The sequence below is a fragment of the Drosophila obscura genome, unplaced genomic scaffold (assembly GCF_018151105.1).
Source record: "Drosophila obscura isolate BZ-5 IFL unplaced genomic scaffold, ASM1815110v1 contig_150, whole genome shotgun sequence".
NCBI classification, from domain to species: Eukaryota; Metazoa; Arthropoda; class Insecta; order Diptera; family Drosophilidae; genus Drosophila; species Drosophila obscura.
In genome coordinates, this window is record NW_024542736.1 from 12021508 (window position 1) to 12085016 (window position 63509).

At 48.0% G+C, this 63509-nt stretch overlaps 10 protein-coding genes across 12 annotated transcripts; 5 read left to right on the plus strand and 5 right to left on the minus strand.

Annotated features, from left to right (window-relative positions):
• Window positions 1–2665: 2665 nt before the first annotated feature.
• Window positions 2666–3355, plus strand: LOC111079490 (general odorant-binding protein 99a). Its single transcript, XM_022374684.2, has 2 exons — window positions 2666–2779; window positions 2863–3355. Exons 1-2 carry the CDS (start codon window positions 2738–2740, stop codon window positions 3289–3291), a joined length of 471 nt encoding a protein of 156 aa, XP_022230376.1. The 5' UTR covers window positions 2666–2737; the 3' UTR covers window positions 3292–3355.
• Window positions 3319–6766, minus strand: LOC111079489 (head-specific guanylate cyclase). Its single transcript, XM_022374683.2, has 5 exons — window positions 6581–6766; window positions 5506–5773; window positions 5201–5441; window positions 3802–5138; window positions 3319–3733 (listed from the first exon to the last, which is right to left on the minus strand). Exons 2-5 carry the CDS (start codon window positions 5739–5741, stop codon window positions 3529–3531), a joined length of 2019 nt encoding a protein of 672 aa, XP_022230375.2. The 5' UTR covers window positions 5742–5773; window positions 6581–6766; the 3' UTR covers window positions 3319–3528.
• Window positions 6767–7336: 570 nt separating this feature from the next.
• On the plus strand, window positions 7337–9318 carry LOC111076641 (lysoplasmalogenase-like protein TMEM86A). 2 transcript variants are annotated; one of them, XM_022370512.2, is made up of 4 exons: window positions 7337–7603; window positions 8272–8441; window positions 8495–8685; window positions 8750–9317. In XM_022370512.2, exons 1-4 carry the CDS (start codon window positions 7583–7585, stop codon window positions 9073–9075), a joined length of 708 nt encoding a protein of 235 aa, XP_022226204.2. In that variant the 5' UTR covers window positions 7337–7582; the 3' UTR covers window positions 9076–9317. The 2 variants fall into 2 exon arrangements, with proteins under 2 accessions (XP_022226204.2, XP_022226205.2); XM_022370513.2 differs by lacking the exon at window positions 7337–7603 and adding an exon at window positions 8176–8193 and having other exon boundaries at window positions 8750–9318.
• Window positions 9319–10423: 1105 nt separating this feature from the next.
• On the plus strand, window positions 10424–11643 carry LOC111076639 (mitotic checkpoint protein BUB3). Its single transcript, XM_022370510.2, has 2 exons — window positions 10424–10711; window positions 10766–11643. Exons 1-2 carry the CDS (start codon window positions 10520–10522, stop codon window positions 11552–11554), a joined length of 981 nt encoding a protein of 326 aa, XP_022226202.2. The 5' UTR covers window positions 10424–10519; the 3' UTR covers window positions 11555–11643.
• Window positions 11533–13490, minus strand: LOC111076633 (pickpocket protein 19). Of its 2 annotated transcripts, none has more exons than XM_022370501.2 (5): window positions 12609–13490; window positions 12390–12542; window positions 12206–12335; window positions 11963–12152; window positions 11533–11897 (listed from the first exon to the last, which is right to left on the minus strand). In XM_022370501.2, exons 1-5 carry the CDS (start codon window positions 13488–13490, stop codon window positions 11648–11650), a joined length of 1605 nt encoding a protein of 534 aa, XP_022226193.2. In that variant the 3' UTR covers window positions 11533–11647. The 2 variants fall into 2 exon arrangements, with proteins under 2 accessions (XP_022226193.2, XP_022226192.2); XM_022370500.2 differs by having other exon boundaries at window positions 11536–11897; window positions 11963–12158.
• Window positions 13491–13537: 47 nt separating this feature from the next.
• On the minus strand, window positions 13538–14213 carry LOC111076643 (general odorant-binding protein 99a). Its single transcript, XM_022370515.2, has 2 exons — window positions 14103–14213; window positions 13538–13988 (listed from the first exon to the last, which is right to left on the minus strand). Exons 1-2 carry the CDS (start codon window positions 14139–14141, stop codon window positions 13599–13601), a joined length of 429 nt encoding a protein of 142 aa, XP_022226207.1. The 5' UTR covers window positions 14142–14213; the 3' UTR covers window positions 13538–13598.
• A 679-nt stretch (window positions 14214–14892) lies between these two features.
• Window positions 14893–17796, minus strand: LOC111076634 (pickpocket protein 19). The gene is made up of 6 exons (XM_022370503.2): window positions 16513–17796; window positions 15860–16445; window positions 15655–15804; window positions 15389–15590; window positions 15085–15321; window positions 14893–15016 (listed from the first exon to the last, which is right to left on the minus strand). The coding sequence occupies exons 1-6, from the start codon at window positions 16653–16655 to the stop codon at window positions 14910–14912; spliced, it is 1425 nt and encodes a 474-aa protein (XP_022226195.2). The 5' UTR covers window positions 16656–17796; the 3' UTR covers window positions 14893–14909.
• Window positions 15399–19027, plus strand: LOC111076632 (pickpocket protein 19). The gene is given in 7 exon segments (XM_022370499.2): window positions 15399–17141; window positions 17144–17817; window positions 17878–18178; window positions 18245–18292; window positions 18338–18482; window positions 18546–18652; window positions 18726–19027. Coding segments are annotated over 7 exon segments (1785 nt in total). The 5' UTR covers window positions 15399–16933.
• LOC111076636 (pickpocket protein 19) lies at window positions 18988–21261 on the minus strand. Its single transcript, XM_041591736.1, has 7 exons — window positions 20938–21261; window positions 20322–20856; window positions 19858–20263; window positions 19746–19799; window positions 19537–19672; window positions 19356–19468; window positions 18988–19291 (listed from the first exon to the last, which is right to left on the minus strand). Exons 1-7 carry the CDS (start codon window positions 21171–21173, stop codon window positions 19092–19094), a joined length of 1680 nt encoding a protein of 559 aa, XP_041447670.1. The 5' UTR covers window positions 21174–21261; the 3' UTR covers window positions 18988–19091.
• A 4421-nt stretch (window positions 21262–25682) lies between these two features.
• Window positions 25683–53529, plus strand: LOC111076631 (dopamine receptor 2). Its single transcript, XM_022370498.2, is given in 6 exon segments — window positions 25683–25820; window positions 26326–26575; window positions 42063–43325; window positions 43328–43734; window positions 43802–43883; window positions 51375–53529. Coding segments are annotated over 4 exon segments (2517 nt in total). The 5' UTR covers window positions 25683–25820; window positions 26326–26575; window positions 42063–42227; the 3' UTR covers window positions 52305–53529.
• The last annotated feature ends 9980 nt before the right edge of the window (window positions 53530–63509 follow it).

Here is a 63509-nt window from a genome sequence, read left to right on the forward strand (position 1 = left end):
AATTGGTTTTCTTACTTAGTCGCAGGCCATGGAATTTTCTTCTTCGACTTATCTTTGACATGAAGAAAATCTCATTAAATAACTTCCTGCGCTTTCAAGTCGTGTCGCCCGGGTCCTGCCAGCATCCTGACTGGTGACTGCTGACTGGTGACTGTGACCCTCTCGCTTTCGCCTGGATACAAGCTGAAACTTTGAACTCTCATGTATTCGGATTCGTTCAGCGAGCCATGAAATTACATTTTCCCCTGGTAGGTAGAGTGGGTGGCAGAGTTTTCTTGGCAATCACACAGCAAGAGAAGCAAAAGAAAAAAGAAAAACACACACAAAAACCGGAAACTCATGGAAACGTGAAATTTTGTTAAAAGTTCAAGGAAACTTTTTGTGACTGCTTGGCTGCCATTTTGTTCACAGAGAAATCTGCTCGCTGCTCGCAAGTTGCAAGAATTGTCTTGTGTCATATGCAGATATGATATCTCATATATATCCCAGGATGTTTCCCGAGTAGCAGTAGGTTCCATCTCCCTAATCGAATTTGCTACGCTCAGCCTTTGTGTAACTTATCCTCTCGTACGTATTCCTGTCATATGACACACGCCAAAAAATACACAAAATACAATGATACCTTTGGAATTTGGCACCAACCTAATATCCTTGCAGCACCCATACCCAGCTAGCACCCATTCCATACGTCAGCCGGAAACTCAAACTCAAATTTCAAACAATTGCCGTGGATCAAGAAATGGCTCAAGGAACAGGAGGACAATTTATACAATATTGCGAATTCCGGTAGCAAAGCAAATCATTCGACACCCGATTATGGGATCGTTAACTGCAGTTTCCCAATCCCATCTCCAGCATCAGTTCGTTCCCATTCTGATTCACAGCTAAGTAATTTGAGCTGGCCACAACACTACGACACAGTCGCTGCTCCCTGACTCTGGGCCATTGACGCGCTTGGGGTGTTGATGTAATTTTCATTTAACTAAAGAACTATACAGTGAACTCACGATATGCTGAAGTTATACAACTGAAAAGTAGCCAATATGCCGAAAGGGTTTTATATCGTACCAATGTAGATTTTTTCTTTTCTTTTAAATCATTTTCATGGTTAGATTTCTGTTAATTATGTTCATTCTTTCGAGCCTCTACTGTCTATATATTTGGTATAATTTTTGCTAACAACTCAACAACAAAAACATAATGGCAGAGCAGAGATTCGGGCAAGAAATGGCGAGCGAAAGTGAGAAGCCCGATGCGATGCTAATCATAGCCATTGTTTGGGCATAAACACTGTTTCCGATTGCCAACTACCCAACTATTAGCGCGCTGGTGGACTGGAATCTCTTGCTCCTTCTGACACAACCCTGTTATCTAACCCTCAGTTAAGGGCAGTACCTCCCTGGAATTATGTATTATGCTCGTAGCTGGAAATTGTAGTACGCCCCTTTGACAGCGTCGTCGGGTGGAGGCAACTGTTATTAGTTGAATTTGAATGCTCGCATATGCCGAGGGGTCGTCAGGTCGGGGCGCGTGGTTCCCAGCGAACCATCGGGCTTATTCATACGAGTATGAATGGTATGGTGGTATGGGCTACATACTCATCCTATGGTAATGACAACTCTTAGACGCCTGGGGCCGAACTGGGTATTTAATTTTGGACTCGACCGCCAGCTGTGAGTTTTATTTGATTTAATTAAATACGATTGCATTGGCTTGCATAATGGCCGACGTACTGATGGTTGACGCTTGACGGTTGACAGTTGGCCACTTGGATCAGTCCTACTCTCGTGATGGGTGAAAGCTGGCCGCGATTTATCAGCTGTTATCAGCGCACATGGCTGGGGGGGAACTGGAACTGGAACTGGTAATTGGGAATCCATTGCGTCTTGTTTTTCTTTTTGGTGACCCCAAAAGCTGATAAGCGTTCAAGTGCAATGCCATGCTAATGAGAATCTATGTAAATACACTGCAAAAATAATTGATAACTTTGTACATATATTATATTTAATTCACCGAAGAATTGAAAAACATTTTGCTAAGCATAACATTTCCCGTATTTATTTTTGTCGAGTGTATAAATTGAATTGCTGGTGATTAATCAGTTAAAGCTTCCTTTGGCTCGTAGATGAATGGAATCGTTCTATGCCCAACCTGTTGAGGTTAACGTAGGTTCAATTACAACTCTTGATTACAGCAAATTGTTTATTAGAATTGAATTCATAACAAGTAGAAGCTTGCAGCTATAAAGCGGAAGTGAAACAGCGCGAGAATCTAAAGAGGAAATATCTTGTTTACAAGTTAAGTATTTCTCCTGTTGTATAAATCATTTAAAGTTAAAATCAATGTTCAATATGAAAATCAACGTACCATCTCCAACTGGCATGTGATTGTAGAAGCTGCCCCACAAACAAGTTAATCGAGGAACGACTTTAGCATCGAAGTCTAAGCTGATACTCTGTCTCGGCTGATTTCCACTCGGTAAGTGAGCTCTGGATTGAGCTTATCAACCAGAGGCAATGCAATTATATAATATAGTTAGACGCTGGACCGGCTTATCGCTGAACTCATGACACAGAGCAGCTGGTGGCAGCGAGACAGCCAGCCAGCTATCAGCAGTGGATGTGGCTGTGGCGTCGGTATAAATCTAGGCAGCCGAGCCGTCGGCGATTCAGTCTAGAAATTTCAACTGATACGTGATCGTGTGTGCAATAAACAATACAAACAATACGATACCAGTATGCTGAAGTACCTCCTGCTTACCCTGGCCCTCTGTGCTGTGGTGTGTATATATCGATTGAATATCATTGATAGTTGATAATCCCATCATCCCATCAATTAAATCAATAAAACACTCGCAAGCAGGCCCACGCCGATGATGAGTGGGTGCCCAAGAACTCCGAGGAAATCAAGAAAATACGCATCGAGTGCCTGAAGGAGCATCCCCTCAGTAGCGAACAGATCGTTAGCCTGAAGCAGCTGATATTCCTCGACCAGGCCGATGTGCGCGAGTATCTGTACTGCTTCGCCCAGAAGCTGGGCATCTTCTGCTCCCACGAGGGCTACCATGCCGATCGTCTTGCCAAGCAGTTCCGGATGGACCTGTCGGAGGAGGAGGCCCTGGAGATCGCCCAGGGTTGCATTGACAAGAACGAGGAGGGCAGCCCAGCGGATGTGTGGGCCTTCCGTGGACACAAGTGTCTGATGGCCAGCAAGATCGGCGACAAGGTGAAGGCATTCCTCAAGGCCAAGCAGGAGGCAGCCGAGGCCGAGGCGGCCAAGGCAAGAGCTTAGCTTACGATCCCTCGAGACAAATAAAAGTGTTCACATTTTTTGTGCTGGAACGCAACTCGTTGAAGTCGGGAAGTACATATATATTTCTTGAAAGTGGTTAAGCGGGCGGGGCTCTAGGGGGGGCGGCAAGGGGTAACACAATTTGACTAAAAGTGCACTGAACTACACATTGAATAGCTATGGCTGTGGCTATGGCTATGGCTGTGGCTACTGAGCAAGTGATTCGCCCGGTCTGGCCTAGGCATCGCCGCCCTCGGATATGGTCTTCATGGCAGCATCGATGTGCTGCACCAGCGGCAGGCCGCTCTCCAGAGAGGAATTGCGATAGCCCTCGAGAAAGTAGCAAGTTTCGGTGCCATTCGGATTGGGAAACTCCTTGGGCAGGCACGAGGGATCCCTGGGCTGCAGATCAAAGGCGAAGCCCTCGTGTTTGGTCAGCCAACTGCAGGCAAAGATGAATGTGGATTAGGTGGGGAGTCGTGAGCATCTATTTGAGACACTGCTACTTACGCCTTGGTTGTGGGGCTGACGTTGATCTTAACGGCCTCGCTGCCGGACTCAAACTTGTTGGCTATGGTCACACTGTGGCCAAAGAGACAGTATCTGGGCATCTTGCGGCCCACCACGCCGGCCAGCACCGTGCCCGTGTGCAGGCCAATTCGCATTTTGATTTGTTCGCCATCGTGGGTGATGTGCTTCGCACAGGCATCGATCATCTTGAGCGCCATCCAGGCCACCTTGTGGGCATCGTAGATGGAAGCGCGATGCAGTCCACTGGCCACGCAGTACGCATCGCCAATTGTCTCCACCTTGTAGACGTCAAAGAAGTCGCAGAACTCGTCAAAGTCCTTGTACAGACCCTCCAGCATGCTGATCACCATGAAGGGAGTGGCCCGCGAGCAGATGCCGGTGAAGCCGACAATGTCGCTGAACAGGATGGTCACATCCGGATAGGTTTTGGCATCGATCGAGGAGCCCAGCCACAACTTCTCGGCAATCTCAGCGGGAAAGATCAGGTGCAGCAGGCTGACGTTCTTCTTGCGCTCCTTGGTGACCGCCGAGTTGGCCTCCTCGATGCGACTCTTCAGCTTGTCCATGCGCCGGCGCAGTCCGTCCTGGGCCCGGGCCTGCTCACCCACCAAAATCACCTCCCTGGTGGCATCGTGCAGCGGTATATCGGAGATGAACAGACCGTTGCAGGTCAGCCCATCCAAGCCATCGAGAAACGGCGAGCCGATGAACAGCAGCGAGTTCGACTCCGGACAGTGCACCATCTGGCCCTTGATCTCCAAGCCAATGGCCGGGAAATCCGACACGCCGGGCGGGCTGTTTAGCCCAATTAAAAACGGAGTGTAAGTGCGCCGCACAATGTCCCGGAACTTCATGGTCAGACCCTTGGGCCGCTTGAAGTCGAAGTAGGTGCTGGCCAGGTTGCCAAAGTCCGCCAGATACGGCTTGTAGAGTTTGCTGAAGCCGCGTCCCAGCTGCACCAGCTCCAGCTGCTCGTTCATGATAAAGTGCCAGGGAAACATCTTGCAGAAACTGGAGGAGTTCATCTGCAGATCGGAGGCATTGCTCGAGCTGCTGCGCTGCACCGTCTCTGGGATGGGCGTGGGGCGCCCCATCTGCAGCGTCTGGGAGCTGTCCTTGACCAACGAGAAGAGATAGCGATAGCGACGGGCATCACCCTCCACCGGTTCGATTTTGATGTTCACATCCACCTTGTAGAGCATGCGGGTGAGGGCCTTGAGGGAGCCGAGCAGCAGCCAGGCGATCACCGGACGCTCCGAAGTGAAAATCAATTCGCCCTCGCCGGCGCACACGAATCCAGTGTCGGTCACATCCTCCTAAAGGGGCAAATGTGGTTCAGTAATGGGCACTTTGAATCATGTTTGATCTATGTTTGAACCTCTTGTAACTTGAGCACATCGTAGACGCCGTCCAGGGAGCCTAGAAATTCCTGCAGATCTGTGCCCAGGCAGCGGAAGGCCCGCTCAATTATGCCCGTGCAGCAGCAGGTGATCAGCTCCTCGCCGAGCAGCACCAGAATCTCGCTGGCACTGGCCTCGTCCATCTTCAGCAACAGCTCCTGGATGTCCGCCAGGTAGTCATAGTTGGCGCAACTCTTGAATGTGCCTGGATCCATTTTGCTAAGTGGCAGAATATCAACCGGACTTTAGGCGTAATTTTCCCAGCCGATTTAACGCTACTCACAGCTTGTGGATGTTTGGCCAGCTCTGGCGATACTTGGCCACCAGCGAAGTGACGGCCGTGTTGAGATCATCGTTTGATGGTGCCGTCAGCAGCTGTATGGCCATCTGCAGATGGGTCAGAGTGAGTGCATCATGGGACAGCTCCTCTTCCTCGAGCGTCCAATGGGTGCCCGGCTCGGCGATGACCGAGGGCTGACGTGTCAGCGAGTCAGCGCGTCGAAAGAAGGGACACGCCATGTTGCGTGTTTGCTTCTGCTGCCTGATTGGAGCTGCATACGTGGAGGATTTCGAAACATTAACAATTCCATTATTATCGATGAATCAATCAATTAATTAAAAGCTCACAATGAGCATGTAATTACCACTGATAGCTTTTAGTTTGCAATGAATTGTAAACGAACTTCCCTCAATACGCGTACTTTTTTCATTGATTGAATCTCAGGACTGGGTCTCTATATCTATTCAACCCCCCCGGGGATTTCTTCTCAAGTTCAATGTGCACTTATATTGGGGTCGGGTGGCGTTTGTCTACGTGAGCCAAATGGCCCATAAAGGCATGTCCCTGCTGCTGCAGTGTCTTGTCTCCTCGGCTCGAGTGGTTTTTGCAGTCAAGCGTCGTCCATGTCCCTGTCTCGTCATTACATATCTGTGTGTGCTGCATATCAGTATGTGTGTGTGTTTGTGTGTGTGTGATTTTTCCTCGGAGGTCAAGTGTGTGCATGTCTTGGCAAGGTTCTCTCTCTCTCTCTCTTCCACTCACTAGCACTCTCGCTTTCTAGCAAACAACATAACCATAATTTTATTTTGCATAATTTATAACGAGACGGCTCCTTGCTCCTGGCTCCTGGCTGCTGCTGCTGCTCTCCAAAGTGTGTCACTGGTCGGTCACCCATTTACAGGAGTGTGTATTTGCCAACAGGAAGCACCCGCACCCACCTCCTCTGCTCATTGTCCTGCATTCTCCTGCACACCACCCCACACACACACAATGGATACACAATTTTCCCAGCGCTGACCCAACTTTTTTTCTTGCTTGGCCAGATTTTTGTATTGCATACTCTTAGGCTGTGGCTCACCTGAGTATCACTTATTGTGGGTTGTTGTCAATAGCACGCTTTTGCACTTAGCCACGCACTACTGCTTTTTTGGCCAACTTAAAGGTGACTTAATTGCTGGAAATTTCTCCGAAGGACAGCTAAGGAATTTTCGCACGCCTGAAAAATGCCACAACTTGAAACGGAATGAACTTTCGGCCCGAAAGAGGCTAACTAACGGCACACGGAACGTTGCCAGGCGGAGAGCTTGAGCAAAAGTTGCCTCAAGCTTCGGGGAAAGCTTTCCAAAAAGCCAGTGAAAGTGTGCAGAGATTGTTGCATTATTTTGAATTTTGCTGCGGCAGCGAAACAGATTGGGAGCGTGAGAGTGTGCGCATGTCTGTCGTTTGGGTTCATTCTAAAATGATGCTGGCGAAGCTTTTGGGGCCATCCATTCTTCAATATTAACCTGTTGCGTGAGCAAGCAGTGTCTCTACTCTCTCTCTCTCTCACATGCAGTCTCTCTCTGCTCTCTCGCTTCTTGCGCTCTTGCGTTCCACATGCGTTGATAATAGCAAAGCAAAGGTACAAAATAATCAATCTCTGCCCTCGTCCGTTGGTGTATCTGCAAGCGGGCAGCCTGAATGCTGCATATGCTGCACACCACATGGAGGCACTGTCCAGCCCATCAGCCACTCCACTCCCCCAACCCCCTGGTCAACCGGTGTGCGCTCCCAGCTGAAAACTTTTGCTTTATTACTCTCCAGCAATCAAACTGTGTGGCAGCGAATTGGAAAATTAAACGCTACGTTTCAGTTTGTTGACGTTGGTCAAAAGTGCGCAACGTGTTCTGTCGCTTGGCGTGGGGGGGCAATGAGCGTGTGTGAGATAGAGAGAGAGAGATAGAGATAGAGGTGGACTTGGTCAAGTTTTTGTTTATTTTCGATTCCAAGTCGGTGGCGTGGCCCACCGCTTAAACCGTGTGAAAGTGCAGCTTGATTAAATTGACGCTATTAAAAGCAATTTACCGCCATAATCCACACAATGAACGATTTTGGGATATTTGTAAGTAAAGATACATATATTATAATTATTTACTGAAATATCTGTGGAGTCAGCTGAGCTGTGTATTTGGATTCTACTCGCATTTGTCGCATGCAATACAGAAATCTGATACTCTGCTGCCATTGTTTGCCTTTGTTCCAGCTTGATTTATTTTCTGTATACTCGTGCTCTTACCTTTCTTTGTTTGTGCTTGTGTTTGTGTGCCGTGCCTGCTCTGCTCTGAACGGATGCTTTATCTAACCGCAACACACAAAAACCTGTAAAATGAATGTAAAGCTTTCGTCCTTGACCTTGCACACATCTCCCATGCTCTTTGGAGAGCAGTGGCCCTCTCAATCGGCAGTGGTGCAGCTCGAGGAAAAGCTCTTTCGTGCAGTAAAAGCGAAAGTTCCAAGGGGCCCCCCACCCCATGAACCTCCCTAAGTACCCGGTAATGGTATGCAAATTAACATCACCATAAAAACCATAAATGTTTGATTAAGGGAGGTTTGCCAATACCAACCAACAACGCGTTAATCTAATCAGAATCGAAACCATTCGATTTTATTATCGGGCTGGTGTGTGTGTGTGCGTAGTTTGGACCCACCATGGTTTGATTAGCGATAATCTTGTGGTTATTTTCATAATATGCTTCTCTTGATAATCTTTTCCACACATTATATACCAAGGTCAAAGCACATGGCCCGAAGCTGGCCCCCTTTGTGGCTGCCCTGATACTGTACTTCTCGCTGGTGCGCCGGGATCCCCAAGGCGAGCTATGGACCACAGTGCTCAAGTGTTTGCCCATTGTGGCCTTGATGTTTTATGTGCTGGTCAAGGGATGCTCGCTTAGCAAAGAGTAAGTTAGTTCTTAGGCATCTTCCATAAATTCTAATTATATCTGCCTGATAGCTACCGCCGATCACTGTGGATACTTCTGGGTCTGGTCTTTTCCTGCGGCGGCGATGCCCTGCTCAATGTCAATCTCTTTCCCTTTGGCATGGTGAGCTTTGGGGTGGCCCATGTGTTCTACATATGCGCCTTTGGCTGGAAGCCACTCAAGTGGGCCATTGGCTTGGCTCTCTTTGTGGCCGTGTCGCTGTGTAAGTGGCGCCTAAGCGCCTTGCCATGCCACACCATCTAATGTTTTCTCTCTCTCCCACTCAGTTGTGTACTTTGTGCACGAGAAACTGGACGAGATACTCATCGTTGGAGTACCCATCTACTGTTACCTGATCACCACCATGCTGTGGCGCGCCCTCGCACGGGCTGTGGATGCCAAGAGTTTCCTCACCATATTCTGCGCCGTTGGAGCCGTTCTCTTTGTCGTTTCCGATGCCCTGATCGCCGTCACAATGTTCGTGGGCGTGCCCCTGCCCTGTCCCCGTCTGCAGATCATGATCACCTACTATGCGGCACAGTTCGCCATTGCGCTGAGCACTGCCAACGACGGGCCGCAGTCCTCTCGGTCCTTTCGTAGGAAAATCAAGTAATAGCAGCCCAGAAGGCTCCACGGAGGATGGAAACCCGTGAACAACAACGCAACCACCAAAATTAGTACTTCCAGAATATTACTAGAGTTATGCCATTTACGTGTGCTCCCTCCGCATCCCTGTAGTTTAGTGTAAGCCAAATATTTTGATTGAGTTGGATGCGGAGGAAACGGATACTCGTAGAGTTAGTAGGTGTTTCTTGACTATATTAAATAATACAGATACAGATAATTAAAGCTGGTTTGAAGATTCCCTGGGCCTGTGGGGGGATGAAACATTAAATCAAATGAAAAGTACAAATCCATTTTGTATTTCGAAAAATCGTTACATCTGAATTACATTTTACGATTAGTGGCGCTGGTAAAGTCGCGTCTGTTTTTGGTACTATGACGGTCTTAGATAGTTTTGCAGCAAAGATATCGAAAATACACAAGATACTGAAATTTAGCCCATTGTCGATTTTCAATTTACCACGGATATAGAGAAAATTAAAAATTTGTTGCCGATTTCAAATGAAAGATAACGTGGTATTATTTTCCGCATTTTAACTCATTTTGTGCACCTGTTCAATTATGAGGGGGCTAAGTGGGTTAAGTTTGTTATTTCCTCTGTATTTTTGTGGAGTATTTTTGGACTCACTCTTAAGCGCAAAAATGAGTCGGGAGAGCGTGAATTGCTCTCTTTCGAATGGGTCATGGCAAGGTGAGTTATTTGGTGAGGTGTGTTTTATCCTTGAAAGCTTCGGATTTTGTGACGTCATACGTCATACGTCACACCTCATACACTCATCCACACCTTGGGAAAATAGATATTATCGAATAGAGGTAATGTTCGTAAGTCTCGGTTTTTGCAGCTTACGGGTAACAATAAAAGGTATTGGGATAGAGGTAATTGCATATACAAACACACAAATCAAATGCATTTAAAGGTAAAGAACATGTCAACACATTAACACATTATCATTTCTAATATTTCAAAGCAGCTTGGAAAATAAATGTAACATAAGTTTACGAAAATAAGGTATAAAAATGTCCATACGCATAGAAGAACTTTGTTGACCAGCAACACTGACGTCACATTCCGGTACACAATCATGTTTTATGCTCTGACTTGTTTTGCTTGAATCCTTTTATGTAAGCAATCCAATTAAAAGGAGCTCTGAAAACTAGCCAATGTTGTAAAAAACTTATTGAGGAATCGGGTAAAATTATTTCTTTAGGGCTAAGTGGGCCAACTAGCTAGTAATATTAAACCGAATATCAAAATCGAGGAATATCATGTCATGTCCGTCAGTATATTCACGGTAAATTACTACAATGAAATGGTATATTTTGGTATATTTCCGCGGTCGGTCACACTGGAAACAAGTGACGCCGGTTTTTTGCGCTGTTTTGACTTGAAATTAATTTTAATTGTACCTTTAAAACCTTAAAAACCTAACAAAATGCGTCCGCCAGAGTTTAAATTGAACAATCCGCCAGAGGATTTGATATCGGCTGTGAAATTTGGCCCCAAGTCGAACCAGTATATGGCGGCATCCTCATGGGACGGAACGCTTCGCTTTTACGATGTGGCGGCAAACCAAATGCGGCAGAAATTCCTGCAAGATGCGCCAATTCTGGACTGTGCGTTCATGGTATGTACGCTGTGTGATTGTTAACCGACCTTCCACTAATTGTTCATGCCGCAGGATATTGTGCACGTGGTCAGCGGATCGCTGGACAACCAGCTGCGCCTCTTCGATGTGAACACTCAGACGGAGAGCATTGTGGGCGCCCACGAGGAGGCGGTGCGTTGTGTGGAGCATGCCGAATACGTGAACGGCATCTTGACGGGCAGCTGGGATAAGAATGTCAAGCTGTGGGACATGCGCGAGAAGCGCTGTGTTGGCACCTTCGAGCAGAACAACGGCAAGGTGTACTCCATGTCTGTGATTGACGAGAAGATTGTGGTGGCTACCTCCGATCGCAAGGTGCTCATCTGGGACCTGCGCAAAATGGACAGCTACATAATGAAGCGCGAGTCCTCGCTGAAGTACCAGACGCGTTGCATTCGCCTCTTCCCCAACAAAGAGGGATACGTGATGTCCTCGATTGAGGGCCGTGTGGCTGTGGAGTACTTGGACCACGATCCCGAGGTGCAGCGTCGCAAATTTGCCTTCAAATGCCATCGCAACAGGGATAACAACATCGAACAGATATACCCGGTGAATGCGCTCAGCTTCCACAACGTTTATCACACATTTGCCACTGGCGGCTCCGATTGCATTGTTAATATTTGGGACGGCTTCAACAAGAAGCGCCTGTGCCAGTTCCACGAATATGACACCTCGATTTCAACTCTAAACTTCAGCTCCGATGGCAGTGCCCTGGCCATTGGCTGCTCCTACCTGGACCAACTGCCCGAGACGCCTGCCACCGTGCCACATCCGGCCATTTACATACGATATCCGACTGACCAAGAAACAAAGCAGAAGTGACGTGCATCTCCATTAACTTTCTGAACTCTCGTGTTTTTATTCGTTACCAAGAAGCAGAGTAAATATAAATATATGTCATCGTATCAGTATTCGCTATCCGCGTATAATCCACTCTTTTGCCTTAGAGTAGCCCTCCCGGATAAGTGTCCACAGCAGCTTGCCCAGCACGACGAATAGCTCGACGAAACTAATGGCAGAGGCGCCAATATATAGACTAATGATACCCCCAAAGTTGGCTATCAAATCGAGATTTGTGTACTTCAGTTTGGTCACGATTTTGGTCATCACTCGCTGGCCGTAATATACCTGTCCCTTAATAACTCTGTTGGTCTCGTTCTTGTCGCTGTCCAGGCGAAAGAAATTGGTGAGATTGTGATTCTGATTTGGGTGTGGGTTTGATTTACTTACTAAATCAATTTCCGGACGTTGAGCGACATAACGTATTGTCGAGAGTTGCAATTTTCGGGGCAATGACAGACGTAACCGCGTCGCCAGTCGTTTATGTACTTATCCTGGTCGCGCACCTTCGCATAGCTAAAGATATCGGCATTGAGACTGAGGCATTTAGCATCCAAGATTCCGCACTCGCGTATGCCCTCTGTAACTGTAGGACGTCATCTGAGAGAGAGGTGCATTGAGAGAGAACCTTACCTATGGGTGGCAGGAAGGCAGGTGTCGTGCAGTTGCAGATCCTCATCACTGCCTGATGAAGGCACACGGTAATGCAGTTGGCCCGATTATACTCCAACGTTGTGTTCTGGTAATAAGGGTTCTTCTCGTTCTACTCGAAGAAAACCAAACAGCATTTCCACAACAATCAAATCGAAGTACTCACATCGAAGTAACACCGCCGCCTCTTGGGACTCATTTTGTTTGTGTTGGGGGATGTCTCGATGACCATGGGATGCACTGCCACAAAGTTTTCTGTGTCCGGATGGAGGTGGTAAAAATTATTAGTGGACCACTGACGAGGCTCCTTGATCATTAGCTGGTGAGTAAGGAAATCAAATTAAATGGGAAAACCCCTCTACGCTGCTGCAAATGCTGCACCCACATTCATTCCATGGGGAAGTGTTGTGCCGGCTCGCAGATAGGATGCATTCAGGTTGAGAGTGAACTTGAGACCCGACTCTTCGCCTGCAGTGCTCAGCTTGCGTGGATAGAACTGGTTGGTGAGCTGCTTCTTGCGCGAATGTTCCGAGATGAGCGAGTTGAAGACCAGACACTGCCCCTTCTCGGTTTGCTCCGACACGAACAGCTTGCAGCAGTCGTAGGGCGTCTCATCGAAGACACAGGAGTCCGGAACGAACAGCTCGTCGCAGCGGTGGGACAAATAGTTGATCATCGTTTTCACATTCAACGATTTCAGCGCTGTAACATTGCGCTTGGACAAGCTCTCCGCTTTGTTGAAGTTCACAAAGGTCGTCTGCTCCAGGACAATGAGAAACTGGCGAAACGTTTCCCTTAGCTCGGCATCGGCGTTGCGGGGCAAGAATCGCAGAGCGGCAGCGGGAGTACGTAGCCAGTTGACATGATTCCAGGGGCAGATTGCCACCGCGGGAAAGTCTATGTGGTATACTGGCAGCTGGGTGGTGTCTATCAGGCTGACCAGCAGCTGTTCGTTGTGGCGATGCAACAGGACGGAGTACAGACTGAAGCAGGTGACGGCCGCTGCTACTACGATGCCCAGCCACAGGCAGCGCTCCCAGAAATGCCTCTCCACGAACACATTACGCATGCCATGGATGGTGGACTGGGCAAATGAATCGCTCAGCCCACTCAGGAGCTTCTTCCTCAGCAGATTCTGCTTGAAGCGAAGCAGACCTTGGCCGCGTGTTGGACGCGGTGCCACGAGTTCCTTTGTGTACAGCAACATTCCGAATGGCCAATGTTTGACGAACTTCTGCCCCAAGCAGAAACCCGAGCCGACACTCATCCCAACCCATCCATTAGCAGCTAAGATGGGTGTGTGGAGTCAAGTGGTACGTTGAATCGGTTTATTAACTTAATTAATGGCTATCAGTAATTGCTATCATTGCTATTTCTAGGCCTTCGGGGCCAGGCTCTTCTGGATCTTCTGCAGATGCTCCTTCAGCAGGCAGCTGGCACCGCGGTAGGCCCACTCGCAGGCATTGGATCCCTGCTCGTTCTGGTCCACACAGGCAGCGATGCTTGCGTGCAGCGACTCGTTGTGGTCGGCATGTCCGTTCTCGAGCTGCTGATGGATGTTCTCCACATTGAAGCCGGTCTGGACATCGAACAGGCCCCACTTGGTGAAAACGCACTTAATGTAGCACTGGGTCTGGGCATCGTTGGGATACTCCCACTTTGTGTACTTCTCCACAAGATCGGCAGGCACGGCCAGCTCCTTGACGCACTCGTCGCGATAGGCCAGCATGCTATCGCGATTCTTCAGCACATATTCGGCTGAGGCCTGTGACCGGCACCAAAAAAATTGTTTAATTAATTATTTGTATTTGTATTTTTGGGTTCAGATTTGAAGGGTTATCAACGGTTGGGGTTGGGATCATCCATGGCAAACACTTACCAAACTTATCAGCACGCAGATGGCAACTAAGACTTTCATTTTGCTGTTGTGATGGCGGAGGTGGCGGCGACGGCTTGGACGATGGAGCGAAGACTGTGCCGGATCAGGCCAGACCAGCTGCTATTTATACCCCCAGGAGCGTCATGGACTTGGTACCTGAATACTAGAATGGAATGGAATGGGATGGGACGGTCAATGCTCGAACAGAGGCAGGGGATGGAGATTACGCTGCTACCCAATTCGATTTATTCATGCTCTTTCAGAGGGAACTTTGCCAGCGATGATCTCTTTTGTGTGTTGTGATCAAGTGGACAACAAAGATTTATTTTTATGACATCTGATAACCTACAAATGGGCTGATGTGGCCTAGTCTGGCTCACTTTAAACTTTGCTTTAACTTACCTTAAATGTCATTGTGCAAGAATTTAACTTAAACTTTAAGTTGTATGCTAATTTAGGAATAAGTTGCCCCAATGCAATCTCAGAACATGTGCACTCACTTCGTATACGTATACCTGGTATATACATATACATATGCACTATTTTATTTACTAATATAATTCCCAAATACCCTGATAGCCTGTCGGGCAAGGTAGAGTTTTCCACTGCATCGTCAGGTAGTTAAATTCTAAACAATACCCCCCTAATGCGCTGTGTGTTCTGGATTTATTTATGTTCGTCTGAATAACCTGTGTGTTGGTGTGTTGTTTCTATTACAGGTAAAGAAACGTGGGAACGCAGCTGCTTCGCCTGTTACAGATTCAGAACAAAGATGAGAAGAGGCAGTGGCAGTGGTAGTGGCAGTGGCTAGCCATCGTTGGGCAGGCGACAGCAGGCGAAGCGATCCAGGATGGCATTAACCCAGCCCAGCACCGAGACTCCCATAATCAGACCGGCTATGCCACCAAAGGAAACTGTGGAGTGATGGAGTGGGTAAGACAACTGGTAAGATTCCATCGAAGTCTGTGTGTGTGAGACTCACCCATCAGATCGATTAGGGTGAAGCGCAGCATGGAGCGATACGAGAAGAGGGTCTCCTCCTGAAAGTATACGTCTATCTCGATCACCGAATTGTTGTTCTCCACGCTGCTCAATCGCTCGGTGTAGGTGGAGGAGTGGTACTGTGTGTGATCGCATTGGGGGTAGCAGCCGCAGTCGATGGTATTGAAGACGTTCGCCCGGGACTCCTCGATGATGTTGCTCATGGCAAACAGCGAAACTGTTGCTTGGTAATCAGATAATACTGCTATACATATACATATGCTAGACTATATAACAAGACTCACGTTTGTTGTTATTGAAGCAGGCCAAGTGCTTTACGCCACAAATCGCTTGTGCTTTGTGGTCGCTCGGCTCTGTGGTATTTTCCTCCCTTGTAGTCACCGGACGGGGCAGATTCAGGGTGCAGTTGCATCTTTTCAAGATGTACTTCACATGGCACTTGTAAATACACTCGGATCGTGACTGGCCCAGCCGCACAATCTCACTCTGCAACGATAAAACTTTTAATGGTTTCCTCCCGTTAAAAAAAAAAACCTCATTCCGGCATCACCTCAAACAGACAGCGGCGCATTTCGATGGGACGAGCCTTCACATCCGCCTCGGCTGTGAAGCGCAGTGGCTCCACGGGAACGACAATACGATCCTCCGAGGAATAGGCGATACTTTGGCCCAGCAGCTGGGTGGGCTCATGCACAATCACCTGGAGAGGTGCACAAAGGCGTCATTATTATCGATACAATTGATTGTTAACTCACCGCCAGCATATTTAGAGTAAACAAATTTTGATTACGATATATTTTCACATTGAGGCCGCTGAGGGAACCCGAAGCAGCCACGGACCACGGCCAAGTCTCGTCCGGCAATTCGCAGCGCAGCGAGTTGAAGACATACGCAAGTCCCCTGTAGGTGGAGACTGACCGAAAGAGACTGCAGCAGTTCATGGGCTTGCGGCGCCACGTGCACTCCATAAAGAAATGCTTGCAAGAATCCTGCACTGAATCATGTATGGAGTCCAAGTCCAGCATGGTGGGATCCACATCTGCGTAGTCGGCAAACTCTTCGAAGCTATGTTCATCGAGTCGGGCTGCATCGGGGGTTTGCCAGAGAACGGCCCGCGCCATATTGAAGACTCTGGTGCGGCGCTGCGCCTCCTGTGACATATTGAGATTGGTGACAACCATGGGAATGATGGTCACTGCCGGAAAACTGATCTCCGATACGTGGACGTCGGTGCGTTCGATGGTCGTTTGCACCCAGTAGTAAAAGTAGCGCTCCGAGGAGAGGATGCACACATAGACAGTGGCAATGGCAAAGATCACCTTCAGTGGTATGCGGGCACAGCTGCAAAGGGGTTCAAGTGGGGGGTTCAAGTTGGGGCAGTGTCAGCGAAAGTGTGTGGTTAACCTACCGCCTAATGGAAAGCCATTTACTGTTTTTCTTTTTGTCCTTTTTCTTGGACTTAGTCTGCTTGCCCGGCCCACTATCATTAACATCATCATCATCGCCGTCATTACCGAGTTGCGGATCAGGCTGCCACTCAACTTCACCCATTTCGCTCAACCAAAGGACTGAGGACTTGGGCTGGGTAAAGTCACGGTTAATTGGGAGGCGAGCCCGCTAATCAATGAGTGCGACGACACGGACACGCACCTCTTCCACTTCCGGCTTATCATTTGCCGCAAACATAACTACTCAATTACAGGCCGATGTGAACCGTAATGGATGCCTGTCCGATAAAAGTTTCCCACAGCAATTTGCACAGCCATTCCATAAAAGGGTTCCCCGGCAGCCGGACCACAGCTCAGTGAATCAACGACACGCGTCCCGGCATGGCGAATGGCGACAAATCGGATGAGCCGCAGAAGGCTGACGCTAAGTGCTTTATGGAGTTGCTGCGCGTCTACTTTCGGAGCTACTGCGAAAAGTCAACCATCCATTGTGTCCGCTATCTCTACGATCCGCAGCTGCACAACCTGGAGAGGTCTGCAGGCGTTAAGCGTTGAGCAGGCAAGTGGATTGATTGGCCACTGATGCACCAATTGTGCTGTCCCTTTGCAGACTTATCTGGTGTTTGCTGCTCTGCGGCAGCATTGCCCTGTCGTGGTTCTTCTATCTGATGCTGTCGGAACGATTTGTGTCGCAGAAGCTGCAAACTGTCGTCCAAGATCCGCAGTATCCCGTCTTTCTCGTTGAATTTCCAGCCGTTGGCATTTGCCCTCACAATCGCATCAATTGGAGCCAGCTCAAGGCAGCCAAGGCGCGATTCCTGCCTGCCAATGCCAGCTCGGAGCTGGTGGCGTCCTTCACCACTTTGGTTATTCGTCTGGAAACGCTGAGCTTTGGCAGCTATGCGGCCGGCTTGTCAGAGCTGAAGGACGACAATCTCGAGGCAATGAACTTCATTAACCTCACAACGTTGGCATATTTCCTGACGCTAAGCTGCGAGGATATTATTGTGCCGGACTCGTGCCTGTGGCGCAGCTCGCCCTTCGACTGCTGCGAGTACTTTGTAATGGAGAAGACGGAGTTCGGGTTCTGTCTGGTGTTCAACTCGGAGCTTTCGCCGCGCTCCAAGGAGATCAAGGCACGCGAGGGCCCCAAATTCTATCCGCGTCACAATGCGAAGGCTGGTCAGGGCACGGGTCTCAACTTTGATCTGCTCATCAATGAGAGCTTCAAGCGACCGAACTCCCTGGCTACCGACAAAGTCTATGTATGTATGTAGATCTATGGGAGTGGCCACCATTGCATTTATCCCTACTCCATGCTGCAGATAATGATCAAGAAGCCAGACCAAATGAGCAATGTGGTCTATTCCATGACCCAAAACACCGAGACCTATGTGACGGTTCGGCCCGACCTGACGTGGACCGATGAGACTACCCGGAGCATTCCTCCCGAGCGTCGCAATTGTCTGTTTGTGGACGAGCAGCTGGAATTGGATCCCGCGGACTCGGCCAAGAAGTATGGCAGACCCTTTCAGCTGACCAACTGTCTGAATCGGTGCCACGAGTCGTACCTGATTGAGCTCTGCAACTGCTCCCTGCCCATTTTCTTTCTGCAAAACCAAAAAGGTGAGTTGGGGAACACACAGAGACTGTTTGTGTCACTTGAGTTGACATTGAACTTGTTTTTTCCAGTCAAGGAATGCACTGCAACCAGCCTGCGGTGCCTCGCAAGGAATAATGGTAAGGATCAGCCCAAACGAGAGACTGGATAATGCTTCGTTGCAGATATTTTCAGCTACGACAAGCGTCGGGAGGAGGATGCTCTGTTTAGTGCCACCAAGCCAGGCATGACATGCTCCTGTCTGGTCAACTGCTATCTGCTCGACTACTACACATCCACAACGACGTTGCCGCTCTCCGCCAAGCGAATGTAAGACGGATTTTTGGTGCATTTAAATGGGTTCCTTTTTAAGCTGTATAAACCATTTTGCAGTCCCAAGAATCCGCAGCAGAAACTCTTCAAGGGGGATGTGCACTACCAAGTGGAGACGACGCCGCTGTACCGCACCAGTCTGGAGTTTACCACGATTGATTTGATTGGTATTGGGCTTTGGGCATCTTTAAGAGCTCTCTCTCTCTCTCTCTCTCTCTGATATGTGTATTTATTTTTCAGCTAATTTGGGTGGCATCTTTGGCCTGTGCTTGGGCGCGTCTATGGTCAGTGCATTTGAATTGATTTACTATCTAACCATCGGCTTTGGCATGCATCTTTATGACAACGCATACTTTGGCGTACTCCAGCACAAAATAAAGATAAAGTGGCGCACCTTCAAGAGCTATTTGCAGAACGAAGTCACCCACCTAGCTGACCACCAGGTGCATACAACCCAAAAGGAACAGGCCAAAAGCAAGATAAGGCATCCGCACCAGCAGCAGCACCAGCAGCAGCACCAGCACCATAGGAATGCTTGGTGAATGTTATTTATTGATTTGTATACTGTCTGTCATTGATACTCGTCAAATTGTACTTATAATCGCATCAACGCATATACTTAACTGGTGTAATCTTTCGCTGTGCAAAGGGTATAGTTATGACTGGTGGCTGTGGGTGTGGTTGCTCCTCCAGTTTCCTCTGCCCATGCAAATATAAATACAGGCCAATGGTGAAGTAGTAGACCAGCTCGAAGGCACTTAGCAGTGAGGCGCCCAAAAAGAGGCCAATTATGCCACCGAAACTAGCTGAAAGGTTTATTCCAAATCAATCAAAATAATTGGCCCAAGAGCTGAGATTTATGCAACGTACCCAGCAATTCCACAAATGTAAAGCGCATATTGGTGTGATACTGGATGAACCAGCCCGATTGATAGAAAAAGTCCAGGCGCATGGTACCCACCTCAGTGTCGGTCTCGTTATAGCTGAAAGAGATTGGAAGAGTCGCATTGGTTTAGCTATTGGCATTTAATCCAGCTGGGCATTTAATTACTCTAAGCTGCTGCTACTGAATACCCGATCGAAGATTAGCTGAGTGCAACTATTGAAGCAGTCACAGATCATGCTCTCCTTGTACAGACTGTCCACGTACTTATTCTCCTGGGGATGCCGTTCCGAGCTGAAAGTGCCTGTAAAATTGATGGCGAAACAATAATAAATTATGCCCGTAGATTCCACTAATTGGTATGCTGCTGCACTCACGCCTGTTATCGTAGAGGCACTTAAAGTCCGATGGCTTGCAGACAGTAAAGTTATCTAATGGACAGAGTCCTTATTGATATGTCAACTTGCAAGGGATGGCACTCTTACTCACCCTTATCGCTTACCGGAAAGAAAACAGAGGGCGAGCACTTGCACATATTGACGACATGTTCCTGGTGGCACCTGCTGCGACAGTTGCCCACCCAGTACTCAAAGCCCTGCAGATTCTTGTACTTGGGATGGTGGATCTCGTCGTGAAAGATGCAGCGTCTGATGTCCGGCGTCACGGCCCGGGTTCGCTGATCCGTGGTCGTGAGGCGGGGCACCATGCTGATCTGGGTGTGGGTGTCGTGTGACAGATAGCGCACCACATCGCTCCACTGTTGCGGTTGCTTGACCATCACGTGTACGCCCCGTTTGTTGGAGTGCAGCAGAGACTTGTTGATTCGCATGAAAATATCCAGGCCAGAGCCCTCGCCATACTGGGGTGTGCGACGCGGATAGTACTTGCTCTCCTTCTGTGGAGCTCAAATCGCAAGTGAGTTATTAATCTAACCAGACCACTCACTCACTCACCGCTTTCTGTTTCGTTGCCGGACTGATGAGTGAATTGAACACCCAACAGGTGCCCGACTCTGTGAACTGCAACTCAAAAATCTCACAGCAGTTCAGCGGATTGCCGCGCCAGTGGCAGACGGAAAAGATATCGCTGCACTCCAGCTGGATGTACTCAATCACTGCTGCCACATCTAAGCCATTCAGCAGTGGCAAGTCGGCCGCTAGCGTGGCATTGCCAAAAAAGCTCGACATCTCTGTCAGACGCGTCAAGTGCGTGTCGGAGGCAGCCGTGAAGAAGCTAATGAAGAGCTGCTTTTGTGCGGCAGTGATGTTCGGACCCAGGAAGTGATAGGGCGCTTCGTTCTCCAATTTATTCCAATTGACGCGGTTGCGCGGACAGATCCCAATGGCGGGAAAGGGGGCAACGAATATCGGAAGCATTGTGTTCCTGATGGTGGTCTGAATACGCACCGACTGGTAGAGCTCACTGAGATCAACGTACACCACGCTGGCCCCAATGCTGGTGGCCACCAGAATCAGCAGCCAAATTATTCTATGCACAAAAATTTAATACTTTATTATTGCTGGAAGCGCAGGGGAGTCCGAGAATTCTGTAAGATCAACAATGACATACCTCTCGAAGTATTTCAGCTTCGGATCGGCCAGATATCGTATGCCATGCACCGAGGAGGTAGCCGTGTACTCCTTGAGATATGGAAGAAGGAGACGCCACAGCTTTCCCAAGGGTCTGCAGCTGATCTTCCCGGAACTCTGTGGCTGCTGCTGCTGCTGCTGTTGGGCCCTGATCAGTCCAAATTTCTTGCCATAGAGCGGCTGACGTGGCCGCGGCAGTTCGAGGGGATAAAACATTGCAGAACGGAATATTAGATTGCTGTTGCTGCTGCGAAGGCTGCGCCGTGCTCGACGAATGCAAAGAGATTGAGAATTCAAATTAAAGTTAAGCGCAGAGGAAAGCCTTCGCAGCATTGAACACAATCAAAAAGCAATTATTCAAACGGTTGGAGGAGGGTGGAGCAGGGTAACTAAAGCTTAAATCACGCACACAATTAACACTTGAGTGCCGACTGGGAGGGAGGAAGGAGACTCCTTCTGTTCGAGCAACTAAAATTGGACAAGGACGCGCAACTTGTTTACTCAACTCGATTGAAGCGCTGCTGGCCGAGGAGGTCAGGAGGGCAGTCTCTGGGTCCAATGTCCAATGTCAGCGTAATCCTCCGTTTGTCCGACCCGACTGTTTGTTCATTCATTAAACTGGCCTCCTCCTCCTCGAGCAGCAGCAAAGAGTGGCCGGAGGAGTCTGCGTTACTTTTTATTGAGTGCTGGTCAATTCGGGCTGGCGGCAGGAGGAGTGGGTTGGGAGGGGAGAGAGACTACGACATTCTGTCTCTCAGTCTGTCTGACTGTCTCACTGACTGTCTGTCGCTTCCCCCGCCCTAAATGCTTGCTGTGTAAACAACTAAAAATATTTTCGATTTATCATTGCGTGCATTCCATGTTCATGTCCTTGTCGAGTGCCTTCTCCGATTGAGTTGTTCTTGGCTTGTCTCTTGGCTTGGCATCGTGATTTATTTGGCCAAAAAACTTTTGGCTGCTACAAGTTTTGCGGGTGGCCCGAATCGTTATTTGATTCCACATAAAAGACACAGCTAATGCTGCTGGCAACAGACATGGACATAGACTGCCTGAAATCAATTCAGCTGCTCCGGCGAAAAGCTTCGCTTTAAGTAAGTCCGTTGGGCATAGGCTGGTCCTTGTTTCACAGACACCCACCCCTCACAATTCACGCACATGTTGCGGCCTACTAATCTCAGCATTATGGACAACCAGCCAGATTGGTCTCCAATTAGCGTCGTGTCAATCAAACGCCGCTCGCGCCCCAGTGCCCCAGTGCCCCAGTGCCCCAGTGCCCCAATCGTTATACATACGTCAAATGATTTAGTGTTTCTCTCCAATTTGTTCTGTTTTAGATATCCAAATTTGCTGGTTCGAAGTGCATCAATTTCGCAATTTCTGGCTAATTATGGTGTGGCATCAGTGCCTTGCATCAGCGGCAGTTAAATTCTGTTGCAGAGTACTTTTGATGGGCGCTGATAAAAACACAAACCAACCTCTGAAGTCTGAATCCATCTGCTTGCTGTCACATTCTATTCTCTCTCCAGTCACGTTTCAGGCAAGATTCTTGGAATGCCTTCCAGATGCCATTCGCTGGCACATGGCTGCCACAAAAAGCGAACCCTTGTTCAATGACCCTGAGAGACCTGGTCGCGACTCGATTCGATTCCCATTTTACAGCCAAGTTAGGGACGTGAATCAGCCATCGCTCTTCATTATGCGGCGCTTCCTTGACACACTCCAAAAAGAAATCTTGTGATGAGTAGTTATAAATGAAATTTCCTGCTCGCACACATGACACCGAATCGACTCTCGGGCTTCAGACGTTAATGACTTCCGCCTGGGACTCCACTCCGCTCCCTCGCACACGTTCCCCCACGTTCCGGCACAGAGACATCGAAAACTTTCAGTTTCACTTTTGCTTTAACTTTGTGGCAGACGCGCGCGTGTGCAACAATTTCGTTGGGAATTGTCCTCTCCATCATCATCATCACACATACCACGATGGGGTTCAAGTTCATGTGGCCTATTAAGCACAGACAGCAGCAGCGCAACACACAGGCAGCGGCAGAGGCAGAGGCAATCCCGAATCAAAGCCGCACTCGAAGCCAGAGTGAGTGTAATACGGGCAACGGAACGAGTTTGTTGCCCACCCGTTCAAAATTCAATCTCACTTTTATGAGCCAACAGAAACGTGACAAGGCACCGACTGTCACCGTCACCGTCACCGTCACCGTAGAGTGACACGGAGACAGCAGGAGCAGGAGCAGGCGCAGGAGCAAGAGTCGGAGCAGGAGCAGGAGCAGGAGTCTGATTCTTGGGTGCTGAATGTTGCCAACTGCCAGTTAGACTGTCAAGTGTCTGGGCATAATGCCATTTAAATATGCAAATTTAGTTTACAAAAATGAACTTTAACTCCTTCGTCGTCGGTGTGGAAAAGTTGTGCCTGTTAATTTGCATGTTTCGCAGCATCGCGGCATTGTCTTCATTTGATCCACGGGTGTACACTGTACTGTACAGTGTGCTCGCAGCAGTGTTCCTAACTGCTCCATAATTGCGTTTATCTTTTGATGGCTAAATCCTCTGCCCCCGTCGAGAAGAGCTGAATAGAATGAAGCTTAGCAGAGCAGAGCGGAGCAAAGGAAGGGAAAGCACTGCCTGGCAGGACTTTGAGCTCCATCACTTCCGCCCGCCCGAGCAGCAGAATCAGCCGAGGAGATGATGGCGTTGCCAAAGCTGCCATAAACAAGCCAAGTAATGCGTGTTAATTATTTAATAATATTAAAGGATTACAAGCCATGAACCCGAACCGCCATTCGCCCATTCGCCCTGATTGATGTTGTCGGTGAGAGTGGGGCACAAATATTTCCCCATTCTCTATTTGACTTTGCCTGGGACCTGTGCAAAGATTTGCCAATCCCATTGATGGCGCTGACAAGCGGCCAAGGCTGTTGACTTTTTTTGTGTCCTGGGCAATGGCAAGGTGCAAAGGTGTGCCGTTCCGTTTGTTCCTCTTTTATAGAGAGAGAGTGTGTGTGTGTATGTGTACACACTCCACAATGCTTGTCGCTCGCAAGTAATTTGAATAATTTTCTGTAGAAGTGCAAAAATTTGCATATGAAATCTGCAATTTCGCATGCAACAAGGAGTGGAGCAGCAGCAGGAGCAGCAGCAGGAGCTGGAGCGGGATATGCAGCAGTTTTTCCACATATTTGCAACGACAGCTGCATTGACTGGAAGGCAGTCAGGCAGCAGGAAGTTGGTTCTGCTCTTGATTCTGGGAGCTGATGTGCGGGTCCTGGGGCAAGGAGGCGATGCTTTTAACTTGTCTATGCAAATGCAAATGTTTGTACGCAATCGAGGAATAAACAAATGTGCAGTCTCTCCATGTGTGTGTGTGTGTGTGTGTGTGTGGCATGGCAAGTTTTCGCCTTTGCCCTTGTTCGGCTTGGAAAGGAGCTGCAAAAAAAAACAAAAAAAAAAAAGGACCAGAACAGGAGAAAAGTTGTGGATGTGTGAAGCCCAATGTGAGTTATGACAGGATGAAAATTAAGAAAACTTCTCATAATTGATGTTATGCATTTTTAATCCCATTTCAGTTGGTTTTCCATTTGCATTTACCCCATACCCATTTTCGTCTCGCATCTCCAAAGCTGTTCGGGGTCGCTGCCGTTGAGCAAATGGAAATACATCAAGAACTGCAAACATGAAATTAAATCTCTCCCCAAAGATCACACCACTATGAAGACACTTGAATTCTCTACAGTTCATGTATTTTTTGCAGCTTAAAATAAAAATTACTCTCTGCTAAATTTTAATTACTTCAACGGAATTCGTTAATTTGGTGCTCCATCAGTCAGTTTGCCCCTGCGAACGTGAGGAAAATAATAAGGACGGTATTTACACATGCAAAATGCCATAAACGGAATGGGCAAATGAGACTTGCAGTGCAAAGAGATTGCACTGTTCCAGGAATCAAGTGCCAAGCCCTGCCTGCCGCCTGCCGCCAGCCACCAGCCACCAGCCAGGACGTCGTAGGAGCTCGCATCCTTGTGCTCGCACAATTTAAGCACGGGCTTTTTAATTTGAAAGTTTTGCCAACAACTTTTTAAATACCCAACGTTAGGTAACTGGCAGACAAGTATTTTGTGTGTCACATTTTTGACAGGGAATTTTGCGATTAATGCCGAGAGTGGGAGACCAGCCAGCCAGCCAGCCAGGCAGGCGCTTGTCTGCGTAGGAGCAAAAAATTGCAGGGGTTTAGGGTCGCAACATTTCATTTTGAGTGGGTGAACGACAGGTGTTCACTATCCACAACTATTTTAGTTACAGAATTGGAAAAAGAAAGGCTAAAACAATTATTTTCGCTTTAACAAAAAGGAGCCCAACTTACACCCTGAGACGCTCCTGCCGTGAACTGTCCTACCAGTCGAATGATGCGAGGCATATAACAGCCTGACGCCTGCGCGGAAGTGGCAAAGAATTTTGGCGCCAACTCAACAGCTGTGCGTTTTGCCGGGCTTCTCCTTCCGAAAACCGAGCGTGCCGCCTAAAAGTGTGCTACACAAATCTGCAACAACTTGTCCGTGCGTGTGTGTGTGTGTGTGAGAGTGTGAGAGTGTGGTGCTGCTGCTGCTGCTGCTGCCGAACGGACTGTCAATGGTAGGTTCTTGCAGGCAGAGCTGCCATCATCGTCCTCGTGTGTGTTGGCGAGCCTCCGTCGGCGGCTGGCGACTGGTTGGTCTCGTCATTCAGTCCCCAACCGAAGCACGAAGCCGAACACGCTCGAGGACACGCTCCCGGTAGCCACTGCCACTGCCGCCGCCGTCGCTTTCGGTCCGCTGTGAACCTTCGTGGCGACTAATGGCTGCCTGCCTCCGTGTGGTGTGTGGCTCCATCACAGCCTGACGCTGAGACGCGGCTTTCAGTGGTGTTCTGGTCGCGTTGGTCTTTGGTTCGCGATTCCCAAAAACAAAAACAAATTATCAATTTTTGTGAATGAATTTCGGGAGCGAACTGAATGAGTGAATGAATGGAGAGACAGCATTGAAAAGGCATCAAATATATTTCGCAAAAAAAGTGCCATCAGTTAAAAAAAAATTAAAATACAATATTCTGAAAAAGTTTACAATATATTTCTGAAACAAAAAAAATTTGCAAATATTTTTTTTGCGGCCTATTACGATTAATACGAAAATATTTTCGTACTTTTAATGATATTCCGGTAGCTGCCAAATCGAATCAGCTGCTGCGAGTGCATTAATCGAGTTACCAGCATGCGTTCGCTTCTCTACGCGCTCCGGTCCGTGCATGGGTCTGCTCCGGTCCGTTCTGGTCTCCGGCAGCCAGCCTTCGTTAAGTGATTAATCATGCTCGTATATTTTCAAAGTGAAATTCAATTTGGACCGCATCGTCAGTGCAAGAACCACAACAGCAGCCCAGACGACAGCAATAAATAAGAAGCAGAGAAAATAGCAAAAATAAAACCTAAAAATCCAAACAGCAGCAGGATCAACCACAGGAACAGGAGGAGCCTCAGGCAACGGTCCGAGAAATTGCCATCGATAGAGGCAGGAAGTAGGGGCGGACACGTAGCCGTAGCCGAAGCGTAACAACTGGAGCCTGGTGACATCTCCACGGTAAGTGGAGCTGCTACTCCTGCTCCTGCTCCCGCTCCCGTTCCCGTTGTGGAGCGGACTGCTCAGGCTTCAGTTCCTTAAAGAAGCTTGTGTTTTATTTAAATGTAATGGGGGAAATCCCAGTTGGGGGCAGATGCATTCCATAAACTCGCTTAAGCGATGAATTAGCCTCGGGCAAATGATCGAAGCTGGTTTGGGTTTTCGGTTTTGGGAGCTGAAAGTTTGACAATTTCCTTTTATTTATTTGGCTCTTTATTTGGCCAGTTGTTTGTCCCCAGCAAATTAGTTGCGTTGCCCTTTTGGCCAGCACAAACAAGCCAGCTACACACAAACACGAGCACAGAAACTCGCCCAAGGATCGGCGGAGGACCTTTTTTTGCTGTTGGGTGTTGGTGGGCGGCGCAGCGGGAAATAAATTAAGCCCCAAGCAATATTTTTTTAGTTTGGTAATTTAAATGTAAAGCAGGGGCAAAAGGAAAAATCAGGACCGAACGACGCTGACAACGAGAACATTTAGGTTAATCATACGCCGTGTTGTCTCCTACGCCAGTTCTCAGCCCGATGCCTCAAGCAGCCTCAGCCTGAGACTCCACCTCTGTCTCTGTCTCCGTCTCCCGCTCAGTTCCTGTCAGCGTTCCAGTTTCTGTCTCCGTCCAGCGACATTCTCGTTACCGCCTGTTTTGCATAAATTAGTAAGTTTTTACTTTTGGCCACCACTGCAGTGGTGGCGGTGGCGGTGGTGGTGGTGGTGCTGCTGCGGGGTAAGCTTTGCTTCCTCTCACCGGAAATAAAAACCAAGAAATTCAAGCGATAATCAGCATGTATAAAAGGGGCCGCGCCGGGCCAGGTAAGCGTCTGCTAGTTGTCGCCTGCAGTGGGCGCCCCCTTTCATGCTCTTGCCATATAAATCAATTTTAATTTAATCACTTTATCGCTCTAATAAATCATGCGCCAGGCGCAGAAGCTACAGAAGCTGCGTCGGATGCTGTGGCTGCCACAACCTCCTGCCTGATTGTTGTTCACAATAAAGTGGGGCAGAACTTTTAAGAAAACAAAATTTAAATACAAAGTTAAAGCGGCGCCTAAAGACGCGGCTGACGATGAGATGAGGCTGAGAATTGACGGTGATGATGATGATGACAACGAGAAACAAAAGAAAAAAACTTTCTTCATTAAAATTTTTAATGACTTTCCCTCTATTTGCGCAAGGTAATGAAAGTCAACAGCGTCACTATGTTTGCGCCTGTGTAAGTGTGTGTGTGTGTGTCCTGGCACATAAATATTTCCCCAAATTCATTTTTTTCTAAATGCAAATTCTATTCGGAAAGTATTCTTTTGTTTTCTTTTTACGATTTTTTTTTTATGCCGCGTGGCTGCTCTGATTTGCTGAATGTTAGTTGAAGCCTTTTTCTGTGTGCTATTTTTCCGAATAGTTACTGTCTGTTTGGATTGCGCTTTTGCTAAACATTTGATATTTGGCATTTGCCCGATTTATCATTGACCTTAATTAAATTGCTTTTCCCTTTTGGCAGCTTCTAAAATTAATTTGATTAAAAAATAATGAAACCAAAAGGACGTTTCAATTATTCGAGAGAGCACACTCCTCTCTCATGCCAATCGATGGGGGCATGCCACAATGCCAGAATGGCAGAACATTCTCCATGGCACTGACACAAGCAGCTTGGGTTAATTAGGCAACTTATTCCCGTGTAAATTCCACAAACGTTTTGTGTTCTTATTGTTTTAATAATTAAGAGAAATTCCACTCAATTAAATCAATTTAGCTAACTGGAATTTCAGGGCCTGACGCAATATATTGGTTGCCTCATCCTTATCTGCCAGGAACCGGGACCAAGGCAATGGATTAGCAATTAAATGCCACGCACCATTAACGGCTAATAATACAATTCTCGTATATATGTACATACATACTAGTATATCCTTTCTTCTCTGGTTATTGTTTATGGCACACACCCACTGTTGTGTACCGCCCCCTTGCTATACATTACATTACGCATAATGACAATAGCACACACAAACACACACAGACACACACAGAAAGAGGCAGTAGCAGGGGAAAGCTGATAGCTCGCTAAACTATTTATTTGCATATAAATATTTCAACGCCAAGCAAAGGAAAGCCGCTCCACAAGCGAACACACATGCAGCTAACGGCACTCGTGTATGGGCACAGCGAGAAATAACGGTATACTTGCCATTGATCCATAGATAATGATGGTGATGATTGTTCAGTGAACAAGAACAGTACTCGCTTAAATGGCTATTTGTGGGTTTTTGTATTTGAACAAAATTTCGATATGCTGTGGAAATAGTTTAGCTTAGTTTTTGCGAGTGTATTGGTTGTGGTTGATGTGTGATTCCTTTTATAGAAACACCATTTGCTACCCCTAACCACATTCACCAAGAAGTTGTAGACAGGTGGAATGGAATCGCTGTAGTGAAAGTCGGGGACTCCTAACTCCACTCCTCCTCAGCCACTGCTTTCTAATTGAAATAGTTGGTGAATCGAATGTCTATACATGTGAGTGTATGTGTGTTTAATACCTCTATGTGTGTGTGTGTGTGGTTTGATTGTGTGCTGGCAATGTGTTCAATGGAACAAAAGGAAATCCATTTGCCACAGTGGAATGGCTGAGGCACACACAATAAAGGCCAGCCAAGTACCCGCACACATGCCACACCACACCAAAAGATAGTAACAGTAATAACGACGAGCCCTGTCCCCTGTCCCCTGTCCCTGTCCCTTTACCAAAGAAGATATTTTCGGTGCGTCAAATGCAAAACAATTGCAATTTATTTCTGCCGCATTTCTTTATTGTTTTGTTCTCTTGCACACAAACACAAACGAACGCTGACAGGACAATGCACACAACCACACACAAAGAGGAATGAGGAAGAGGAAGCCCAGCTTTAGTTACTCTTGTGGATCGAACGAACGGGCAGGCCTAAAACATTGTACCCCCCCCCCCCTTGCCCAAAGGGTATAAAAAGACACACAAAAACCAACACATTTCCGCGATCATTTCTGTTTGCATTGAGACCAAAAATACCAGATAAACGAGTACGGAATGTCACGTGAAATAATTCAGCATTTTTGTCAAGGGGGGGGGGGGGGGGGGGGGGGTTAGCCTCATTAGGGGAAACGAAGCGGTATGGGTTGTGGCTATATTTGACATACGTGTACACTGTACATACAAATACATACATGTATGGTAATGGCTGGCAGTCAAAATTTGGGCATACGCATCAGCGGAGCCTCCGCCATATTTAAGCACTTGTACATGATGTGCATTACATTTTATGACTGTGTGGGTAATAAACCAGCCAAAGTGCAATTACCACAGCAAAAACAGGAATGGCAAGAGGCAAGCGGAAATCTGCAACATTGTCTGTTCCAGGAGAGAGGGCGGAGAGAGGTGGCACTGGGAGGTGGCACTTAAATAGTTTTACACATTAGCGCGCCTCGAAAGTTAACTGGCCACGAAAATAATACCCATCCAACTCTATATGCGAGGAACTCTATTAAAGCGCGAAGGAATTTATTGAAGGAATATTCCTAACTTAAACTCAGTCTCGTTAGTGTTCCATGGTTTTATCCATTTACCTGTCATTGGCACTCGAGAGCCCACATTCAAGTTTCTACACTAAAGGGAAATTCTTCATCAAAGTCTAGCCTTTAGAGGATATATGAGTCCTGTTTATCGGCACACCCCTGAAAGTAACGCCACTCGAAAGTTGACTGTCCCCAGTAGTGGGGACCAGCCAACTCTTTTCGTGTGAAGAGGGTTCTTTAATGCGAATTTTGCCATCAAAGTCCAGCCTCTGTGGGGCTCCTTTAAGGACATGTGAATCCTGTTAGCGACGCCCCTGAAAGTATGCAATGCCAAGAATTTGAAAACTTTTGCACTACCCGCAGCACATTAATCTTGAAGCTTGTTTGGATATTTCAGAGCACCAACGCACTCGCACTCGCACTCGCACACTCATATTTGAATTGTGGGCGTGAGCCCGCCCCCTGCATGCGTGCGTATATATTTGTGGATTTTTTCAAAGGTCGCCGCCACCGCTGCTACTGCTGCTGCTGCTACTGCCGTCGCCTGGCGACTCTGGCCGGGCCGTCTCAATGGCGGCACACTTGTAACACTAATGAAAATTCCAATGAGCTGTCAGCCACAACAGCGACGTCAGCGGCCTTGGCACACTGCCAGTAAATTGCGTCCGAGTGGTCATAATTTTGGGGCAGCCAAACATTCTGCTTCACTCCTCGCCACAAAGCACGGAAAATGTAACAAAATGCAACCAACTTGAAGTCCCATTCCCCCCTTTCACCCGTTCCTCGACCCACACAAAGTCTACAAAATGTAACTGACGCTCGGGCTTCACTTTGTTCTGTCTCTCTCTCTCGCTTTCTCTCTCTCTTTCCGAGTGCTGCCTTCTCTGTCGTTGGAGTGTGCTACCAAAATATTGTCTTGGCTTGCAGTCACTGTTTGCTTGTGTCTGTGTGAGTGAGTAAACCTGTGATGGCACTCTACGAATTGCTTTGGCATATGTGGGCTAAAGGGTCGTTTTGTTAATAACTTATGACAGGCAGAGCAACCCATGCCCATGCCCATGCCCATGCCCAGTCCTGTCCTGGTCCTTGTCACACGTATCAGTTTGTGTGTGTGGCTCTTGGCTCTTGGCTGGTGTTGTTGCGGTCGTTGCCGAGTGAGGATGATTAATGTAGCAGCTCTTCTATGGCTTGGGCATTTGGCCAAAAAGGATTGAGAGCTGAGAGAAATTGATACCGCCAAGCCAGTGCAAAGTTTCAAGGTAGGCCAGAGCAAAATCTGACAATTTACCAGGCATTGGCAGCTGACAAAGAGTCTGGAGACTGTGATCCGACACAAACATATATCAATTCGACTAATGAAGGAAGAATTGGTTGGATATCTAGTTTGGTATTCCTTAAATTGGAAGTCTCTCAGGCGTTAAATACATTTCCCTAGAGCCAACCACTCGAGAGGTGTCCCAGCTATATCTGCTGTTCATTTACATTTTATTCTGTCGATAAAAGTGCCCCGAAAATGGCTTGAGGTCCTTCATTTGGCTCAGCTAATTCCAAACACGTGCTGTCACTTAGAACTGTCCGTCTATTCTTGTTTTTTTTGGTTTATTTTTCGAAGGGACAAAGTTTTGCTCTTCCACGAAGCGGGGCTTAAAATTTTCAGACGCGTCAGTTCAATTGCTCTAATTGACTTTTTTTTTTTGTTCTTCTTTGAATTTGTTGCTGGCGCTGATGGGGCCGACAAACAATAAATACGAAAACTTTTTGACGCCCACCCACGGCCTCTTGGCAACAAAAATTAACAGGCAATAATCGATGAAGTGGCCACCCGGGCAATGTAAATCCAAAAAACCAGTGGCTCGGTTCCCTACCACCCCGCCCCATTGAACTCCATACCGAATTATGCCACAAATTTGAAATTCCACATGGAGCCCGAGGGCGCGAAAGTGAAGCGACAACGAAATTAAACGAAAATCGTAATAAATTGCAAAAAATTTACGAAAATTGGCTCGGCTAGGGAGGAAAATGAAACGAAACGAGACGGTATGGTACGGTACGGTACGGTACGGAACACTTCACTGCCAGCAAACGCAGGCAATGAAAAGTTTCTGAATTGAAAAATTGAAAATAATGAATGGCACGCATACAGTGAAAGAGAGGGGAGAAAAGAGAGAGAGATACAGATAGAGAGAGAGAGAGAGAGAGGGGGAAAGAAAGAACACCCACACACAGGGAGAACAGGGAACGAGCACAGGGAGAGCACAGGAAGAGCACAGGGAGAGCAGAGGGAGAGCACAGGAAGAGCACAGGGAACTGGGAAAGACTCTGATTCAGGCAGCAGCTAAGCGCAAAACGCTCCAAATTACAGCTACAAATAAAATTTTCAGTAAACTGCGTGCTTGACACGCCCTCTACCCACCATATTCCACCCATTTGCCGCCCACCAGCAGCCCCAACGCCCAAACACCCCATTAGGGCCTGCGGGCAATGCGACAGATTTGAATGACAATTCGCTGGCAGCCGCAGAAGAGTCAGGGAATTGGCAGGCTCCCTCCAGTGGATTGCATGGGTGAAGAGGGTAGCGGGTAGGGGGTAGGGAAGAATGTGGATGCGTGTTTTCCCGCCTTGCTGCTGGTACCGTTATGATGTGGCCACGTACTTTCCTCTCTAGCCTTGCAACAGTACGGGAATGGGGTGGCCTGCGTGGGCACACGGCACACGGCACACAGCGCTTGGCTCAGGTATTTAAATTCATTTTCATTTTATGCCAAGGATAGACATCTCGCATTTGGCCTCTTTAGAGGGAAACGATGCCAGACGAGGGTGGGGCTGTGTGGGCGGCTCATGAAAATTATGTTCTCCTGCAAATTATTACACCAAAATTAAAATAATATTTCTCATGATTGCAAATAGCTCAGCCAAGCAGATTTTGTTCTTGCCACCGCCATCGTTATTTGTGTATGTTTCTTGTTGTGTTTTGGCTTTCCTCTTTGCCTATACAAATACCCATAAATACACAAGTAAAAAAAACAGCTCCAGCTCCAGCGGCAACGGCAGCTCCAGCGGTAGACTTTTTGGCCTTTTGTGCAGCTTTTGCTCAGTTTGCTTTTTTTAGACGCTGGTTTATTATTATTTTCGCTTGCCGCTGAGCTTTAATAAACAGCCTGAGTTGGCAGAAAAAAAGAAGGAGATTGCTAAGGAATATTGCCTGTGACTATGAGCAATTTTCATTTTATTTCGCTGCCGCCGAACGAAATGGGAAAATGCTGAAAACTGTAGCATACTTTTGTGGGTGTTTGTGTTTGCTGGTTGCTGGGTTGCGGGGTGCGGGGTGCAGGGTGTGTGTTTGGGTGGGCATTAGGATGGTTCGCTGAAACATTTCCCTTAACTAATTATCTTGAAATGAGTTTTTCACAGCCACCTTTTTGGCGAATCGAAGCGCCGTCTTGCGAGTTGTCTGAAAGCAGTTCACTTTGGCATATCCTCGCTATCCGGCTGCCGTGCCACGCCAGATTGCAATTTAATGTTAATTTTGTGACTTAATTAGCCATCAAATTTGTGCCCTCGCTGTGCAACAGCACCAGCACCAGCACCAGCAACGGCAATGGCAATAGAAACTTAATCAACTGCAGGGCTCACAGCGATCAAGTCGCTGCTGGAGAATGTACGAGTATTGCATGACTGCCATGCTGCTGGTCCGAACCGCATCTTAACCCACTTCCAGTGGCACTCGTAACAGCACTCCCAGCATGCTAATATGCAGTTGATTAGAATGTCACTAGAAAGCATAAAGCACTCTCGAGCCACCAAGCCGAGATGTTCCGATTAGGGCAAAAAACTGGCACAGGCCCGATAAGCCTGTGGCCCAAAAGATTTTCACCACAAAATGGCCCAGACCAGGACCAGGACTCGGACCCGGACCCAAACCCAGACCCGTCGCTGTCAGGCCATTCAAGTGGAGTGGAGTGCATTATGTGCTAACAGGAATTGCGTGCAGAGCAGCAGCCGCATGACATTTATTGTGTAAATCATGTTAAGAACTTGCACATACATACATATATACATATACACGCACACGCCCTCATAGATATGGCTGGCAAATTATTCGTAGAAAATTGTTTTTTCCCGCCAGCAAGCAAATCAAAATTGATACGGGCATATAATAAAACTATAAGTGGCCGTTTGGCGCGGCCATTACGAACAGTCGATAAGGGAGAAAGAGAGATAGGTCTGGAGGTAACGAAGAAGTAAGAGAAGTGTAGTCGTATTCGTAGTCCCTGTCATTGTCTTTCTATATTCATCCGCTTGAGGGCAACTCCTTGTGTCCTTTGTCCTTGTCATTTTCACTTCCACTTTCGCTCTTATCTCACAGGAGCTTGAAGCGCTGCGTCAATATTTCAGCTGCTCTGATGAATTCGCTTTCACTTCTTCAACCCCGGCTGCCAACGGGGGACGTGACTTTTGGCCTCTTATTATTATGTATTTGGAAATTATCTTGACTGCAACTGGCATCGTCTCACACAGTGCCCACGTGCCGAGGCCATTGGGGACTCGTATTTGGAGCTGGGCTTGGGGATGCTGCTGGTGTGTGGCGACAATTTGTAATTCTCTCATGTTTGGCATACCAGTATCCCGCCCCGCTGACAGAGTTCTGTCGGGCCACGCGTCTCATTATCCATATTAGGGGGAGCGTGCTCACATATCTCATTTTGGCCATGTGACGGGAATTCCATTCATAGCCAGCGAAAGTTTCGGCCCCACACAACAAAAATTATGCAAAACCCATTAAGATTTAGCAATCGAAGGGACCCTTTTGCAGCCTGGCCTTCCCACGCGATATGATACATTTTTATACCCGTACTCAAAAAAGAGTTAAGGGGTATATTAGATTTGTGGTAAAAGTGGATGTGTGTAACGCAGAGAAGGAAACGTTTCCGACCCCATAAAGTATATATATTCTTGATCAGCATCAATAGCCGAGCTATAGCCATGTCTGTCTGCCGCTGTCCGTCTGTCTGTCTGTCCGTCTGTCCGTCTGTCTGTCTGTCCGTCTTGTGTAGATCTCAGAGACTATAAGAGCTAGGGCAACCAAATTTGGTTTCCACACTCATGTGATATCACACTGCAAGTGTATCAAAATTCGCCCCGCCCCCCCCCCCCACAAAAACGAAAGTGGCAGGCCTAAATACGATAAAACAACAGATCGTAGTGAATGCCCATACCACCAACTGCCGAATCTGAATCAGTCGGATCATAATTATAGCCAAATAGAAATACAGTGCCCCGCCCCCCCCCACGCGACACGAACCATTTCCCCGCTCCCGCCCGTTCAGTGCGCGAGCCCCATGGAGGAGTGTAGAATCTAAATGACATGACTTGTACAACTACATGTTAGATGTAAATATACATTGTAGATGTAGTGTATGTCAATGACAAAAAATGTAAAATGTAAAATTTTTATACCCTACAAAAATAGGGTATATTATGGGTAAAAGTGGATGTGTGTAACCAGAGGGAAACGTTCCGACCCCATAAAGTATATATATTCTGTCACATCAATAGCCGAGTCGATAGAGCCATGTCTGTCTGTCCGTCTGCCGTCTGCTGTCTTGTTTGACGCCTGGATTCAAGCTATAAGAGCTAGGGCAACCAAATTTGGTTTCCAGACTCAGTGATATCACACTGCTACAAGGACAACCCCCCCCCCCCGCCCACACAAAGAACAAAAGTGGCAGGCACAGTTTAAAGATACGATAAAACTAAACGCGATCGTGAGATGCCCATAACCAGATTGCCGAATCTGAATTAGTCGGATCATAATATAGCCAGAATAGAAATCCGCCCCCCCCCCCCGCCAAACCAACCTCCCCGCCCCTCTGCCGCGTTCAGGCGCACCCAGCGGGGGTGTAGAATCTAAATGGTACATGTACAATCTAAGTAGATGTAGGCATTGTAGATGGATGTAGATAACAATGTACAAAAAAATGTAAAATTAAATTTTAATTCTAAAACTAAAAAATCGCCAAAATGTATATACTGACAGTAGGGTGTAGAGTCGTGTCCCCAGAAACGACTCACACGTTCCTTCTCGTTAATTTATTGGCCCATGGCTTTTAGTCGCTGCTGCTGCTGCTGCTGCTCATTGAACTGCCTTTTTCGGGATGTGATGTGCTGCCTCAAAGAGAAACTTTGAGCGCTGCGCTGCTAATAAAACTCATGCCAACTCATCAAAAACTAACTTTAAATATGTCCTCTGGGCCCCCGGCAGCAAATGAAACGAGTGCGTGCGTGCGTGTGCTGAAATGAAAGTGAATCAGCATCAGCATCAGCAAGAGGAATGGACTGTATGTGAGCCCAACGGGGATGGGTCCTAGATCCCAGAGTCACTCGAGCAGAAGTTTAGGGGAGTTTCGAGAGTTCGGCCATGGGAAACAAAGTGTAACAAAAATGGCATGGGAATGGCATGGCTCCTGGATTGCAACATTTGAAACGTTCGCTGTGTGCCCCGATTGCTGGCAACGATGAAACTACATTTATTAGCATACGAGTGACGGATCTATATATGTGCGCGTTTGTATCGTCGGTCGAACTGCCGCAACGGCAGCGGAATCAATTTCAAATTATGCAAATATTTGCTCAAATGATTTGCTCATGTGCACACAAGATTTGGATTATTTAGCATTTTTCCAATGGCTCAGTTCTGCCACACACACACAGGAATGACGTCAGTCGGTGTCCCCTCGCCTCATACATTCCATGACTGCCATGACATGCCGTGTCTCGCTCAGCTAACTTCATTTGTCAGCACAGCACAAGCCAGAGAACCAAACAGAACAGAGAAAAGAGAACCAGCCAGAGAATGGAGAATGAAGCACGGAGAAGGAGTCACAGACCAGTATTCGAGTCCCGAGTCCGAGTCCAGTTCCACTTCACATTTGTAACAATATTTAATTATTAATCACGACACTCCAGGGAGGGAGAGTGAGGCTGGGATGCTGATGGACCCAAGCGCTACGAATGTGGGACAACATGTCGTATGAGCAATGTGCCACTTAAAGTAATTCCCAATGCTCGATTGGCTCCCTGACAGCAGACAGACGTTGATAGCTGGCTTGGATGTTATGTTGTCGTCGTCGTCGTCGTTCACCTTGTGCCGTCATTGTAGCTGTTGTCGTTGCTGTAGACGTTGTTGGATTGCCGCTCTGCCCAATCATTATTCATGGCGTGACAAGCGCGTTAAATGTGTCTCTCTCTCTGCCTGTCCATGTGTGCGAGTCGGCAATAACTTTTAACATGCCAAAGGTATTTCCGCAAGAATCCACATCCACACAACAACAGTACAAACACGAGAAAAACTCGAGCAAAACTCACAAAAATGGAAAATAATTTGTTCTCTCTGTCCTTCCATCATTCGTTCGTGTGTGTGTGTGTGTGTGTGTGTGTGTGCAAATCGCAGTGAACCGATGAGCCGGACAGGAGGGGGCTGGGAATGTTGCCTGTCGAATGTGTCTCCTATCGTAGCGGTGCGGGCCACAAATTAATGCCCAGCCATTATCACGAAATCCCACTTTCATGGCGGCCACCGCTGTTGCCGCTGTTGTCCTTATTTGTCCTTGATTGCCTTGAACAGCACACACAAACAAACAAAAAAAAATAAAATACACTCGTACCGTCCCGAAATAAGAGAAGAAAAATTGTGACATGCCGCCAGCCTACTCGTCACCTCCTACCCCATCCACACAGAGAGCGCCCCCCCCCTCCGGCCATTGTTTCATTTGATTTCTGTTTGCTTTCGCTAGATTCCTTGCGTGCCACGACACTCTAGAGGGGATCGGTGTAAATATTTGTGACATAATTAAGCAGCCAAGCGGCTTGGCACCGGGTCGGAGCCGGGGCCGGGACCGATACGGCGACACGGCAATACGGCAGTACGGCGGCACGGTTCGGGCGCAGGACATTATCAAATCGGTTGAGGGACAAGTTGCAAAGCCGAAAATAAAGTAAACATCGACGCTGGGGCCCTGGCTGAAGAGCGTTTTTGCCACGCGCGTGATTAAATTTCATTTGTGGACTCAACCCGAACGGAACCCCAACCAACTGACACACTGACTCACTGACTGACTGACTGACTGACTGACTGACTGACTGACTGAGTCCTTAACTCTCTGTATTTACCGTCGTTTTAGTGCCTCGCCTCGCTTGGGTTAGTCCCAGCTCCCAGTCCCAGCTCCACTTTCGCTCTCCGTTCTGCCATTCTGCCAACAGTGTGCGTGCGTTTGACTTGGATTCGCATTAAGATTGTCAAAGATTTGAACGCCAGTGGGGAGCCACTTTCGACTGGCTTGAACCTTTCACTCCGGGCCGCCTGTTTTTCGCCAGCTTTGCTTCATCTTCGCTGGGCTTTGCCCAAAAAACGCTCTGGGAGCAATTTGGAAGATTTTCGGCAGCGATTTATCGCCCAGCTCCTGAGTGGGTGCCACCGATACTTACCCAGAGATAATAGAGCCAGCCGTATGTATCCTTGCTGCCTGCTCCCTGCTCCCGGCTCCCTGCTCCCAGGTTCACCTCAACTTAATTTGAATACAAAAGCCGCTCGCGAAAGGAAAAGGTTGTTCAATGTCACTGCCGCCTATCTGCTGCCATGCGATTCCAATTCCATGATAGTGCACAATATTAATGGATGTAGGGATCTCGTGGGGGGCCTACATGCATGATGTGCCTGCCTATCGGGCAGGGTAGCAACATTGACTGGAAGCTCCCAATAAATACTGGCATTAGAGTGGCTCTTCTGGCACCAGGCTCTTGGGGCGGGCCCGGGGCCCTGCTGTCAGGTTTGGGTATATTTTTTGACATCAGGGGAGTGCTTGCCAGAGCCGTAAAAATTGTATTGCCTACTTTCAGTGCTCACAGATAGTTGTCTGTGTTTTCAGTCCTCTTGGCGTTCTTGGGTGCCAGTTGGCAGACAATTTCAATAGAACAGATCCCCTTGTCAGGGTGAAAACATTTTAATAATTCAATAGGCAACAATGCGACATGGAAAAGCGCTTCATGTAATTACGACTGAGCATAAAAATTGAACAAATGTCCAACGGGGCAACTTCGTGTATATTGAATGTCAGCCACGTTGTTCTTTTGACTTTCACTTTGAGTATCATTTAAATTCAAAGACTGTTATTGCAGCTGTCACTGCCCCAGATACAGATACACAGACAGACCCAGGAGAGAGAGAGAGAGGGGGAGGGAGAGAATGGGAATCAAACACAGAGAACACGCATGCCAAACATGCCGCAATGGCTGCCTGCCAGAGAAGGGTCTACGGTCTGCCGTTTTGTGGTCGTTCTGCGGATCCTTTCTCGTTGCTGAATCTAAAATGTAATGTTGTGATTGGGCGTGATTTGATGCAGCACTGGGCACGGTCTCTCGAAGCCCGAATCAATTTCAATTGTGTGTACAAAACTTCATTACATTGCACGGAATTAATTTGCCAGCAGCCAACAGCGGCAAAGCTTTCGCTTGCGCCTGGAAATACTCTCTCTAGGATATGAATTTTGATTCCAGTTCAAAGTTTCCGCATCACTCAGAGATCTAACAGTTCTGCTCTTGATAGCTATGATAATTTCTCAGCGGACAGCCTACATTTTCATGCAGCTCACGATTGGGTAAGCAGTTTTCCAACGAAATATATCCCACGACTTGGCAATGTTCTTGGCCGAGAAAGTTGGTATACCCGCATACCAATGGCCGGGTTTTGTCTGCAGCCAGCCATTTTGCTTAACTTTCATGAGGCTATTCAATGACTTAACCATTTCCATGTCGCTGCTCGGGTCCTTTTCCAGCCACGCACGCATTCACACAAAAACATACAGACAGAGACCCACACAGATACCCCCACAGACCATGTGTGTGTGGGTGTGTGTTTGTGTGGCTGAAAAGGGTCAAAAGGTTCTTCACACATGTACAAATTGCTGGTGCTGGTCGAAAGCATTTTGCATAGCGGCGAGCGGCCAGGAGATTGGCACTGGGCCAGGCCTAAGCCGCGTCGTGAGCCCGACCTTAAAGGTTGCCTCAATTAAATTTCTGCCGCCCGGCCAGACACAACAAAAAAAAAACCCGTCCAAAAGCTGCAGGGCACAGCCAGGGCCATACCCACTGTGCGCATATGAATTTGCCTTTACACATATTTTTCCATGTTTCTCATTTGGCTGCCATGTTTTTATGTGGCTCCACCTCCGGTGCCCACACCCACTTTGTGACTTACTGCACGTCAACAGCCTCATCAGGCGCATCCCAGGGCTGTGTGAGTAAGTGAAAAAAATGTCTGCTTTTTTGCCGGTTCCGCTGGCCGGGCCAGGCCAAGCCGGGCCTTGCCAGCCGAGCGAATGAGAAATGTGCCAGGAAATTGTACTAAACTGCTCGAGAAGCAAAGTAGAGGGAAAGTAATACAGAAGACGCTGCTGCAATATGGCCGCAGAAAACATAAACCATAACAGTGTCAGGCCCTTGGACCCAAGCACGGAGCAGGAGCCAGGCAGGGGGGGGTCAGATAAGCCAACAACAGGAGGCAGCAAGATTTATGGCATGCAGGGGACGCGTACGCGAGAGCCGGAAATGAGCAGCCAGAATGTGGCAGGCACGAGGCCATGTCCCGCGGTCGATTGGCTGCAGACAGGAACGGAACTCTCCCCGAGACTGAGACTGAGACTGAGACTGGCAGGTGATAATCAGGAACAAACACTAAGCAAACAAATGGCCCACAGCCGCCAAAAAAATAACAGAGAGAAACAGGAATTTTGCAAAATGAAACGAAACATTTTAAAGACTCAACCCAACTCACATTTGATAGTGCTGTGTGTCTGGATACGGATTGCCAGTCATCGGGCTATTCATGCGATTTCCAACGCTTCGTCGGTCAGGTCTTTGCGGCCGGGCAGCATTGAGTGAGGTGTGCCAGTGGCAGTCGTCGATTTGAATGCGCTGCCCGGGCAAAGGATTTCTCACAGAGGCTGACTGGCAACAATGGAATGGACCCGGTGTTCAAATTAAATGGCTGACCAGAGGCTGAAACTGAAACAGAAACAGAATCCCCAGCAGGGGAGGCAGGAACCCGCCCCCAGTTACAGTTGGAGTCACGGCTTGTTTGCATTAAATACTCGTGCTCGTACTCGTACCGAGCTTAGCAATCAACTCTCGCTGACAAGAGCAACAGCTCTTGAATAATGTGTTGCACAGTTGTTGACTTCCTCAGTCGAATGCTGTTGACAAAGGCGGCAGCTGAAGCCTCCACTGTGACAGTCCCACTGCCACATCCTCATCCACTTTGTCCCCATCCTGCCTCTTCCCCACCCCTCACTCTCGCTCTCACTCTCTGTCTCTCTCTGTCTGTCTGTCTGCCTTTTGGCCGTGGCAAGTTCAAGTCCTAGTGGTCGCACGCTTGACTTCCTGCCCCTTCTCTGGCACTTGAAATGTAATTTAATTTGTTTATTTGTGTGGCGCTCCGCTCCTACGGCCCTCCGCTTTGTGGCATCTGCCGTGTCTGCTTGCCAATTAATTGCGCACCTTTTGGAGGAGAGAGAGAGAGAGAGAGCCAGGCAGACACCGAAGTGGAGCAGGTGGCTCCACAAATTCGGCCCAGAAAATGCTCTAATTAATGTGTTTGTTAAGCTTTTGTGCTTGGGGAAATTCTCGAACTTTGTTACACCGTGGCGGGGGGGAGGATGCGAGTGCAAGTCAACATTTTAATTGAATGAAATTTATAGCCCGAGTTTCATGGCATTCAATTACATACAACAGGTTCATTAGGCGGCGGCTGGGCCACACTTAAATATACCTACGCGTAATATTAGATATTCATAATCGAATTGCCATCTAGATCAAAACATTCTCAAGTTTGTCTGCTGCTTTGTCGTCTCTTCCTGGCAGCACTGAGTGAGGACTCGACAATGCGCTTCATTAATTTGGCTGGCAGCCGCAGAGCAGCAGACCCGCCGGCACAGGCACAGGCACAGGAACTGAAAGTGGAACAGGGATTCGCGTCAGCTGCAGCAACATTGCATTGAGTGCAGGATACTGTGGAGTACGGTAGCCATGGTGGAGGACAACGAGGATGCGCTGCCGCAGCTGGCGCTGCCGGAAGCGGAAGCTGAAGGAGCCGCCGCCGCCGCCGCCTCGTCCATTGTGGAGCCCCTGCTGGCCCTGCTACGTGCCGACATTCTCAATCACACACAGACCCGAGCACCAGCCAGCTTCTACAGCAGCTACAACATATCCGAGGACGTTTACTTCTACTTCAACGGCCTGAGTGCGATGCCCACCAGCACGGAGCTGTCGCTCAATGGGAGTGTGTCCACCACAACTATGGGCCCGCTCAGCACCACCACCAGCATCAGCAGCAGCAGCAGCGGCAGCAGCACGACCCCCGAACCGGATCTGTCCGAGTTCCTGGAGGCGTTGCCCAACGATCGCGTCGGCCTGTTGGCCTTCCTCTTTCTGTTCTCGTTCGCCACCGTTTTTGGCAATTCGCTGGTCATCCTGGCCGTCATCCGGGAGCGGTATCTGCACACGGCCACCAACTACTTCATCACCAGCCTGGCCGTGGCCGATTGTCTGGTGGGGCTGGTCGTTATGCCCTTCTCGGCCCTGTACGAGGTGCTGGAGAACACGTGGTTCTTCGGCACCGACTGGTGTGACATCTGGCGCTCCCTGGACGTGCTCTTCAGCACCGCCTCCATACTCAATCTGTGCGTCATATCGCTGGACCGCTACTGGGCCATCACCGATCCCTTCAGCTATCCCATGCGGATGACGGTGAAGCGAGCCGCCGGCCTGATAGCCGCCGTCTGGATCTGCTCGAGTGCCATCAGCTTTCCGGCCATTGTCTGGTGGCGGGCGGCGCGGGACGGCGAGATGCCCGCCTACAAGTGCACCTTCACCGAGCACCTGGGCTACCTGGTGTTCTCCTCGACGATCTCCTTCTACCTGCCGCTGCTGGTGATGGTGTTCACCTACTGCCGCATCTACCGGGCGGCGGTGATTCAGACGCGCTCCCTCAAGATCGGCACCAAGCAGGTGCTGATGGCCTCCGGCGAGCTGCAGCTCACATTGCGCATTCATCGCGGCGGCACCACCAGGGATCAGGCCAATCAGGTCTCGGGTGGGGGTGGTGGTGGCGGCGGCGGTGGAGGAGGGGAGGCGGATCGCTGAGCCACTCCCATTCGCATTCGCATCACCACAACCATCACAATCATGGCGGTGGCACCACCACATCCACGCCCGAGGAGCCCGACGACGAGCCGCTATCGGCGCTGCACAACAACGGACTGGCCCGCCACCGGCACATGGGCAAGAACTTCTCGCTCTCCCGCAAGCTGGCCAAGTTCGCCAAGGAGAAGAAGGCCGCCAAGACGCTGGGCATTGTGATGGGCGTGTTCATTGTGTGCTGGCTGCCGTTCTTTGTGGTCAATCTGCTGTCCGGTTTCTGCATGGAGTGCATCGAGCACGAGGAGATTGTGTCGGCGATTGTCACCTGGCTGGGCTGGATCAACTCGTGCATGAATCCGGTTATCTATGCCTGCTGGAGCAGGGACTTTCGCAGGTGAGTCTTTCGCACTGGCTGCCCTGCTGCACTCCAGCACCTCAACGGTTTTTGTTTACTTCCACAGAGCCTTTGTGCGTCTGCTGTGCATGTGCTGTCCCCGCAAGATTCGCCGGAAGTATCAGCCCACAATGCGGTCCAAGTCGCAGGTAAGTTATCCACTCCCCACCGCCCACTCCCCACCGCCCACCGCTGCTGGCCACATACAATTGGATTTCAGATTTCAGATTTCTCTCACTACTACTCTTAATTGTTGCTTTCCTATTTATGGTTTGGGTCTCAGCAGTTTTCACTCTCGGTTCCCTCCTGCCCCGCCACCCCAACAGATTTTCCGCTTTGCGGGGAAAGTTTCCATGAATTATGCGCGGCTGCCCATCTGCACTCGTTATTGTATGCTCCAGAAACGAAACTCAACGAACGGCAAAATTAATTTACAGATTTACAATTTACAGATTTACAAAAAAAAAATACAAACAGACATTTACCACTCCTACCCCTCGTACCACTCGTACCACTCCTACCCCTCGTACCACTCGTGTCCCTGTACCCCACCCCACTGCATTGCTGGCTTCCGTTCACACATGGCAGACGGACAGCCATGGAAAACTTTCTGACATTTGCCCCATTCTGACGTGCTCATCCTCATCCTCATCCTCATCGCCCCTCCATATCCTTGCATAAATCATCAGATGCCAACCTGTGTGCGGGTGCTCAACCTCAGCGCCGCTGTGATTTTAATGAATAATTTTCTAATGTTTGAGGATGAGGATGAGCCATGGCCAAAAGTGCGCGCGTATTGCAGCAGTCGTGTGATCCATTGTTGTGTCCGGGGCCATCACGTCAGCTGAATATCCCCATGCGGAGAGGCCAGGCAGTCAACAAGTCAATCTGAATAATTAACTATGATTTGCATTCACGTGATTTGGTTTGAAAACGAACCAAAATTGATTTCTTTCCATCAAAAGTACTTAACGTTCTGCCCGTGAGCAGCAGAGCTGCAGCTCTGACTAACTGAACGGATCATATCATTACAGGAATCATCAGTAGAGACATCATCATCGCATCATCACCATCATCATCGCATCATCATCATCGCATCTCTTCGAACTCTCAACAGATTATGTTCCCATCCACATACCTGGTACTCGTGCTGCTTCCATCTGTCCGTCTCAGCCCCTCGCTGGGGGAAGTTTAAGTACTTGACTCATTCCGCTTGCCAGGGAAATTTCTATATATATTTTACAGCAGGGAATCTCAGTACCAGGTATCTTTCAGTCGGCAAACTCGACTGTGTTTTTGTTTTCTATTTTGCTCATTTTGTTGGCCGTGGCGAATGGCTGATAGCCAGATAGCCTGATAGCTGTTAGCTGATTATGATTCCGTTGGTGTTCGTTTCGTGTTCTTACAGAGATTTGCGACGCGACGCTGCTACTCGACCTGCTCGCTGCACGGCATTCAGCACGTGCGCCACAATTCCTGCGAGCAAACTTATATATAGTTTAGCATATTCGTAGATTTAGTTGACATTGATTAAGGCGCCCGTGCGGCGCTGCCTCTTCCCAGCCCCCAGCCCCCACCGCCTCCCCGCACCCCACAACGTTCAATTTCAGGCTCCGGCTCAACCTCAAGCTCAAGCTTTAAGTTGTTTTCGTAAGTCAATGGCAAGGTAAGCGACTTGTGACTTTGTGTTCTCTTTCACTCTGTGTCTCTCACTCTCACTCCTGTTTTTTCTCTCTGTCGATGTCTCGTTTGTGTGTCGCTTCTCCTGCTGTTGTCTCTTTCAAAGTCGTTGTGCACACACTCAAACACAGCCACACACACACACACACACACAGACACAGACACAGAACACATTGCACAGTCGTTATGTCAAGCTGCCATGCCATGCCATGGCATGGCCCCCCCACCTGTGCTGTACTCCATTTACTGCATCTGTTTCTGTGTCTGTCGCTGATGTTGGCTGTTTGCTGTTGGCTGTTGCTATCTCTGTCTGCGGCTGAGTCTATCCTGCTCGCTCCCTTGTTGTTGTTGGCTCGACCGTGACATTGTTGTTTTGTGTCGTTATATATACATACATATATTTTTTGTTCGTTTGTTGCCGTTGTTGGTTACGTTGTTGCAAAAGAAAATCAGAAAGAAAAAAAAAACGAAAAGCGAACTCGTGATTCGAGCACCTGTTGAATGTGTTGCACCTGAACATCCACCCGCACACACACACACACACACCCACACACACCGCCCACATAGCCACACCCCACCCCCCAGTACCCACTACACAGGAAAAGAGAAACCCCCTCTTTGCTCCCTGGTCTTAACGGTCTTTGTTTGATGATGTTGCTCTTTATGTTGTTACTGTCAAGGTGAAAAAAGCCGACAAAAAACAAGTTAAAGAATAAACGTAACTTGCCACAAAGTCTCTGGACACAAGAGCACACACACAAGAGCACACACACACACACACACATGCAGGACACAATGTCCTTTCATCGTTTCTGTCACCGTTTCCGTTGCTGTTCTTGTTGTTGTTGTTCTTGTTCCTGTCGATGTTGTTCTCCTCTCACAAAAGATTTCCCCGCAGTGTACACGGAAACGGAAAAAATGGAAAAAAAAACCTGAATAAAAAAACACCCACACACACACACACACACACAGAAAGTCCTGCGCTCTCTCTCTGTCTCACACGTGAAGCCTGATTGTTGATCTTATGTTGGTTTTATGTGTGAATTTTTCCTCAAGTTTTATCCGGCTTTTCCAGCTCACCCCCCGCCCAAACAGCTTGGTGTTTATTATTTTTTAAATTTATACTTTTTCCAGCTGGTTGTTGTAATTGTAGGCCGGCCCTGCCGACCTGCTTTCTTTCTATGTACACGCCAAACACTCGAGAGGCCATCCATCGATGGCTGTCTAGCTTACACTCACACATACTTCCAAACATATCTCAAGCAATAAGTACATGTGTGTGAGTGTGTGTGAGTGTGGCAGGGTAGGGGATGGTGTGGGATGGTATGGGATGGAGTCACGCACAGCCGATACTTGAGAAATGTTATCAAGTGAACCATAAACATTTCTTGCACTTAAAAACTTCCAACTCAATTTTCGCCTCTGCGATATGCGTACACAAACACACACACACATCACACATATGTACCGTAGCACATGTAATTGTATTGATGAAAATGTTATTTACAGCAATCAACAGTCAATATGTGTATGTGCCAGATCAGACCGCATGGTGTGAGAGTCCTGTATCCGTTCCTGCTGGATTCGATTTTCGATACAGGGTTGCCCCCCCCCCCCCCCCGCCTCCGCGCGTCCCCCTCGGCGGGCGCCAGGGCGACGCCGCCCGCACCCCTACGCGGGGGGGTGGTCCCCGGCCCGCCTCGCCCCCCCCCCCCCCCCCCCCGCGGCCGTCCCCCCCGCCCCGGCCCTGCTGGCGTTACCCCTGCTTGGTTTAGGCTTGCCCTTGGGTTGGGGGCAATTTTTTTTTTTTCATTTTCATTTTTTTTTTGCAATGTGTCTGTCATCATATCAATTACACCCAAGAGCATGCCAATTTATTGCCAAGTGTTTTCCACAGCCAATCGTACTTGCACGACTGGCTCCACGGAAAAAAAGTATGGATGAAACTTTTTCATTTGATGAAAGGGGTACGGGTACGGGGTACACGGGTACTTGAACCAGCGCTGCTGCATGCGTGGTCCAGTGGAGCGGTTGGGAAATGATTGAATACAAATGTGTGGCTGGAGGTACAAATAAATTGCAGCCGCAACTAAGGCGAAAAATTTAAAGCACGTCGCGTGCACGTACGATTGATTCCACAGTTCGGTAGTCTGCCAGGTGACAAGTGGACTCAATCGATCAGACACACTAACGGGGTTATAGATTAAATTTAAAGAACATTTCAAGTCCTTTGGCTTGGCATCCTGCTGACAAAGCTCTGCTACCTTTCGTAGAATTTCCCTAATTTATTGGGACCGTGCCCAAGACTGTGTGTGTGTCCGAGCAGGAAAGTGTTTGGCCTTGCCTACAAATGAGGCAACTTCCGCATTTCGCAATTTGCCAGCTGCACGACAAATGGTAATGGAAATGGGTGCTGGTCAAATGAGGATATTGCAGACGTGTGGTTTTGTCGCCCCCTCCCCAACCACACTTCCTGTGTGCCACTTGTGTTGTGGGTTCTGCAAGTGCTCGATTTCCGGACTCTTCAACTCTTTGACTTCGCATGCCGCCTTGTTGGGGCCATCTTTGCTACACACCTCGAGCACATTGCGGTCAGCCACAAGTTGCCTCCTGTGCGGGTGTGTGTGTGTGGCGGGTGTCTAGTTGGATGACACTTTAAAATTAAGTCGATTGAGGTTTTATTCAACTTTAATGCACACAGACACTCAATGATTAATCGCTGGCTGACATTTCAGCCCACTCTGTGGGCTGAGCACCCACTCTGTGTCCTAATGAGCCGTAAAGGATTCTATGGCCAGGCCAGCCCACACAGCCACACAGAGCCAAACAGCCACACCCACACAGCCCACACACAGCCCACACACAGCCCACACGCACACGCAGTCTGGCAGACATGGCCAATTTGCATGGCATTTGGGCTTCGAGAAATATCTGCCGAGATGTTTTGATTGAAAATGCCAGCCATTCAGCCATCATGAACACCCACTCACATACATGGGCAGGGCAACACAGAGAACATTCTGTACAGTCCACACCCACACACCACCTACTTAGCATAAATTTGTAAGCTTGTAAATCTAGCATTTGTAACTCTAAATGTTTTCAGAAGAACCACCCACTGGCCAGCCAGAGGCCGGCATCGGCACCAGAACTGCTGCGCTTTGGAGCCTTTGAGTAGAAAACCCACACGCACAGCCCCATCCCCTCGAATATTCCAGTTGCAGGATATTATTGCACACAGAACACAACTTTAATCAATGCCCGGCCAAGTACGAGTACATACAAATAATGCTCATTGTGGCTTCTACTCGTAATGCTGCTATGGCTGCTGCTTCTCCTCTAAACGTTGCTAATTGCATCAATTATTGGCCCAAAAGCTTTGTGGCATGTACATACCAGCGCAAAAGCCAAATTGAAATCGAAAGCCAAAGCCAAAGTAAAACCAAATTATTGAAACAATTAATCAAACCATTTCCGACCATTTCTGACCCAAAAACAGAACTGAACTGAACAGAACAGAAATATACGCGCAGCCGAAGCCGAATCAAGTTTAGCGACATTTAGTCAGACGACTGCCAAAGGGGGGCGGGGGGATTGGTGCTTACTTTTACTTTTATTTTGCTGCTGCTTCTTTGCTCTTTCGATAATGATCCCTTGGCCTGGGCGGAACGGGACGAACATCAAAATGTAATTTGCCACAAATGTTTCGCACACACACACACACACACACACACATCAATTATCGCTAATTGACTGTGAACGTGAAATTAACGTTTATAATTATGTGACAGAGCCGTTGAGGCGGAAGTAGCCAGAGTAAATGGCCAAATTCGTGGCCAGAGTCAAGTAACTTTTAATGTCCTTGCAGGGTGGCAGGGGGGGGGGGCAGGGAACAAGTTAAATTCGCCTTTGCCCAAGTCAATCTTTCAGTCAGTCAGTCATCATGCACAAGGTCAGCCAGCAGTAACCCGAGTTGGGTTAAGCAAATGTCTGTTAAGCCTTTTAAGAAACTTTACTTTACGGCGTGATGGGGCTTGCCCCCTTTTGCCGGGTGACGTGACCCCCGAGGGGTTTATTGAGTGTTAGGCAATAAATTACAAAAGAGGTCTCTTACCCGAGGGGCGTGGTCGCGACAAGTTCGTGCGCGAAAAAAGTTCACCGTGCCATTGACCTTTGGTCGGGGCTTGTCAAGTTTTTTAAGTGACAAGCCCCCAGGCGTACTTTGCGTGAGCTGTGGAGTATGACTCACAGAGAGACACATCTTAGGGGTATTTCTCAACAGATTGAAATAGATTAAAGCTTGAGTAGCGGATATCATTGAACAGATTCCGGGGATAAGCCATCTGTCTGGATACCCCTGCCGATATACCCCACTGCTGTTGGCTGTGGGTCCTGTGGGGCTATAAAAATTGCAAATTACCCGATTGCCTCGGGGCGTCTGCCGAGAGGGCCATCCGGTCTGGCTCTTCAATTATTTAAGCTAATTGCGGCCACACTCAAAAACACCAGCAGAACCACCAGCAGCAGCAGCAGCACACTCGACGTATACGTAATGCGAATTGTACGCAAATGGGAATGGGGCGGGGATTTTAGAATTTAATAAGAGGCCAGACCAGGCGACCGTAAGAAAGTAATTGAATTGGCAGAGCACGGATGATGAGGAATTCGAAAAGTGCGGGGCGAGAATGGGCGAAAGGCAGAAGGCGGAAGGCGGAAGAAGCGTGTGGAATGGCAGGAAGACAAAATTCCAGCCACTTGCAATATGCAGAGCTACCAAAAGGCGTAGGACACAAAGAGGTCTCAATGGGCACTTCGTATGCCCTCGAATGGAAGAAGGAAAACGCACACAAAGGACACGGACACAAACACACTCACACCCACACTCACACCCACACTTACACTCACACATGGCCGTTTTGTTAATGTTGTTGTTACTGTTGTTATTATTGTTTGCTTTGGGGTCTGGCTTTGCTGCCCGCCCGCCCCACCGTCTAAAATGAAATGCCACAAATGCGAATTTCAGGCAGCTCTCTCGGTGTGGTACCCCTTGCAGAGGATATCGTATGGCTTTAATCAAAGAAAAGCAGAGAAATAAGAAGCGAATGGATAGAGGATTTGTCTGTCTGGTCTAGCTATACCCAGCCACAAAGCATGCAAATGTGATCAGTATATCTGATATATGTATGTAGCTCATTTATTTCCTTATATCTTATCATAATGTTCTCACTATTGCAACGATCCATCTGCAAAGGGTGTCAATTGCTTCGGCCCCCGAGGCCCGAATCCTCTTTCCTGTTTATTTTCCTATTTTTTGCCCCTTCTATTTCTAGTTCTTGGTGTTTGTTGTTGCTCTCTTTCACGTTCTCTTTCGCCTACACTTTTCGTTTTCGTTTTCGTTTTTTTTTTTTACTTTCAATCATGCATTTTGCTTTGACTTTTACTGCACTCCGGATAAAAGGCACACAGGAGAAAAAAAAATAGACGAAAATAATAAAATCAGCAAAGGAATGCTGGAAAAGCTGCTACATTTTCCTATTGCTGTTTGTTGTTCATGTTGTTGTTGTTGTTGTTGTTGTTTTTTGTCGTTGCTGCTGCTTTTGGCGCTTCCTGTCTAGCGCCCCCTCCATGCTCCATGCCACCCCCCACTCACTCACTCATTTCTCTCTCTCTCTCTCTCTGTTTGTTTGTGTCTCTCGTTGTTGTTTTTGTTGTTTCACTCTTTGTTGCTTTGTTGCTGTTGCGGCTGCTGCGTTTATAACGGCAAATTGTTTTCAGCCACAAATACACATACACACACACACACCTACACAGTGAAACACTGCCTGCAAATTGTATGAAAACACTTGAATCTAAATAAACCAACAAAATGTTAATTAAATGCCTTTTTCCTTCTCTTTCTTCCTGTTCCATGTGCATCCTGCTTCGCCTCCTGCTTCTGCTTCTGTTTCTATTTCCAACAGTGCCACGTGGCCGCTGCAATGGTGGCAGCCTCGACCTCCTTTGGCTACCACTCGGTGAACCAGCTGGACCGCACGCTCATGTGACGTCAGCTGAGCAGCTGCAGCACCTGCAGCGGTGGCAGCAACTGCGGCGGAGGCGGCGGCGTTGGAGTTGGAGGCGGCTCCCGCAGTGGCCATCACCACCATCACTCCTCGGGCACGGCCACGCCCTCCTCGTCGCAGCGTTCGTGCACCCGCTGCCAGAGCTTCCATCGCCACCACCACCGGGACAGGCGCCGCAGCTCAGCGATGAAGCATCGCGGCGACTACAGCTCCACGTCGGCGGTGAACAGTGCGGCCAAGACGCTAGTGACGATCACTGCCCCGCCGGCGGCAGCGGCCTCGGCCAGCTCGTTGCACCTGGGCGGCGGTTCAAGGCCCTCATCGGTCTCCACCTTGACCCTGGCCTCCGTGCCGGCCACGCTGCTGCTGGAGCCGGCTCTGGGGCTCGGCGGCGGGTCGGTGAGTGCGGCCAACACGCCTGTGGCACCCAGCCTGAAGCACTCCAGCCTGGCGTTGACACCGGGCGGCAACTCCTCGGGTCACCACGTCTCCTTCATGCCCATGGCGGGCATGAGGCGTCTGCGCAGCTCCCACTCCTCGCTGAGCTCGCCCACGGCCCCAGCTCTGGGTGCTGGTGTGGACACCATCTCGGCTATCTCGCTCACCGATGCCGCCGAGGAGCACGCCCAGCATCATCATCATCAGCGCCACAGAGTGCTGGAGCAGCGCCAGAGTGTGCAGAGCCAGATCACCACGCTGGGCGATGTGGACGATGACGAGGACAGCGACAGTGAGAGCATCGGACTGGCCCTGGTGCAGACGACACCGCAACTGGAATGCCAGCCGGAGGAGGCGGCCTCCAGTTCCTCCAGCTCCTCGGTAAAGTAAACTCGGAGCAAAGCCACAGAGAATTATCACAGAACTATTCACGGACATCCCAGTCCAGCCCAGTAAACTAGCACTAAGAACTCTCTCCATAGATGTGTGTGTGTGTCTGTATATAGTTATGCATATGGCGCTCCAGCCCTCGTCTAGTCTCACATTAGCTTATCGATTGGTGATAGAACACTATGCAACAGAAGATCTGACTACGGACCGGGCCCCACTTTCGTTTCCATTCGATTGAGAAGCTCCTGTGCCATCAGTGCCCCATGATGCGATGGTGGGTGGGTTGCATAGTGTGAATTAGTTGTTACAATTAGTTGTCATATCTTAGATCTTCCATTATATAGATGTTATCCACTAGAGTAAAATGTATTTTTGGTTCTGTAAATGTCTTAGCCATTGAAAGCTACGTCTTCAACCTGTCCACGTACCTGACTCTCTTTCAGAAAACAAAAAAAAACAAACACACTTTCCAAATAAATAATATACTGTACATAGCTACAAGTCCGCTCTTTGCCTCTTCCCCTCTCTCTCTCCTTATATTTAACTCTATTTCTGTCCCAACTGAAACTAACATAAACATTACGGGTGCAAAATGAATTTAACTCTGCCTCGGCAATCAGCAAACTGGCTTCAAAACTCTACTCTACTCCACCCAGCATTCAAGGCATTCCTCACTCCCGCCTCACATTTAGGTTGTCAGTGTTTGAGTACAAAAACGAGTGAAGGACTTTTTGTTTCTTTTGGCTTGTACTTTGAACTACTTACGAGCATAGCAATAGACGTTAGAGTGAATGTTAAATGTGCTTCAGCTATGAGAGGTTGATGTACTTAATAATTGAGAGAGCGAAACGTAATGCATTAATCCATCAAAGGGTTCTGTTCGGTTCTGTTCTCTGTTCTGCTATGAGTGAGTGCTCATCCGATTACAATTTTGCAATAATTAATGCGTGCAATTAGAATTGATTTTCCCGCTCCACCGAAAATGAAAATGAAAATGAAAATGGTAAAGGCAGAGAAGAATGGCCGGGGGGAAATACTTATAGAAATGGCGATACGTCATTTTTAGTGGATGGGACGACGGGCAACGGAACAAATCATCGCATCGTCTCGAGACGAGACGCGAGAGAAAAGAATAGAAAAATGTTGCTCATTGTTTTCAAAACAAACAAAGCGAAATGAAAAACGAAAGCAAATACATAGCAAAGCAAGCACAAAAAATACAGAAAATAGCAAAAGCAAAGCAAAGTCGATCAGAGGGGAGCAACAAAAGCAACAAAACAAAACAAAAAACTATAACAAATGGCAATTATTAATATTGAATATGTATAGCACATAAGATAAATAGCTCCTAGAGTTCTTTGCGGTGTGTGTGTGTGTGTGTGTGTGTGTGCATTTCTAGCTGTAAGTACAGACATATATATATCTACTCACCACATCCAGCCCCAGCCCCACAGTCCCCTTTCCACCCATCTCTGTAACTGTAATTGTAAAGATTTGTATGTGTGAGTGTGTGTGTGTGTGTGTATGTTAGCCATTTAAGCATCTTAGAAGAGCAGCCGTTGAGTGGGCAGCTCAGATTGCATTAAGATATGGTCAGAGTACGAGTCAGAGGCAAACCATCAGCCAGCCATCGGCTGTAAACTGTAAACTGTAAACTCTAAGCTGTAATCTGTAATCTGTGTGTACTGCAAGCCACTTAAATTTATATTTATTGTATGTACTGTACTTGTACTTGTACTATGTGTGTGTATGTGTACAACTACGCAAAAAGAGATTAAAATGCGAAAACTATGTAAGAACAGAATATCGAGAATTTTCAGCTCGGACACTGGGCCAGGACGTTGAAGGAATCCTTGCGGACTTGCGGTTTACTGGAAAAAGATTATTCTTTATTCTGTGGGAGAGTGGGTGGGTGGCAGAGTGTGGATGGGGGATGATGCCACACTTGATGTTCTGATGCTCTGATGGCCAGCCAAGCAAGAAGACAAAGTGCAATGCCAGAGTTCAGCAAACAACTGCAGCAAAAAGTTTACACTTTACATTTTCGGATCATGCTGGGGGGACGAGTGCTTTTTGCGCCCCTTTGCTGTTGCTGTTGCTCCTGCCCACTCTCACGCTCCCAGAGCCTGAGCTGTCGGGCAGTCAGTCACTCAGGGGGCTAAGATGGATAGACAGCTGCAAGTTGCAGTCAGCAAAGTGCGAACTGCAAGCCACGCATCTTAAACAACTCGCCCGAGCACACAGCCGGGGGGCACTCACACATGATACAGCATCTGTGCTGGGGATTTTCGCCACCCACCCGCACCTCTAAGGGAGGGGCGGAGTCGCATAGTCGACAACAAAACGTGCGACGTGTATTGACTCACTAATGAGAAAATAAACAAGAGACCAGTGGGGGGCACAGCAGACCCACAGCAGACCCACAGCAGACCCACAGCAGACCCACAGCAGTGCCGCACTAATGACCCAAAGTTGAACCCACAGAGATACAGATAGAGATACAACGCGCAGAGACAGAGATACAGATGCGAATGCGAATGCGAATGGGCATGGCCAAAGGGTCACACTGGATGGGAGTGGGGTTGGGGTTGGGGCCTGGGGGTTTGTGTGTGGCTTCCACATGAGTGGCCAATCTGAAGCTGCCACACCTTCGCCGGGTCACACACTTTGTTGCACAGTGACTACAAATATGTGTGTGTGTGTGTGTGTGTACAGTGTACAGTGAGGAGGTCAAAACACATCAGTGCTGGGCAGACGCGAAAGTTACAGATGTGCAGCGTTCTGTCCTGGCTCCGTAATCAGCCAAATAACGACTGCCAAAATGCTGGATAAGCGGCGAACTAATAAAAAAGAAACGTTGCATGGCATTGCGCAAGCTGCACACAATATCCCCGGAACCCTCCCATCCCCATCCTCATCACCAGCCCTGCCCCATCAAAGCTTATCACTGAAGTTGGAGCAGAACGTTGAGCGTTGAGCGTTGAATGTTGAGCGTCAAACCCTCGACGACATTTTATTTGCTCGCTGGTAATTTTGTTTCCGTTAGCTACTAGTGCTTTTCACCCTCTCTCTCACCACCTCTCTCGGGTATGCTGCCCCTCCTATCCTATCCTATCCTATCCCCTCCTATCCTATCATTCTTATGCCACATGCCCCCCATCTCTCCTGCTCCACTCCTTCCATCCTTTTTATTTGGCCACATCCTGGCTCCTTCGCTTCTTTTGTTGGGGCTTGGTTAATGAACCGAAATGCGTGTTTGTCTCCACGTTTTGGGTTTTTGTATTTTGTGGCATTGGACTAGAGTTCGCTGCTCTATTCAGCTGCTAGTCGTGCTCCCTCTGCTACTGCTGCTATTGCTGCTGTTGCTCCTCCTCCTTCAGCGTTTTCGTGTTGCCCCAAATACTGAGTATCTTCTGTGTATGTATTGCAATCATGGTTTTGATGACTTTGTTGCTGGGCAAAGTCAAATTCGCGTGGTCTCCCGAGTCTCGCAGTGTTGCGGGGTATTTTATTCGGTTGTTTGGATTATTGCTCGAAGCTTATGTTCTGGAATCGGATTCTATTTCAGTCCGTCCCTCTGCCTGTCTGTCTGTCCGCCTTTGTGTGTCCGGAATTCGGGTCTCTGTGTGTGTGTGTGTGTGCGGTTAGGGGGGGTGTGTCAGTCTCACACAATTACAAATTGTCTGTCTGGCATTTCCGCTTCGGCAAGTCATAATACGTTTAATTATAAAAAAATATACAAGTACATACACATGTAGGTACATAGCGGAGGAGCTCAGTCTGTCTGGTTCTCTGGTTCAAGGAAAGAGTTTAATGAGGCAAAATCCGTTGTTGCAAGCAGATGATGGTAGAGATGGTAACATTTTCACTGCCGCTGATTGAGAATTTACCGGGAAAGCACATGAGAAAATACTTAAAAGATGAAGAGGGAAACGAGTTCCTTACAAGAATGGTTTAATGTTTAAAGAAGTGCTGGAAAATTATGTAAAGTATGAATTAAAGAGAGAACCAGCTTATACTTAGCACTAAAGAATAAACAATATTCTAGGTCCCTCCATCTCTTTGGTTTCTGATGATTTCCTTCCATCATATGGCAGAGTTTTCAAAGTAAAAACTAATACTGCCATTGCAGTCATTCGACTGATGTAGACTGCAGAAAACTCTGGCCGGAAATGAGCCAGATTCCGCCGCTGAATATTATTATGGATAAAGGCATCGTAAAAATCGATGCTCGACAAGAAAGAACAAATGAGCGTCGTAATGAAATCAAAAGGCACTTACAGCCTGCAACCGCAAAACGCTAAAAAGTCACAATGTTGTACACAAATTTGAAACGAGCTGTAAAAAGCTGAGTACCCTCCGCAGCACTCACCGTGTGGATGTGTGGATGGGTGGCTGTGTGGGTGTCTGGGCGGATTGTGGCATCAACATTTATGAATTTTTTAAGTGGAAAAAGCAGCGGCTTTAATGAAACAAGTAATGCAACAAATGCTTACATTTCGTCCATGTGCAAACAGCTATTTATTGCATTCGAAATTTAAATTATGAATGAACGGAAAAGCCTTGGACAAGCCAAAATAGATGGGTGGAAATCCTATTGAATATGCAACACAGTGGTTGCGGCAAGGGGAGAGTGGGTGAGAGGTTGCTTTCTTTATTGCCCCTTAAAAGCCGCTAATGAAATCAATAAAGCTGCTCTAAGCAATTCTGCTGAAGCGGGGCGCATAAAAATGCTAAATAAATTGATGAACTGCGGCAAGACAACGGGCCAAAATGAAACACAAGGCGACTGAATCGAGGACGTTGAGATGGATGGCTGGCTGGCTGGCTGGCTGGCTGGAAGGCTGAAAGGATGTCTTGACGGTTGTATCGTAAAAGGCGCCTTTGGTAACCCTGTTGTAAAAAAAAGCGCTCCGTCGACCCTTTCATTGTGTGTTTTTAGCATGCCCCCGCGACGTGCCACTTGCACTGAGTTGATGCCAAGAAGGACTAGAAGAGCGGGGTTTGGTCTGGGTATGGATGGTAGAAGGAATAGAGTGCCTGGCGCCCAAATTGTATAAATATAAACGACATTAAAGCGCGTCTGGAAATAAAACAAACAACAAGTCAAATTCAATGAACTGAGCAGAGGCTGCAGCGCCAAGGACCCCCACTGCCCCTCCCCCTAATCAAATGCCCCACACCTGATGTGGCAGTTCAAGCGCAGCTTCATTGTATTCCCTTGTTCGATTTTCCATATCTCTACACAATGCCTCAGCTATTTTCGGAGGAGCAGCCACAGGATGGGCCACACAGTGGGCGTGGAGTCTGCAAGGGTGTGGCCGAAGAGTCCACCGCCAATCTGCCATTGTGCGTTGGGTATAGCTTCGGTTATATTTAACCATTTATAAATAAATGGGAATGGCCTAGGAAGTGAACAGCAATGCCACTTGGTGTGTCCCATCCCTAACCACAAGTCCTTGTTATTTGCCAGCCAAAAATGAGCAAGCCAAAGATGGTTAACATTCAAAGCGAAGCTCAAATGCTCTTATAGATAGATCTCTGCTAGGAAAGACACACAACTGATAGAGTCAGCTAGATAACTGGAGAAGAAATGGCTCTAGACAGACCTGGCTATCGGAATTCAAGAGCTCAACCCATTTACGATTCGCTCTTGAAGGGTATAAAAATGTGTAAAATATATAAAAAATTGTACACCAAATTCGACTACGTGTCAATGCCAAAGGTTCACACTTTTTAGCGAGCGTGGGAGATTCCATTCTAGATGGTGGGGTTATTGTTATTGGAGTTGATATTTGGGTTTTGGGTTTGGGTTTGAGTTTGAGTTTGGGCATTTCGATTGGGTGTGGCAGTGGTGTTGATGTGTGCGTGTTTTGTTGGGGTCCCTTTTGTCACGGCGGCTGTGATGGCAACACATTGTTCTAAATGTCTAATGACACACAAACACTGGCAATTTTCAATTGAAGCGTAAATTCTGTGCTCTGCACAATTCCGGATGCGTGAACAATTTTCATAGACAACAGAAAACAGCAGCAGGAGCATCACCAGCAGCACCAGCAGCAGAGTGGAGACCGACCCCCCAATAATGGAAACTGGAAACTTCAAGCTGTCGATAGAGATATGAAGTTTAGTTGTTGCCCAAAAAAAAAAAAAAAAAAGGAGCTGAAGAAGCAGCTGAAAAGGCTGTGAGGAATGCACTGAAGCAGGCAAAATGACATCAGTGGATTATCGCCGACATCGGGGCAAACATAAACACAAGCAATTTCCTCCTCTGTCTTTCAGCTTTTGTGAAGAATAAAAAATTGAATAAAAAACACACACACATACGCACACATACGCACACACGCACACTGACAGACAGACAAATATCCAGTGAAGGACATGAGAGCATATGCATGTACGAGTCGAGTATGAGTGGAGCGAAACAAAAGGATGAAATATGGTACAGCGCGCTCTTCTCTTCGCTTCGTTGCTGCTCCGCTCCGCTCCGCCCTTGCCTGCTGGGCTCCCCGATCCCCTCTAAAGTGTCGAAGTTTGTGGGGCAGCACGTAAATTCGCGTTATCCTTGGGCTGACCTTGACAGGACGGAGCAGAGCGGGCTTGTCATGGCCCCCAGCGAAGGCCTAGTCGCCGCATTCTTTATTCGCCTTTCTCTGCGCGAGTATATGTTAAATAACTTCACGCACTCACACAGACAGACGGCTGCTGGCTGCTGTTCATGAATGCAAGTACAAATTACGAGCCCATTCAGTTGTTGGCCAACAGCAAAACAGCAGCAGCAGCAGCAGAAGCCAGGCAACATGAGACGCCTCGTGGATGTGGCACCCCCCGTGGCTGCAACTGGCCTTCAATGGATTTCATTCGCGCACAGTACATGTCCTGTGGCCCAGCAGCAGCACAAGCAAGTAGGAAAAGTCTAGCCGAATGGGCCGAAGCGGCAAATACACTTGCACATCGATCATCTCAGAGGCTGTTTAGATGGGCTGGAGTATCTGTAGAAACGCAGAAAGTTCACTCAGTTATTCCTTTCGAAACTTTATAAGTGGGAAGACTCGACAAGACTTTGCTTCACACCGATTGTATCCAGCGATTGTTGGAATGATAATACCCGGGCCAAGAGTATTACCAGCACAACAGCAAGGATACTGATGAGCCGCAAGCTCAACAGCGACATTGACACTGGTAGTTGTTTCTCTTTCGCTTCGCTTCGCTTCGCATCCGTCCGCCACTGTCTGTCGTAAAACTCTCCCTCCCGGCTCTCTCTCTCTCTCTCTTGTCACTAAATTACAAGTCTTAAATTTTACGCTTCAATAAATCCTGCGACGAAAAAAATGCGCGCCACTCGTTGGCCATTTGTAACAAATTGAATTCAATTAAATAAATTAAAATGCATTCTGCATAAGCGCGACAGTTAAATGGATAAAAAAAATACTGGATTACCAAATTGCTTTCGAATGTCACGAAACAGGATATTTTATTTGCCAGCAGGATCCCCATCAACAGTGTTCATTTGCAACTTTCCGTGAGCCAATTTACAGAATTTACTGAGCCAAGTGCAAAATCAAAGCCAAAGTTGAAACAGGGAAAAGTTAACCAAGTACTGAAGAGGTGGTTGGGGGGTTGTGGGGGGTGCGGTAACTGGGATTTTTAGATAAATAAGAGTGTGCAGGGACTCGAGAGCGCATTAATAAAAGCTGAGCATGGTGAAAACTTTTTCCCACTCAATAGAAAAGTTCCCTGGGAGTCAGCGCTTGATTTTCTTATATATATATTTTTTGTTTTTCTGGTTTGAGGTTTTTGAGCTTCGGTGGATGTGTGGGGCGTGTGGGCGTGGCTGTGGCGTCACCGCCCCCTTGGCCCGACCAACTTGACAAATGACAATTTTCACTAAATAACTGAAGGAACTCGTACAAGGAGAGCGGAAACCAAAAAACTCAACACAAATAACAGGGGAGACCCAAAACAAAAGAGCAGAGTAGTAGAGCAGTGCAGAGCGGAGCGGAGCACTGGGGGGGTATTGGGGTAAAGAATTGCCAAAGAGGCGGCTCCTGCTAAAGTTTCCAACGGGATGATGGAGCAACTACTCCAGCTTTAAGCTCAAACATTATCGCTCATCCAGGCACCCCATCAAGGGCCCATCTTTAAGGAGCTACCGAAAACCAGCAACAAACCACAAGGGAAAACAACACTTTCGGTGAGTTTTGCAGTGCATTCAATTGAGCGGAGAAGTAGCTTGAAAGTCTCAAGAAAGTTTTCAAAATAAGCCCCCCCCCCCAGCCCACAGCCATCTCGATGATCCTCTTATAAGCATGTTTGCTATGGCCTGGCAGGGCTAATTGAAATGCAGGAAAACGGCAAACCGAAGGAAACACTTGCCACTCAACAGCAGCTCCCCTGCCCTCCCCTGCCCGATACTGATCCTGCTAGTACCCATAACGTTCCATGGCCCGCCTATGGCTACCACCCAGCAACATACTAATCAATTTAAAAAGTTTCAGCCGACAGCAAAGTTTTCCAAGTGCTTGTGTGTGTGTGTGTGTGCGATGAGCTCTACTTGTCTACTTTCCAGTTTGCCCCACGACGACTAAATCACGAGCGCTAGTTGCACGCTCTATGTACAGGACTAATGGGAAAACGGAAGCTGCAAAGGAAATTTGGGTTGGCGACACTGTCGGCCAGGAACAATGGCAGCGGGCAAAAATATAGAAGCGGAAAACAACGCAACACAACACAGCACAGCGCACACAGAGCAGTTGTTCGGCATTTCCGTTTCCGCTGGCGGCGCGCACGTCTGCTTACATTTTCCACTCTCCTCCCTTCGCCAATTCTACAAAATGTTGGGCAATGAAAAGTGCATTGCCGGCTCGCTCTGCCATTGTCCTTGCTAACGATGAATCTGTATCTCTGTAATAGAATATTCAAGAGGGTAGGGGGGCATCGGACTGAATACGGATGGGTATATAAATAGGGATAGGGATTGGGTGGCATGGCTAAATAGATAAATTGAAAAACTTGCGCGTTTCAAATGTTTTGCAAAAGCAATTAGTTTGACGCCTCTGGCTTAGCTCTGGCTCCAACTCCACCCCCACTACACTCCTTTTGTCTCGGCTCAGCATCGTATTGCAATTAGCGTAACATAAAGAGCAGCGGAAAAATAATACGAGTAGCAAATGACCGGCGAACGAGCTGGCTAACCATCCACGAAGACACCAAACCAACCCAAACCGAACCAGTTAACTGAAAACGTTGAATTATGAGCCATGACCACGGGGAACTGCTGCCCCGCGTAGGCCGCTGTTGATGCTGTCCGCCAGCGTTGGCTTTTCGCCATTTTCCGGCCCGTACCCAATTCCAATACCAATACCAGACCTGGTCGGCCCCTTGCTGCCTGCCCCCCTTCTCTTTCCCTCGGCTGGCTGTGCCGCCTTGGGGGCTCCCAAAACGCATTAATACCAAAATCAATCGGACCAAATTTCGTAAAATAAAACGAGCATTTGTTCGCTTTGCTGCTGTGCTGCTGGACTGTGTGACACCGTAGAATATATCATTGATTTTAACGCTATAGTAATTCATATCTGATGATTGAAATTAAGTGTTTAATTTCGTACAAAGATTCATTAGAAATTTCAAAAGAGACGTGATGAAATATATAGTGGCACTAGCATGCTGCCACTCATACCCATTATTCGGAGAATAGCACCCCGTCGAGTGGTTGTCCAGGGTGCGAGAACACTAGCAGCGGGGCAGCCATACCCAGATGTGCCACATGTCCGCTGGCTATGGCACAGAATTCCACGAAAATCACAGCCATGCCAATTTTCACTGGCCAAAAGAAAAGCCATTCGATGAGGTTTGTATTGGGCTCTAATTGAAGTTTGTTTGAATGTGTGACCGGGTGGCTATGGATGGCTATGGGTGCTATGGGTGGATTGGCCAGCTTGTTCCTGTGGCACATTCAATTAATTACATTTACACGGGACTCACTCTCACTCTCTCTCTCTTAGCTGTCGTTTTCTGTCTGGTGAATTGATGTTTTGAGTGTTAATTAAAAAGTGAATGTTAAATAGGTTCCCTCATCAATGGGCTGACATTTGTGGCTTTCAATGCGCTTCGATGGAGACACAAACACATTTTAAGACAGGCAAAAAAAACAATTCGATAAAGCCTCAGCTTTCGGCACTCGTAAAGAATTCTCACATCGAAACGAACATAAAACACTCAAAGCAATTTAAGAGGCTGTCACATCAGCTCCTCGCCTTTTGGATTATCCTGGCTAATGGCAATCGAATGTGGCTCAAAGCAAGTACTCGAAGCCTCTCCCTACCTCTTCTTTGGCTTACCCTTGTCTTCGTCTCTCTAATTACCAGCAAGTGCTGGGGCTGGGGCTGGTGCTGGTGCTGCTGCTGCTGCTGCTGCTGCTGCTGGTGGGGGAGTTGCACTTGAGTGGCTTATGGCAAGGCCAAAGGATAACTAATATCCCATAGAATCTTAAGCACCAGCTTAAACTTTGCAAAGCAATGGGATGCCATAAGGGGGGAGAGAGAGAGGCGAGACTTAGACTTCCAGTAAGTAAGACCAGGCCAATTTTAATACGAGTGCTTGTAGCCATTTTGTGTGGCCCTTGGTCAAGTAAGATTCTGCTCATTTATTTACGAGATAAACTTTTGATTTGTTGGACGAACTAGGGGAGGGGTAGAAAGGCGACGGGGAGCCCCATGGAAATTCTGGCCAAGCTGCAAAATTTTATTACCCAAATACTATTTGGGTAAGCCGGAAGACGTTTCTCTGGCTCTAATAAAATAAATTTAATATGCGATTCTTGCCTGTGGCTTTTGGGGGTAATTCTCGCTTATTATTGCCGGCCGCAGCCCATCCTACTACCACTACCTCCACAACTTCCGCCACACGAAAACTGTAACGCTCCAGTTAACAAACTTATGGCATAATAAAAAACTTTTTAAATAAATTCGCGAGAGATGCTTTATGGTCAGTTTGTAATAAATAAAGATTCCGCTTTAAAAAAAGAGGAAAAACAAAAATTCAGGCTGTTATGCAGGATTTTTTTTTACTGTGCTAAATTTTATTTTGTACAGCAATCAAGAAGCGCGGAAAAATCGAAAAAGAAATCAAGGGGAAACACTCCATACATGGCCACAAAATCCACAGATATAACACGCGCGTAAACTTTATGGCAGCACTGTTTAT

What these genes read in the sequence shown, in the direction of transcription:
- LOC111079489 (XM_022374683.2), bottom strand. Translation starts at nt 5,741, where the DNA reads ATGGCGTGTCCCTTCTTTCGACGCGCTGACTCGCTGACACGTCAGCCC. An exon ending in ATGTGCTCAAGTTACAAGAG is followed by an intron (nt 5,139 to 5,200) that starts GTTCAAACATAG and finishes TTGCCCCTTTAG; the next exon opens with GAGGATGTGACCGACACTGG. An exon ending in GTCAGCCCCACAACCAAGGC is followed by an intron (nt 3,734 to 3,801) that starts GTAAGTAGCAGT and finishes CTTTGCCTGCAG; the next exon opens with TTGGCTGACCAAACACGAGG.
- LOC111076639 (XM_022370510.2), top strand. Translation starts at nt 10,520, where the DNA reads ATGCGTCCGCCAGAGTTTAAATTGAACAATCCGCCAGAGGATTTGATA. An exon ending in TTCTGGACTGTGCGTTCATG is followed by an intron (nt 10,712 to 10,765) that starts GTATGTACGCTG and finishes TTCATGCCGCAG; the next exon opens with GATATTGTGCACGTGGTCAG.
- LOC111076641 (XM_022370512.2), top strand. Translation starts at nt 7,583, where the DNA reads ATGAACGATTTTGGGATATTT. An exon ending in GGATGCTCGCTTAGCAAAGA is followed by an intron (nt 8,442 to 8,494) that starts GTAAGTTAGTTC and finishes TCTGCCTGATAG; the next exon opens with CTACCGCCGATCACTGTGGA. An exon ending in CTTTGTGGCCGTGTCGCTGT is followed by an intron (nt 8,686 to 8,749) that starts GTAAGTGGCGCC and finishes TCTCCCACTCAG; the next exon opens with TTGTGTACTTTGTGCACGAG.
- LOC111076633 (XM_022370500.2), bottom strand. Translation starts at nt 13,490, where the DNA reads ATGAGTGTCGGCTCGGGTTTCTGCTTGGGGCAGAAGTTCGTCAAACAT. An exon ending in TGCCTTCCTGCCACCCATAG is followed by an intron (nt 12,159 to 12,205) that starts GTAAGGTTCTCT and finishes GACGTCCTACAG; the next exon opens with TTACAGAGGGCATACGCGAG. An exon ending in AACGTCCGGAAATTGATTTA is followed by an intron (nt 11,898 to 11,962) that starts GTAAGTAAATCA and finishes TCGCCTGGACAG; the next exon opens with CGACAAGAACGAGACCAACA.
- LOC111076634 (XM_022370503.2), bottom strand. Translation starts at nt 16,655, where the DNA reads ATGGGTGAAGTTGAGTGGCAGCCTGATCCGCAACTCGGTAATGACGGC. An exon ending in TGCGCCGCTGTCTGTTTGAG is followed by an intron (nt 15,591 to 15,654) that starts GTGATGCCGGAA and finishes TTATCGTTGCAG; the next exon opens with AGTGAGATTGTGCGGCTGGG. An exon ending in CTGCTTCAATAACAACAAAC is followed by an intron (nt 15,322 to 15,388) that starts GTGAGTCTTGTT and finishes ACCAAGCAACAG; the next exon opens with TTTCGCTGTTTGCCATGAGC.
- LOC111079490 (XM_022374684.2), top strand. Translation starts at nt 2,738, where the DNA reads ATGCTGAAGTACCTCCTGCTTACCCTGGCCCTCTGTGCTGTG. An exon ending in CCCTGGCCCTCTGTGCTGTG is followed by an intron (nt 2,780 to 2,862) that starts GTGTGTATATAT and finishes ACTCGCAAGCAG; the next exon opens with GCCCACGCCGATGATGAGTG.
- LOC111076636 (XM_041591736.1), bottom strand. Translation starts at nt 21,173, where the DNA reads ATGTTTTATCCCCTCGAACTGCCGCGGCCACGTCAGCCGCTCTATGGC. An exon ending in GTGCCTCTACGATAACAGGC is followed by an intron (nt 19,673 to 19,745) that starts GTGAGTGCAGCA and finishes TCAATTTTACAG; the next exon opens with GCACTTTCAGCTCGGAACGG. An exon ending in TACATTTGTGGAATTGCTGG is followed by an intron (nt 19,292 to 19,355) that starts GTACGTTGCATA and finishes TAAACCTTTCAG; the next exon opens with CTAGTTTCGGTGGCATAATT.
- LOC111076643 (XM_022370515.2), bottom strand. Translation starts at nt 14,141, where the DNA reads ATGAAAGTCTTAGTTGCCATCTGCGTGCTGATAAGTTTG. An exon ending in TCTGCGTGCTGATAAGTTTG is followed by an intron (nt 13,989 to 14,102) that starts GTAAGTGTTTGC and finishes TGCCGGTCACAG; the next exon opens with GCCTCAGCCGAATATGTGCT.